Source organism: Benincasa hispida, chromosome 10 (assembly GCF_009727055.1).
Source record: "Benincasa hispida cultivar B227 chromosome 10, ASM972705v1, whole genome shotgun sequence".
Classification (NCBI taxonomy): Eukaryota; Viridiplantae; Streptophyta; class Magnoliopsida; order Cucurbitales; family Cucurbitaceae; genus Benincasa; species Benincasa hispida.
The window spans coordinates 50653045-50725133 of record NC_052358.1 but is presented as its reverse complement, the minus strand read 5'-3'; the positions used below and the strand labels follow the sequence as shown (position 1 = coordinate 50725133).

At 31.6% G+C, this 72089-nt stretch overlaps 3 protein-coding genes across 4 annotated transcripts; 2 read left to right on the top strand and 1 right to left on the bottom strand.

Moving 5' to 3' along the window:
- Positions 1–429: 429 nt before the first annotated feature.
- Positions 430–5269, bottom strand: LOC120087882 (BURP domain-containing protein BNM2A-like). 2 transcript variants are annotated; one of them, XM_039044883.1, is made up of 4 exons: positions 4696–5269; positions 4228–4453; positions 1747–1826; positions 430–1471 (listed from the first exon to the last, which is right to left on the bottom strand). In XM_039044883.1, the coding sequence occupies exons 3-4, from the start codon at positions 1807–1809 to the stop codon at positions 617–619; spliced, it is 918 nt and encodes a 305-aa protein (XP_038900811.1). In that variant the 5' UTR covers positions 1810–1826; positions 4228–4453; positions 4696–5269; the 3' UTR covers positions 430–616. The 2 variants fall into 2 exon arrangements, with proteins under 2 accessions (XP_038900811.1, XP_038900812.1); XM_039044884.1 differs by having other exon boundaries at positions 4228–4328.
- A 33929-nt stretch (positions 5270–39198) lies between these two features.
- Positions 39199–40959, top strand: LOC120088635 (organ-specific protein P4). Its single transcript, XM_039046052.1, has 2 exons — positions 39199–39356; positions 40533–40959. The coding sequence occupies exons 1-2, from the start codon at positions 39309–39311 to the stop codon at positions 40791–40793; spliced, it is 309 nt and encodes a 102-aa protein (XP_038901980.1). The 5' UTR covers positions 39199–39308; the 3' UTR covers positions 40794–40959.
- A 23773-nt stretch (positions 40960–64732) lies between these two features.
- LOC120088629 (proline-rich receptor-like protein kinase PERK5) lies at positions 64733–70862 on the top strand. Its single transcript, XM_039046045.1, has 8 exons — positions 64733–65712; positions 66989–67519; positions 68372–68458; positions 68791–68861; positions 69433–69509; positions 69919–70063; positions 70167–70328; positions 70449–70862. Exons 1-8 carry the CDS (start codon positions 65124–65126, stop codon positions 70734–70736), a joined length of 1950 nt encoding a protein of 649 aa, XP_038901973.1. The 5' UTR covers positions 64733–65123; the 3' UTR covers positions 70737–70862.
- Positions 70863–72089: the final 1227 nt, after the last annotated feature.

Here is a 72089-nt window from a genome sequence, read left to right as displayed (position 1 = left end):
TTATTTTTAGCAACCAACTTATGATATTAGTGTTAGAGACAACGACCCTCCAAATATCTCAACATAGTATGATAATTATACACTGGATAATAATTCTCACGACTTTGTTTTTTGTTTCACCCAAAAAAAAATCTGTCAAAGTGGAATTTTGATTGCATTTCTAATAATTAGTATGAAACTGAAAAGAAAATCGAACATTTTAAGGATTACCATTGATGTTGTAATAAAACACGAGACTTGTAATTAAAGCAACCCAAGTGGTATGTTAATCCATCTCATCAGTATCATCAGTATCACATTTAGCGAAGACTCACCATCACTTTCTAGCAGTTACAATATAATCATTCATACTAACACTCACAATTCATCTTTCTTTTTAGCTTATTTGAGGTTGGTTCTTTTCTTAACTAATAGAAGTAAATCAATAAGGATATCAACACTCTCTAAATACTGATCACTTAAAAACACACCAAAATAGTTCATAGAGAAATCTTCAACTAATAACACACTAAATATACAAAACTTACAGACCACCTAAAATCAAGCCAGGAAGTAAAACAAAAAATAATCAACCGCACAAGTAAATATATATATGTAGGTAATCCAGACAGTAGCATTAGGCAGCCAGCCAAACTAAACTATCTGTAGAGACAAAATGGCAAACATGAGAAGCACCTGGTTTAGTTTTCAGAACTTTAAATGAGGCATGATCTTTGTCCCATTGAGAAGTATCCATGTGGCAAATAGCACTTGCTTTCACTCTATCACCATTGTCAGCCCCTAGTAAGATCTCAAACAGCCTGTTATTGCTTTCTTGGCAATGACAGTAAAAAATAGCATAAGGGTAAGGCATACTATGACATGCCACCATTTTTGCAGCCATTGTTTCTCTGGGTTCCTCCAAAATTGTATAGTTCTGAAGGAGGATAGTGGAGTTGGAGAGACGAGTGGTGGTCAAAACTTTCAATTGAGTATCACCTCCCAACATTTTTGTAGCAAAATCCAGCATTGATTTTAAAGAAGCGGCACAGAATTTGGTCTCTCCTTTTATGGATTCTAGCTCACACTGGTTAAGAGTATATTCAACAGCTTTGGCTTGGGGAGAGTATTTTGGAAAAGAGAATAGATTTAGAAGGTATTCAAGTCGTGATGTAGAGAAAGGAATGGAATCAGCTTCTTCTTTAGGCAGTAGTTTTGGAGTTTCTGATGGCCTTGAGTAAGGAAAGTAAATGGGCATGTTTTTTCCAACTTTCAAATCACTTAAGGTGAAGAAAACATATAACAAAGGATCTAAATGCTCCATGTGAGATGATGCATGAGCATGACTATGATTTTTGCTCATCTTCTGGTGACCATCATCAACTTCCTTTATATGAGTGTTTGTTTGATCATTAATTTTCAGATTCACAAACTGTTCGATGTCTTTATCATAGCCATCTGTTAATTTCCTAGCAGCACTTTGTTGTGCAACCTGTAGTAGAATTGAAAAGTAAAGAACATAAGTCCTATGGCTTTGTTAAAGTTTGATTTATAAAGAAACAAGGGGTAAAATTGCAATATTATTGTTTCAAGTTTTCGATATTTTGATTACCCTGTCCACAAGAAAATCAAATAAAAAGTTCCAAACTGCTAAAAGAAATAGAATTGAGATTGAAAACTAAAAGAAACAAACCAGTTCCAAATTGTCGCAAGGATTGAGGACTGTAATTTTAAGCATGAAGTTGATTAGAAATCCATAAAACTTACCATTATAATGAGGAAACCAAGAAGGATGAGAGAACAAGGAGTAACTTCAAGACGCAAAGCCATCTTTCTCTGGTGATGATCTGAAAGAAAGGAAAGTTTGTTAGTTGTGGATATCAGTAGAACTTTGGTGATAATTACAACGAGAAACACACGATTAAACTGCAATGTTTGAATATAGTAGTTTTATGTCATGTAATATATTATTAGTTTTGACCTAAATGATAGGTGGTTTTTTTAAAAATTTAAATATAACATATGATGCCATAGGCAAAAACTCATTTTAAACTTATTAGGGATAAGTCAATGAGATAGTTTCTCCTATTTGTATAAAGTTCTTTCTTTGGCCAAGTGAAACGTTTGACTGGGACTTTTATTATTATTTGTTTTCCTAGAACTACTTGTTTTTACAAACATTTGGTTGAGTATAGCCCCCTAGGGTCAAGACTATGAGGTTTCCATTGATTTTTATGTTTGGTGCTTCTTGATAGCTTCCCATTTAATTTAGTATCAATAATTAAAGATATATTCTCTTAGTAGTGGAATTCTTGATTCAGTAAGATGAATTACCAAATAAACACAAAAGAATTAAACATAAACATAATTTGTCTCAGTTTCGTGTCTGAATTTTGATGCTTATTTTATATTGATTTCTAAATTACAAATATTTTTCTGTTTCCTCAATTATACACAAGCTATTTTTACATAAACCTAATAAGTCATATGTTTTTTTTTTTTAAATTCTCTTTTCCAGTTTAGAGTATTATAAGGCACATCACACATGTAATGGTATTAGGTTTCAAATTTCAAAATAAATTTAAATTTTTGTTGATAGAATCAATGCAAAATTACCAACAATGACAAAAGGATTCTTTTATGCCAAGTTTAGAAGGATTATTTGAAAGTTGAAAAACTGAAATAAAATATTATTATTTATAGCCTGTCTTACTTTTATTATTTGCAAAAGGTATATTTACTTATAAATCTATGAAAAATACTAAAACCAAGATGTTTCCCCTCATTTTCACCACCAAAAAAAAAAAAAAAAAAAAAAAAAAAACCCTAATGGTAATCCACTCGGAAGATTCTTTGAAACCTTTTCTGTGCATATTATGCTTTTAAGCAAAAGATTCATGATTATGGTGGTTGGAGCAAAGTTGAACTTAAAATAGGTAAAGTGGTGGACTGGCATCTACTAGAGCTAAAAAAAGACTGGAGAGAAGAATAAAGGAAAGTCTTGAACGGCTCAACAACCAAAGATGTTGATTGGTAACATATGGCTTTTGCGACATTGACATTAGCAAAACCATGGAAGAACTTTTGATTGCCCAAAGAGGAAATTTTGTCAATAACATTAGAGAGAGAGAGGAAAATGGACAAATGAGCTTGATAGACAGGTGACATGAGATTAGAATCCAGTAAATAACGCCTCCTCCAAGAGTTGAATAGAGACAACTTTATTCAAACTAAACTAGAGATATACTCCATGGTTGAGATGAGATGACAAGGACGTTGATCATTACTCAACCTACGTAACAATTACTATCATTGACAATTACAACTTACATTCTAGTGAGTCAGCTTGAGTATGACTACTAGAAAATGATAAAGAACATTTGAAGAATTTGGGTTTGTTCTTGAAACTGATTGCTTTGAGACAAGTGAATAGGATTCATTCTATAAAAACACAGCTGCAATTTTAGTCTCTGCCTAAATCGAAGTTTCTTGGTTTTGGCTTCCAAACAAGATCTGGAGGAATGCTTCGAGGTTTGTTGAGAATACCTGAATTTCCAAAATCTTGAATAAGTTTGGTGGATGAGGTGGCAAAGCTTTTTCCTCTCCTACGTGTTTAGCTAGAAGGATTATCTTTTTGTTAAAAGTACATAGTTTTCCATCCTTAATTAAGAGTTTTCCATCCTTAATTAAGCAGCTGGCTAAGCCTTAATATTAATGAGGGATTGAAGGAAGGCTGATTTTATTGACAAACCTAGGTTTTGGAATTCCGTTTTGTACAATTTTAACATGGGCTAAAGTTTCTGTCAAAAGGGAAGGGATAGCAGATGTAGGTGAGGAAGCCACCGTTATAGAAGCACCTAACTTTCTAGAACAAACTATATGTCATAAGAAAGAAAGAAAAAACACAAAAGAACTAAAGTTGCGTGTGAACTTTCAATTCAACTCCAACCACTCACAAACGGCGATTAGTATGATAATACAATTTTATACATATGCTTGGCTAAACGGACTAAGAATAACCTACCAAATACACTTTTAGAAAGAGATACAGTAACTCAGAGACCCCACCAGCTAAAGAATTATAGTCAAGTCTCATGATCAGGATAAAAGTCAAATAATAAGCTATTTACTCTAACAATGTGCTTAGCCTAGTTATAGATTTGATATATATATATTTAACTTGAATGGACTGCATAGTCAAAGGCGAAATGATTCAAAGCTGGAAGGGAACATAGAGAGTTTTTTTACCTCTTCCTCGTGTTATACTGTTCTATCGTAACGCAGTTTGATAGCTTTCGGTTTCTCAACTAACCCCTCTGATCTAAAGATGGCCGTCTCTTGTCCTCCTCCTACCAACGAAGAACTCTGTTTTAAGCTGAAGCCTTACTTTTGATAAAGCAAAAGTAACCTCTTAATAAAGAGGGAAACAATGGGGTTGGTATTCCCATTACTTTGAACGTTTCAAAGTAGAAATCTGGGGGAGGAAAGTGATAATGGGCATAAGTTATAAACAGATTCACGTCCACAGCCAACCAAATAGAATTATTAAGTCGTAACAACCCACTGAGGAATTTTATCGAACAGATGATGTGCGTGTGGAAGAAAAAAAAAAATATAAGCCCAGCACAATATGTGGAGGGGGCAAATTTCATAAGCAATAAAAAAAGAAAAAAAAGGAAACAATCTCCAGCTAATGAATTACGTGCTTTACTCAACTGAAAGGGGTGTCACATCGATCCACAAACAGTAGTCAACGACTGTAAAAGGGAAGAATCTTGGGTGCCCCCAAAATCTCTGGCTGCATTATGAGATTGAATTTCCCCATTTCTCCATGGTTGACTTTAGATGCTCTGTTCTATTATATCCTGATCAAAATGGGACCCCATTCCCAAATTCATCATAATCACGTATGCATAATAATATGATCAGTTGATTGCCGGCCACTATTTCAAAAGTGATCTCCATTATCAATTAAAGAAAAACCCAGTAACCAGTTTGACGTTTTGCAACCAACCCATATAAAATTTCTACAATGGAAGTCAAACAACAGAGCTTGAGGTTGTCAGAAGTTGCACTAAGGCCTTGAAATTGGGGTCAGGGGCTTTGAAAGAAGGCATTTGATTCATGGGGTTTTTAAAAAAGAGAGAGAAAAAAGAAATGTTTCTTCAAGTGGAGGAAATGGAGTTGACCTCAGAACTGGCAGCGGCAGGGACCTTCATGTGCGTCCAAATTCAAAAGCCCACAGAAATTTTTTTAATCAAAGTAAACCAGTTGGTTCATCCCGATGCATGAAAAAAATTAAAGCTATTTTATATTTTTATTCATGATTCCCAAAATAAAAAATATTATATTTATGACTGATCAAAATTAAAATTTTTTTTATAACAAAGACTAGAATAAAACTTTTTAAAAGTAATAAGCATTTTTAAAAAATAATAATCACTTTTTAAAGGTATGGCGAGTGGATGAACATTCTTTTTTTTTTTTTTTTTTTAATTTAAAACTAAAATAGAATAAGATTCAAACTTCAGTGATCAAAATATGATTTGAACCTCCAATTTATAAGTGTCATGTTGACAAAGTCTTCTTTATCTTTTAATATATATTTTTTATTTTTTTAATATTTTTATTGTGATAAAAAAAGAATGCATGAAGATGGGTATAATCTAAATTGTACTAAAATATTGCTTTTCTAAAAGATACCATATAGATCTTACTCTGAGTAACTCTTTTATGTTTATTTTTGAGTGTATGATTCATATATGGACAATGTGGGTGCACGTTTCCAACAGCCAAAACAGACCGATTTTCCTCGATCAGCTCTACTATGAAATAATTATGTAGTTGACTCAAAATTTGGACTCGAAACAAAATTTCTCCAGCTTATTAAAATTTAAGAAAAATATCAATTTACATTCCTAAATTTTAAGGGATGTATCAATTTATAGTTTGAACTAATAATTGTATCAATTTAAATTTTGAACTTTTGTAAGTGTATCAATTCACACTTTCCATTAAATTTTGTTTAGATCAATATTGTACACACGTGTAAGAATTGAATGTACTGGATGATTTTCAAATGTAATCTTAATAAAAAGTCTAAATTGGTTTATTCATAACAATTTAGAAGTTTAATTGAAAAAATTATATGTTACACACAGATCTTTTTCAAACTAAGTCTAAAGAAGGGTGTTAATTAATACACTTAAAAAATTCAAAGTTTAAATTGATATAATATTATTAGTTCAAAGTTTAATGATACAAATCCTAACATTTAGGAGTGTAGTTGAAAATTTCCCTAAAATTTAAGGTTTTCATTTTTACTTTTTGCTTATACAATTATCAGCGAAAAATAATTTGTTGTGCACACTGTTGATGAAAGAGCGAGAGCAAAAGCAAGAAACGGAAAAATCTAAATTGGACATTTGCCTCTTTGAGATTTGTCCTTAAAAAAAAAAAAGAAAAGAAAAATCATTTGAGCATAAAATGGGTTAGCTGTACCAAAAATCCCTAGACTAAACCAAAATTACAAAAAAAATAAAAAAAATAAAAAAAATCTTATATTTAAAATTAATTTTTCCCTCATTTTTGTTGGATTTCAATTTTTTTGGGGGTAGAATTCAAAAAATCACTAAATTGTGTAAATTAAGTTACCAACATTCATGATACTAAAATTTGTTTGTTAATTTATTTTTCGAACTTTCATCAAGGAAATTAATATTATGTTTTTGAGAAAATTACTTTTTATTCCCAAATTTTAAAAATATGCACGTTTGTTTTTTAGTTTTTTAAAAATACCTTTCTAGTTTTCAAAAATTTTAAAATAGATACATTTAATTCCAAAGTTTTCAAAATGTATTTTAGAAGGTACATTTTAGTCCTTGGTTTAAAAAGGTCACTATAATAATTTATTATTATTATTATAAATTAGAATTAGTTTTTAAAAAATTACTCCTCATCTCTAAAATTATTTTTATACTTATTTTTATAATTCGAAATTTTGTATAATTATATAAAAAAAAAATACGCAAGAGACTATTTAAACCTATGCTTAAAAACTTGAGAATTAAAAAGTTACATTTAAAAATTTAGAGACTAAATGTACATATTCTAAAACTTAGAGACTAAAAATGTATGTCTTGAAAACTCGAGGATCAATCGCATCTATTTTTCAAAACTCGAGGACTAAATATATAGTTTTCGTTATGGTTTTTTAATTTGTTATTTACTCCATTCTAGTATTACTATGAAGCGAAAGATCAAGTCTATCAACTACTGATATATAATGACGTTTTGTCTACTAAGATATGTTTGGTATGACATATAAACAATTATCTTTAAAGCATAAAAGTTAATATAGACCAAATTAATGAATCAAATTAATGGATCATAATATATACATTAAAGATTTCAGAATTCAAAATGCACTCAATGTTAGAGAAAATGATTAAAGATTCACATGGCTTCTTTTAAGGTGGTGTAGGTTTTGTTTAATGCATACCTACACACATTAAAGTCTAGAATAGCTCCATGTGCAAAACATTTGTTATAAGTCAATTTAATGGACAACTTAGGTAAACAGCTTTTTTTTAATCATTTTCATAAACGGTGGCAGACCCATAATTTTATGTTAGGAGGGGCACATTTATATAGAAAGTTACAATTTTAGCCCATAAACTTTTAAATTCGTGTCTATAAATAGTTCTTGAACTTTAAGAGATATATATAATATGTTCTTAAATTCTCGATTTGTATTTTTTAGAAAAAAATAATGTATCCATTAGCTACAAAATTGAAAATCTAAAGTCCAATTAGAAAGAAAAATATTTTTTTTGTCTAATAATTAATTTTTAAGTAGTTTTAATATTTTATGAGATTTTTTGGATACTAAATTGGAATTTTATATATCTATTAGACGTTTTATACAGATTTATTAGAGATAAGTTGAAAGTTTCAATATTTATTTATCATAATTATCAACTCCATTCTAAAACCTTTTATTAGAGAGGTTTTTTTTTTTTTTTTTTTTTTTTGGTGGCTAAAATAATAGTTTTGTACTTAATATACATGGCTTATTTTCTCAACTCCATTCTAAAACCTTTTAAAAGTATTAGTTCATTTTCTGTGTTATTGATATTTTTTCAATCAAGTTCTTCAACTCATGAAAAAATGATGATGTATGTGAAAATATATTCTATATATTAATTTAGTAAAGTACTCTATATTATAATTTAATGCTATAAACACTTTATCAACTTCATATAATATAATCACTCGCGGTAGTTTATACGACTCAAAATGAAAGGAACTTGTTGCTATAAAAAATATAACAAAAAATATATTTCTTCGCTAATAGACCAACGAACAAAAACTTATTGTCCTAATTTCACTATTAGAAAATGTAATATGAAGTTTGATCTTGCAACTATGCATAGTTCACCGTTTAAATTGCTGTCACTTTTTTTTCAATCAAAATAGTCACATTATGCAATTTAGCTTAACTCAATAGTAGTCGACATGTACTTTCTCCTTTGAAGTTACACGTGATCTCAACCTTATAGTTGTTGTATTAAAAAATTATTTTGATATTTTTAAAAGGCTACTTTATAAAGATTACAACTACTATGAAATTGTTGTCATTCTTTTTTTTTTTTCTCCTCCCATTTGGTGAGAGTTAGATTAGTTGAAAATAATCTAATACATAAATGATAAAATTGAAATGAAAAAAAAAAATAGAATTAATGTAAACTGACATAGCTATTATGGACTAAAATTACCATTTCTATGATATAAAAAATCAATGTTTGAATGCTAATGCAATTTATTTTTTAAATATGATTAGAGCCTCTAGTTTCTTGTAGTCCACAGATTCATTTTCTAACAAAATGTTTATTGAAAGTATATAGCTACAAATTGATGGAATTAAATATAAATTGAATAATTTTCTTTTTCTAGTTTTAGTATTTTAGTACCTCTATTTATTGCTTAGCACTAAAATAAATATTTAAAAATGGTGTGGAACACCAATAAAATAAAACAGTGTATCATAATAATTGAAAAATAGTCTATAGTTTTTAAATTATTTTTTCTTATTTTTCCCTTGATTTTAACAGTCGATTCTAGCTGTTTTTTATTTTATTTATTTTTTTAAAATCTAATATTTCTTAATAAAACATTTGAATTTTTAGTCAAATTTCATGAAAAAATAAACTAGGTTTTGTTAACCTAATACGTATAAAATGTTAAAAAAAAAAAAAAAAAAAAAAAAAAAACTTTTGCACTGATTTTTTATTGAAAGTATAGAACAAAACAATTAAAGAGAAACTTATGGGTTTAGTATTAGTGTTTATAAATTGAATTAATTTTACAAAAATAAAGAAAAAAAACCAAAGGGATATAAAAATGGGGCATTAACATTCAATTTGCATCCATAAATTTTGTATTTTGCATCTTTTAGGTTCCAGACTTTTTGATATTTTTAAAAATCCTAAGATTTATTAAGGAATCTAATCTTTCAATTTGAGATTTAATAGGTCTATAAATTTTAGAGAAGGTTAAATATGCCAAAATATAAAACGATGAATTATATATTTATTTGATGCTTTTAAAGTTCAAAGACCTAATAAATAAAATAAAAAAATTTAAAATTAATTAGACACATTTTAAAATTTATGAACAACTATATTAGTTCAAAAACAAAACTTGTGATTTAGTTTTAGAAAAAATCTACACGGAAATTAAATTTATCAAGAAACTCCTTTCAAAATATCTAATAACTTAAAATTGATTTTTCTCCCGTTTATTAGATTTAAACTTAATTGTAAGCTTTGGGTAGAAGTTTATAAAAATCTAGGATAATTATAACGGGTAGAATTTTTTTTAGTATATTTGGTCCAAAATGTTGGAAAGTAAGAGTTGTAAATTCCACTCCTTGTTTGGTCGAGGAGTTTATGGATCTTACTACTAAAAACATCAATTTTATACTTTATCACCTTATTACACTGTGAGTCCCAGAAGTTCACAACTTTTTTTATTTCATAACTCTTTGGAGTTCACTATTCCACTCCTTGTCCTAAACACCACATGACTAATAATTAAGTGATAATTAAGTGTATAACAATATTCTTTTTTAAAGAATTACAAATATAACAAAATCTATCGGTGATAGACACCTACTAGTGATAGACTTCTATTAGTGACATGGTCTATCACTGATAGACTCCAACAGCTAATTGTTAGGGATTATGCTCTAAATCTCGTGGTTTGTAATGTACAAAATGAAATTAATTTATTTAATACATTAAGGAGTTATTTTATTTGACATTTAGAATTGTATAATTCAAAACAAGATCCTAAGTTATTTAATGTAACTTAAACATGTATGTGGTTGACATGCAAGTGAATCATGTTTAAGTAATAATCTAAATGGTATGTGGTATATGGATGAAATCGGGTACCTTATCTTGGTAACACTACGAACACGACCCACTTTGTAATTGTTACAATATTGTAAAATGTTACGAACGATTTGATCCTAATCTTTCATGTGAAGACATGAGAGGAGGTATCATATACAAAGAGTTTGTATAAGATTGGACTGCGAAATAATTAGTCTTTCTTTATATATCGTTAATTGAAAAGACTTACATTTCATTAGGATGGCCACAGGTAACTTACCTTAATCTTAAGTGAGTTGTTAACTCCCACCTATGAGGACAATCCTTTGATTTGTATGGGTGAAAGTGGTCAAGTTCTCTGACTCAACATGCCTACCATTTTGGGGATTTTTTTCAAGTAGGGAGTGTTGGGATTGATGTCCTAAATCTAGTGTGTCTCGTAGTTTGTAGTTTTGTTAACACAAATTATTTATCTAATAAACTTAGAGATATTTTATTTGACATTTAAACAAAATTAATTCAATTTAATAAACTAAGATCCAAGATAATATGATGTCACCTAATAGTATGTGGTTGACATACAGGTAGTTCATGTTTAAGTAATAACCTAAAAGGTCTAGTAAACAAATGAAGGTTTGGTGCCTTATCTTGGTAACACTGCGGATATGACCCACTTTGTAATTGTTACTTGAGATGTAAGTATTACAAACAATATGACCATATTGTTCTTGTAAAGACATCTGAGTGGGAATATCCTGCATAAAGGAGTTTATATATAGACCGAACCACAAAATAACTAGTTTCTCTTTATAACACCATTATTTGAAGAAACTAATATTTCACTAGGATGACCATAGGAGACTTGTCCTTAATCCTGAATGAGTTAGGAACTCCTGTTTATGACGACAATCCTTTGATCTATATGGGTGAGAGTGGTCATGATAGCCGAATCAATAAGCTTACCATTTTAGGGATTTGTCTGATTAAGGAGTTGGGAACATAGTTACACAAGATGGAACTCACTCCTTCCCATTCCTTGGGAAAGTAAATAAATTGCTTCCTTAGTAGCTAGTTCTGGGTCCCGAGCAATAAGGCCCCAATCTCTTACTGACCCGAGAGGTGTTCATTTATAGTTGGACTATAAACTTTTTGTTTGTTAGAGGAATTGATGGTACTTAAAGAATTAGATGTAACTGTAGGGATAAAACGGTATTTTGACCCAGTTGTAGTATGAGCATTTGTGAATGGTCATCACTCTGTTGATTGGTTATATCCATGGACACATAAATATATCTATAGAGCGAAGAGTGCAACTATTGATCTGATCGGTAGTTAATGAATATTGATTAATTGGATTAAAGGAGTTCAATCAACTAATGTCATAACATTGGAGCTTCTAATTTGTAGGTCCATAAGGTCCCCTTGTTATCTCACTAAAGGATAGTAATGAGAAATGATTTAAATTGTTCAAATCAAATGAGAGAATTTTATATTAATGAATTAATCTATAATGGTTAATTATAAATATAATCCAAATTATGTAAGAGAGATATATCTGAATAAGATTCAAATATTAAATTCCCACAACTATTCATAGTATAGTGGGGTTGTTGAAACACGAGAGTGCCCGCCCTTTCTTTCAAGTAGGCCACTTTTTCCGGAACGCAGCCCGGGATATGAATTGGATTCATAAAGAGATGTACACATATAAATATGTGATATTTATATGTTAATTAACTTCATATTAAATATGATTTAGTATAGTTAATTAATTGATTAATTAATGGTAAAAAACTGATTAATAAATAACGGAGATTGGAGATTAGTATAAATATATGATATTTATGTTAATTAAATAATTGTATATTAAATAGTATTTAATATATGGTTATTTAATTAATATGTCAATTAATTAAATAAGGGTTATTTAATTAATTAGCACTAAGGGTATAAAAAGAAATTCTTGGAGACGGGGTTAACCCTTCTCCATATAAATATATCCTTATAACTCATTTAGGGTAAGGAGTTTTTTACACAAGCCTACATCTTCTCTCTAACTTCTCTTTAAAAATTCTCTACCCTTTTCCTCCTTAAAAGTTCTTCGACCACTCTTCCATGTTCTTTTGGAATCATAGAGAATAACAAGGTAACTTTGTTGTTGGTGTCATTCTTCTTGGAGAAGTTCGAGATCGTCGATAACGGTGGAAGAGGAAAGCTAGAGGAATCAACAAAGGTGAGTTTTGATTTCTTCTCTTCTTCCTCTTTTCTAACATGCTTATAATTTTGTTTATCTTACAAATTCATATTTTATTTATTGTTTTTGTTTCCACAAAAATCGAACATCTAAATGTAAGGCGTTCACACAATTCCGCGGGAATTCGATTCCTTCAACTGGTATCAGAGCCAATGGTTTCTTATATTTTGATTTTCTGTTTTTGAAACAAAAATCAGTTCATGAGGTGGGTTATTTTTTTCATTTTGCTTGAAAATGTATGAGGTTTGCTTGATAGATAATTTCATTTATTGGCACCATAGATTGTAAAATTTTATGTTGATTTGATCAATGTAAGGGCCTATTGTTTAGACATTTTATTTTTGCAATTGAGCCTATATTTTTGGGTCATTCGGGGTCATATTCGAAGCTGTCCGAAGCCCAGATTTTCAAAGAAAAGTAGAGGATTTGCTTCTGTCTTGTGGTGCCTAGTATCATAGCATGCGGTGATGGCTTGTGGCGAGATGGCATGCGAATTGCGGCGGAACGCATTCCATGCGATGGGGTGATGGCCTTGCAAAGTAGAGGTGCTTGAAGATAAACGTGTCAATGTATACCATGCGTCAAACCCATGCAGCCAGTCGATGCCTATGTGGTGAAGGGACTTAGGCGCGTTTGATGCAATGCTCACAGTCGCATGCGGAGGGACGATGCCCATGCGATGAACTTCATTGTCCAATGCATGTGGTACTCGAAACCCATGCATCGAGCGAGGCACCATGCATCGAGCACTTCGTCTGCCATGCATGGAGTTCATTGAAAATCCCTTGTTTGTCTTAGTTTATGCATCATGGAAGGTACCTGACAGATAGCTGATCACAAGAGTCTCTTTGATGCAAGGATGGCAACTTTCCTTTGTAATTTTAATTTTGTTAAAATTAAGGTACCAATATTTGTATAGTTTTATATGAATGTGATGTATTATTTAACTATATGTTTTATATGTTGAAATGTATATCATACAATTTTAAAATCCCACCTTAGGATAAACATGATCATGCATCATATAAAAGTTATATGGTTACATAATTAATATAAGCATGCTCATGCATATAATATAATTGTTATATTATTTGAATGCATGTTTTGAGTAAGTATATTCATGCATCATAAACGTTATAATATATGATGTAGATAAATTAATATGTATATTTATTTTTCATGTATGATAATTATAAGCGTTGTAATTAGATGAAAAATGAATTTTCATTGAGCATGACATTACTTAGATTAATATAAACGTTATATTTAATCAAAGTCTTCATAATGCAAATGAAAAAGAATTTTAACAAATTCATTGTTTATAAAGGTTATGAGTTCAATGAAATTAGAATTAAAATCTATAATCAAGAGTTGTATGCAAACATAGATCAAAAATTAATTTTAAATGATTTAAAATTAATTCACCTAGACTTATGTTAAATGCATTTCTAATGAGATTAGAAATAGGTTAATCTTTTAATTCGTTTTAATAGGATTAAAATGAACTTGGTTTAAAGATTAAATTTATAAAGTAATTGCCCATAAGGGATCTTTGTCTAAGGAACGTTCAGTCTAGGCTGAGGTTTTTAAGGTGACGAAAACAAAACAACTCTACTTGGGAACGGACCTAGAAGGTAAATTGGGCAAATATTTTATAAGCATGTAATAAGTGATTAATTTCATTAAAAGAGTTTAAATGAAAAATATCACATATTGTCAAACTATTCAATAAAAGCATTATATTGAGAAAATTTAACAAGGACTTAGTTAAAATAATTTAGCCTTACTTGTTTTAAGTTTATAAACCCAAAAGGTAGAAACTTAGTGGAAGGAAATATATATATGTGATATATCATTTTTCTATCCACGTTCTCCTAAAGAGTTTACAGAGTGAGATTCATGTTTAGCCTCGTGGTGCCTTGGGTGTACCCTCCCTTAGAAAGGTATTTGCATTGGTCAATATCAAGGTGAATGGAAAAAAGTGTTTATAGTAAGTGGGAGAATGACGTGTAACAACATATCCTGTGGTCTCCTTTGTTATTTTGTAATGTTTCTATGACCCTCAAGAAAATAAAGTGTGTGTATCGACAAACGCCATATTTTTAGAAGAAGACCACATGAGAAATCATGAACCACGGAGCAAAATTGTACTAAGTGAAGCTATTGAAGAATCAACAAGGGTTGTTGATGTAGTTGGTCCTTCATCAAGAGTTAAAGAAGAAGCTAGCACTTTAAGCCAGTCTCGTTCTTCTCAAGAGTGCCTTGACGTAGTGGGAGAGTTGTGATACAACCTGACTGCTACTTGGGTTTAACTAAAACTCAAGTTGTCATACCAGATGAGGGTTTTGATGATCCATTGTCCTATAAACAGGCAATGAACGATATAGACAAGAACCAATAGGTCAAAGCCATGGACCTTGAAATGGAGTCTATGTACTCATTTTCAGTATGAGATCTTGTAGATCCACCTGAAGGGGTAAAACTCATAGGGTGCAAATAGATCTATAAAAGATGGACAGATGTAGTTGGAAAGTTACAGACCTTTCAAACTAGACTTGTAACAAAGGGTTATACCCAGAGAGAAAGGATTGACTATGAGAAAACTTTTTCCTTTGTTACTGTACTTAAGTCTATAAGAATTCTCTTGTCCATAGCCACATATTATGACTATGAGATATGGTAGATGGATTTCAAGACTGTTTTTCTGAATAACAATCTTGAGGAGAACATCTTTATGTCTCAGCCTAAGGGGTTTATAACTCGAGGTTAGGAGCAAAAAGTTTAAAAGCTGAATCGATCAATTTATGGGTTGAAACAGACATTTAGATCTTGAAATATTAGATTTGCTACAGTGGTCAAATCTTTTAGTTTGATTAAAACATTAATGAACCTTGTATCTACAAGAAAATCATCAACGATAAATTAGCTTTTCTAATACTTTATGTGGGCGATATTCTACTCATTGGGAATGATGTAGGGTACCTCACTGACATTAAGGAATGGTTGGCAGCCCAATTCTAAATGAAAAATTTAGGAGAGGCATAATATGTACTTGGGATCTAAATCATTAGGGATCGCAAGAATAAAACGCTAACTCTGTCCAAAGAAACTTATATTGACAAAATGTTGACTTGATACTCAATGTATAACTCTAAGAAGCGTTTATTACCTTTCAAGCATGGGGTTCACTTGTCTAAGGAACAATGTCCTAAGACACCTTAAGAAGTTGAGGATATGAGATACATTCTCTATACTTCAGCTGTGGACAACTTAATGTATGTTATGCTTTGCACTAGGCCAAACATTTGTTATGCAGTGGAAATAGTCAACAGGTACCAGTCCAATCCAGGGTTAGACCACTGGACCGCGGTGAAGAATATCCTTAAGTATCTTAGGAGAACGAGGAACTAGAGCTAAGGATTTTATCCTTATAGGATATATCGACTCTAATTTCTAAACTGACAAGGATTCTAGGAAATCCACATCAAGATTAGTGTTTACCCTAAACAAGGGAGCTGTCATGTGGCATAGTATTAAGTAAGGATGTATTGCAGATTCTACTATGAAAGTTGAATATGTAGCTGCTTGTGAAGTAGCAAAGAAAGTAGTTTGGCTAAGGAAGTTCCTAAATGATTTGGAAGTGGTTCCAAATATGGACTTGCCCGTCATCTTATACTGTGACAATAATGGGGCATTAGCCACTACTGATCTATTTATGAAGGCTCTCTCTCAACTAAAGTGTTTAAGGGTCATGGTATCTAGAGAGTCTAGGTTTTCAAGACATGTACATTGTATAATCTAGGGCAAGTGGAAGATATGTAATAGGTATATGGATGCCCTAGTTTATTGTATTTATTTACAATAATCCTGCCTTTGGAATTCTTATATCATGTACAACCCATTGACTAGAGTTTTAGTTCAAGTGGAAGTTTGTTGGGTTTTATGCCCTAAAACTCGTAGATAGTAAACGTTATTAATTGACCGCTATCAATAAAGAGTTATATATGTTAATTCAATAAATGTTATTGTTTGTGTTGTTTGTCTATTTTTTTTCTTAATAACCCTAAATCCAATAAGCTAACATCTAAGATTGTCTTATGAGTCTTAAACTGTATGTGGAGACATACAAGGAGCAACGTTCAAAATACAGCATGAAGAGTCTATAGTATAGGGATAAGGCTGGGTACCTTATCCTGGTAACACGATGGATACGACCCACATTGTATTTGATACAAATACAATGATCCAACGCGTTCGTGTAGTTGACATGCGAGTGGAGGTATTCTATGCAATGAGTTTGCATTGGACTGGACCGCGAAATAGTAACCACTAGATGTAACATTGTTAACTAGTTAGGTTCCTAGTTTAATAGGATGACCTAGACAACTTAGTCTTAATCCTGAGTATATTATGAACTTCTATTCATGAGAGATTGTCCTTTGATTTGTATGGGTGAGGGTGGCCAGTTTATCGACCCAATATGCCTACCATTTTGGGGACAAAACCGAGTGGGGAGTAGGAAACATAATAATACAAGATGAAATTCACTCATTCTTGCTTTAAGAGTAAGTAGATGAGTGTTCCTTTAATGGTGTCTTCGAGACTTGAACAAAAGGCCCTACCGTCTCATTGGCTCGAGAGGGATTTCTATTTATTGGTTGGACGTAAATAGGTTGTTAATTAGAGGAGCACTGGTACTTAAGGAATCAGAAGTAACCCAAGGGTAAAATGGTAATTTGACCTAGTTGGAGTTACGAACACTCATGAAGAACTAACTTGTTGTTATTGGTCTATATTTGTGGACCAGAAATATATTGTAGTGAGAAGAGTGCAACTGTGGGTTTTTAGTAGAGTGTACCCACAGTTAATGAATATTGATTAACTTGATTAATGAATTTAGTCAATTAATCTCATATCGTTGGAGCTTCTGATCTTCATGTCTACTATGTCTCCTTATTAGCTCACTAGAGGATATTTAAGAGGGATGATTTGAATTGTTCAAATTAATTTGAGGAAATCATATATTAATGTGATTAATATATAATTGATTATGGATATGATCTATACTTTAAATTAAATTGGAAAGTAATATTTGAATAAGATTCAATTAATTAATTCAGGTGAATTAGATTCACAAAAATTAATTAATAGAGAGGTATTGCACATATACAAACGATTTTTATGATAATTAAATATATATATACATTAAATTTAATTTAATCCATAAATAGTTACTTAATTAATGTGCAAATTAAATTAAATAAGTGCTATTTGATTGTGTTAATTAATTAAATAAGTGTTATTTAATTAATTAATTGTGGAAAAAGAAAATAGGAAAAAGAATCGGAAAAGAGCTTGATTCTTCTCTATATAAAAACCTCTCTATGGCTCCTTTGAGATAGGGGTGTACATAGTCCGGATTGGGCCGGGTTGGAAGATTTTTATAGACCAACCCAAAAATTCGGGTTGGCTAATAATGAACCCTATTAGTTCTTTTTTGGAAGGTCAATCCAACCCAACCCAACCCAAAATTTTCGAGTTGGGCCGTGTCGGGTAACCGGTTCTGTTTTTTTTTTTTTTTTAATATAATTTGACTATTTTTTAACTTTTATTTATATGTATATTCGGGTCGGGTCGGGTTGACCCAACCCTGAAATGGGGTAACCCGAGACCCAACCCAAATTTAATATTTTTTAACATTTTTAACCCAACCCAACCTTTGAGGTTTGGGTTGGGTAGTCCGGGTTGGTCGGGTTATCAGATTTTTTGAACACCCCTACTTTGAAAGACACAGAGACTAATAATATACAACACACAAATGTTATTGTGCAATATTTTTCCTAAGCCACAAAGAGAATCCTTTCTACTCTCCAAAATTCTTTTCTCCTCTCCCTCTCCCAATAGTTGGATACCATCTATCCCTTTATTGGAATCCTAGAGAATAACGAGGTTACTCTTGTGGTAGTGTTCGAGATTGTTCAAGTAATCACTCATGATGAAGATCGTTGGAGGAACTGTTCGTTGGAACTTCGAGAGGATTGTTCGTAAAGCTTGAGAATCTACAAAGGTAAGAATGGTTCTAATATTTTTCCTAAAGCATGCTATATTACATGTTTATATTCTGTTTTAGTATACTGAATTTCTTTATGTAAAAATCAAATTGTGAGATGCAAGGCGTACATAAAACACTTCCGCCTAGGATTCGATCCCTTTAATTGGTATCAAAGCCAATTTCTTTCATCTTCGTTCTTCGTATTTTTCGAAATAAAATCAGTTTAGAGGTGGGTTTAATATTCTGCATTTGGAATGTTTGAATGTTGGTTTGCAAAAACAAGGGACACTAACCACATTTGTATTTCTTTGCAAGAAACTAGTTCTTGAAAACAACTAGTAGTGGGAAATATGACTCTACGGGTTGGAGTAGGGAGGTTATCTCGGTGGTTGCAGTTGGGAGTTTGAAGTTATTTTTTGAATCAAAGTTTATGTTTTTAGACAATGTTTACTATGTTCCTAATTTTAATAGGAACTTGATTTCAGTTTCATGTTTGTTAGAACACTCGTTTAATGTATCTTTTATTCGGGATAAAGTATTCGTTTTGAAAAATGGTATTGATATTTGTTCTGCAACAAATGAAAACAACTTATATTTACTAAGGTCGTTAGTATCTAAAATGCTCCACAATATTGAAATGTTCAATACTACAACCACTAAAACTAAAAAGAGAAAATTTCTCCTAAAGATAATGCTCATTTTTGGTATCTAAAACTAGGTCACATTAATCTCAATAAGATTGAGAGGTTGGTTAAGAATGGACTTCTAAACGAGTTAGAAGAAAATTCTTTACCTGTATGTGAATCTTGTCTAGAAGAAAAAATGACAAAACGATTTATTACTGGAAAAGGTTATAGAGCCAAAGAACCCTTGAAGCTTATACATTCAGACCTTTATGGTCCGATGAATGTAAAATCTAGAGGAGGGTTTGAATATTTTGTCACTTTTACAAGCGATCATTCAAGATATGGACATGTTTATCTAATGCAACATAAGTCTGACACACTTGAAAAGTTCAAGAAGTATAAGGCTGAAGTTGAAAATTTGTTAGGTAAAACGATTAAAACACTTCGATCAGATTGAGGTGGAGACTACATGGATGTTGAATTCCATAACTATATGGTAGAACATGGAATCACATCTTAACTCTCAACACCTGGTACACCTCAACAAAACTATGTATCAGAAAGGAGAAATAGAACCCTCTTGGACATGGTTCGCTCTATGATGAGCTATGCTTCTCTACCTATCTCGTTTTAGGTTATGCAGTGGAGACTGCAACTTACCTTTTAAACCAGGTTTCATCAAAGAGTGTTACTGAAACACCTTTTAAATTATGGAGAGGTTGTAAAAATAGTTTATGACATTTCAGGATTTGAGGTTATCCAGCATATGTGCTTATGGCAAAACCAAAGAAATTGAAATCACATTCAAGATTATGCCTATTTGTAGGTTATGCTAAAGAAACGAGAGGTGGTTTGTTCTTTGATCCAAAAGAAACGAAAGTATTTGTATCAACAAATGCTATTTTCTTAGAAGAAAACCACATTAGAGAACATAAGCCAATGTGCCAAATCGTATTAAATGAATTTTCCAGAGAAACTATTGAAACTTCAATAAGAGTTGTTGAAGAGGCGAGCACTTCAATAAGAGTTGTTGATGTTGCTTCATTTAGTCAAACATATCTTTCTCGAGTTGTGAGAGAGCTCGACATAGTGGGTGGATTATAACCCAACCTACTCGTTATTTGGGTTTAATAGAAACCCAAACTGTCATATTAGATTATAAAGTTGAGGATCCATCATCTTACAAGAAGGCAATGGTTGATGATGACAAAGATGAATGGATCAAAGTCATGGACCAAAAAATGGAGTCTACGCACTCCAATTCTATCTAAAAACTTGTAGATCAATCTTATGGAGTTAAACCCATAGGTTGCAAATGGATTTACAAGATGAAACTAGGTGTAGATGGAAATGTACAAACCTTTAAGGTTAGACTAGTAGCAAAAAGTTATACCCAGGTTGAGGGAATGAACTATGAAGAAACTTTCTCACCTGTTGCTATGATTAATTCTATCTGGATTCTCTTATCTATTACCATATATTATGACTTTGAGATATGACAAATGGGTGTCAAAACTGCCTTTTTGAATGGTAATCTTGACGAAACCATCAACATGACCCAACCAGAGGGATTCATTGAACAAAGTCAAGAGCAAAAGGTTCACAAGCTTAATCAGTCCATTTATGGATTGAAACAAGTATCTTGATCTTGGAATTTAAGGTATGATGCTACAGTCAAATCTTATGGCTTTGATCAAAATGTTGATGAGCCTTGTGTTTATAAGAAGATCATCAACAGTTTAGTAGCTTTTCTTGTGTTGTATATGAATGTTATCCTACTCATTGGAAATAATGTAGGTTACTTGACTACCATTAAAGAATGACTAGTTTCTCAATTCCAAATGAAAAGTTTGGATTAAGCAGAATTCCTTAGAAAAGTAGATAAATTGCTCTTTTAATAGCTAGTTTTGGGTCTTGTACAATGATGCCTCAACCTTTCACTGGCACGAGAGGTGTTAGTTTATAGTTTGATTATATAGTTTATAGTTGGATTATAAACTGTTTGTTCATTAGAGAAATCAGTGGTATTTAAGGAGTTAGATGTAATTATAGAGGTAAAATGGTATTTTAACCCAACTATAGTTATGAGCATTTGTGAAGGGTCATCGCTCTATTGATTGGTTATATCCATGGACACAGAAATATATCTACAGTGTGAAGAGTGCAACTATCGGTCTTTAGTAGAGTGATTGACATTTAATGAATATTGATTAATTGGATTAAATGAGTTTAATCAATTAATCTCATATCATTGGAGCTTCTAATCTATACGTTCATAAGGTCCCTTGTTCGCTCACTAAAGGTAGTAATGGGAGTGATTTAAATTATTCAAATCAAATGAGAGAATTAATTTTATATTAATAATATTAATATATGATGGTTAATTATAGATATGATCTATAATCCAAATTATGTAAGAGAGATATATCTGAATAAGATTCAAATATTAAATTTATATGAATTGGATTCATAAAGAGATGTACACATATAAATATGTGATAATTATATGTTAACTAACTTCATATTAAATATGATTTAATATAGTTATTTAATTTAGGATTGGCAAAAATCCTCGCAGGGTCGGGTATCTACCTCGATCTGACTGGGGAATCCCCAGTTTGACGGGGGATAGGGGTCAAACTGGGGATTTTAATCGGGTCTTCGGTCGGGGATGGGACAGGGATGGGGAGGATTGAAGGAACCATTGAAGGTCCTTGAGCAGAAATGAAATTGGACCCAAAAATCCAAATTTACAGAACATTTAATTTTATAGAGAAACAAACAGAACCATTATGCATTTAAGAAGAAAAATACAACATGCTTGGAGAATTCTAGAAAAGTAGAATGGGTTTAGAAACCCATACCTTTTAAGACCAATCTTCAAGAAGAATCCCTCGATTAAAAAAGGACACAACCACTAAATTACAACTGTATTCTCTGGATGAGAATCCAGAAGGTGTGGGCTTTAGCTATTTTGGACGAGGAAAATTGAAAGAGTAGAGAGGAGGAGAAGATGAGGATGAAATCTTAGAACATTTCTATGATTTCTGTGTATTGGTCTCAGTAAAAAACCAGAAAGAGAAGATGGAACCAACAACAACTCCCTCACTATCATGTTTTAGAGAGAAAAGAGGGGGAGAGAGTTACAACACCCTTAAAAAAATGATTTTTTTAAAAAATATAATAAATTTATTTTTAGTAAAACAATTAATATATATTTATATGATAAATACCTCATCATATAATATATAAATATATACATTAAACTATATGTTATATCAAATATAACATATAACCTATAGTTTCGATATTGTATCAAATACAATATAACCTATAGTTTCAATTCTCTCTCACCAATGACTTTTAATATAAAACACATTTATATTAAATTTAATTATATGAATCCAATTCACATAATTAATATTTAAATCATATTAAAAAATTTATTTCCTCTCAAATAAACTTTATATTATAATGTATCAAATACATTATAGTAATTATATCACATATAATTAATTCCTCAATCAATTTGAACAATTCAAATTAATCCAAAAATTGATTCTCATTAATTCTTATGAGCTATAGAGGGGATCTCATAGACCTATAACTTGAAGCTCCAAAGGTACGTGAATAGTTAAATAAATTTCTTTAATTAAATTATTCACCATCCGTTAACTGTTGAACACTCCACTAAAGATCAACAGCTGCACTCTTCACACTATAGATATATTTTTGTGTCTATTGGATATAACTGGTCAACAGTACAATAACCTTTCACAAATTGCTCGTAAGTACAGTTGGGTCAAAATTACCGTTTTGTCCCTATAATTACATCTTACTTCTTAAGTACCACTAATCCCTCTAATGAACAATAAATCATAATCCAACTATGACCAAACCTCTCTCGGACCAGGAGAGGGTGTGGCGCCACATTATTCAAGCCCTAGATCAACCCTTAAGGGAGCAATTTATCTACTTACCTCGACATTGGGGAAGAAGTGAATTTCTTCTTGTGTAGCTGTGTTCCCAGCTCCCTAATCAGACGAACCCAAAATGGTAGGCTTATTGAGTCGGCGATCTGACCACTCTCACCCATATAAATCAAATGACCACCTTAATAGGCAAGAGTTTACAACTCACTCAAGATTCAAGTCACGTTACCTATGGTCATCCTGGTGAAATGTAAGTCTATTATAAACGGCGTTATATAATGAGACTAGTCATTTCGTGGTCCGGTCTTATACAAACTTCTTTGTATAGAATATCTCTGCTCACATGTCTCCACATGAAAGATCAGGATCCTATAAAAATTGTAACATCTACAAAGCGGGCCATACTCGTAGTGTCACCAAAATAAGGTATCCAACCTTATCCATCTACTACAGACAATTTAGGTTATCACTTAAACATGATTCACCTTATGTCTCTACATATAGTTTTAAGCTACAAGATAAACTTGGATGTTAGTTTATTGGTTTGTTGGTTTAATGCGACTAAATATCAAATAAAACATTACATATTTTATTAGATAAATAAGATGTTTGTACAATACAATTACAAACTATAGGACCCTACAAAATTTAGGATATCATCCCTAATAAGGGATCCCCACCCCAACCCCGACCCCGACCCCGATAATTTTTTTTAATTTTTTAATATATATAAATATATAAAGAAGGGTATCCCTGCCCCAATCCCGACCCGAATATATAATTTTAAATTTATATATATATACCCTATAAAAATATATTAATTTTATAAATATTTATATAATTATATATATTACAAAAAAGGGGGGCGGGAGGGGGATGGGGGGAAATACCCCCCTCCGTGGTCCGCCCCGACCCTATTGCCAACCCTAATTTAATTGATTTACTAATGGTTTAAGAAATAATGGAGATTGGAGGTTAGTATAAATATATGATATTTATGATAATTAAATAAATGTATATTTTATAGGATTTAATATATGGTTGTTTAATTAATGTGTCAATTAATTAAATAAGGGTTATTTAATTAATTAACACTAAGGGTATAAAGGAAAATTTTTGGAGAAGGGGTTAATCATTCTCCATATAAATATATCCTTATAGCGCATTTAGGGTAAGGAGTTTTTTACACAAGCCTCCACCTTCTCTCTAACTTCTCTCTAGAAATTATCTACCATTTTTCCTCCTCAAAAGTTCTTGGAGACCGCTCTTCCAATTTTTTTTGGAATCCTAGAGAATAGCGAGGTAACTTTGTTGGTAGTATTCTTCTTCTTGGAGAAGTTTGAGATCGTCGATAACAGTAGAAGAGGAAAGCTAGAGGAATCAACAAAGGTGAGTTTTGATTTATTTTCTTTTTCTTCTTTTCTGGCATGCCTATAATTTTGTTCGAATATTTATCCTACAAATGCATATTTTATTTACTTTTTTTTCCATAAAAATCGAATATCTAAATGTAAGGTGTTGACACGCTTCTGTGGGAATTCGATTCCTTTAGGGAGCTGGGAACATTATTACACAAGATGGAAATAACTCATTTTCGGTTCTAGAGTAAGTAGATGAGTTGCTCCCTTAAGAGCTAATTCTAGGTCTTTAACAATGAGGGCCCTCACCCTCTCTGGCTAGATAGGGGTCTAGTTTATAGTTGGACTATAACTAATTATTTATTGGAGGGATCAATGATACTTAAGAAGTTAGATGTAACTATAGGGGTAAAGCGGTAATTTAATCCAAAACGGTAATTTAATCCAACTGTAGTTACGAGTATCATGAAGGCTCGACTTACTGTTAATTGGTTATATATGTGGACAGAGAAATATCTCTATAGTGCGAAGACTGCAATTGTCGGTCTTTAGTGGAGTGACCGATAATTAATGAATGTTAGTTAATTAATTAAGACGTTTAATTAATTAATCTCATATCATTGGACCTTCTAATTTTTAGGTTCTTAAGGTCTCCTTGCTAACTCACTAAGGATGAAACAAGGGATAATTGATTTTAGAATAATTTGAATTGTTCAAATTATTTAAGGAAAATTTTATATTAGTATGATTAATATAAAGTATAATGTATATTGATATATTATAGTTAATTATGAATGTGATTTATAATTAGTGGATAAGGGAATTAATATAATCTATATTGGTACATTATAGTTAATTATAAATATGATTTACGATACTATAAGTTAAAATTAATATAAATGAGATTCATATTATAACTATAGATTATAAGAGAGAATTGCATTTAATGTGATTAAAATGCATATTATATAGTTAATTAACTAAGGGTTAGTTAATTAGTTATCTAATATCAAATATTATTTTTATGTAATATTAATAACTCCCTTGGGAGTTATGTGGATGGTTTTTCACGTGGGAGTTAACTTATTACTTCCTCTCCTTCTGGGTAATTGATTTTTTCCTATATTGAAAATATAAAGAGGTAGATGAGGACAAAACATTAAAATTCAAGAGAAAAATTCTTTCTCGATCTCTCTCAATTTTCTATGTATTACCTCTACCAAAAATGTTTTGGAGCCCACACCTCCATCTTGTCTCTTGTCCGAAGAATAGCAAAGGCTCCGAGTGGTGGATTCGAAGGAAGCTCGATCATTATACTGTCTTGTTCGAGGGAAGAACTTCTATATGTTGAGTTCGTGGGAAGAGATTGTGTCGGTCATGACTTGGAGAGGAAGCATCGCAAAGAGGAATCTTCAAGTGTAAGTTCCTCGTGATCTCTTCTTCATCTCTTAGTAGCATGCTTAGAATAATGTTTATCATTATATGTTTTCTCTATTTCTAATCTCTTTCCAAAAACGAATTCACAGACATAAATGTGATCACTCGCTTACGCACTGAGATTCGATCCCTTCACTAATCTAAGGTATATTTACAAATTTTTTTACATTGTGTTATATCTGCTAATACTTTGGGCACGATTGCTATGTTTGTTGTAGTTACCCCTAAAATCAACTAAATTGTGTAAATTAAGTTACCATGGGCACTAATGGATGCAATTTTCTTTTTATTCCAAAGACTTAGTCGTTAGGTTTTTTTTTAATATTGTAATTAAAATTATTTATTTAATTTAAAAACACAAAATGTTGTTGAAAAAAATCGAATCAACAAGAATCATTAGAAGATTTATTATTTTGATTCCTATGTTATAGAAAAAGATAATATAGAATCATAATATTATTCCTTATGGTTGTTCTCTATTACTTTACCAGAATAAAAAAATTTATTTAACTAAATGAGTCTTTTTTTTCTAATTTCATTAATCGCCCCAATAAAGTACATCAACATTAGAAGGAATAGTTATAGAGAGGAGTATCAAACCTCTGACTTCAAAGAAAGGAGAATATATGTCAATTAGTGCTAGACTAGCTCACTTTGATAACTTGTGATAAATTTACTACCCTTATATTGATTTATTTTTCCAAATGGCCTATTGATTCTTAGGCCTTATACCATAAGGCATAACATAAGAGCATGAAGAATGAATAAGGGAGAGACAATTTGCATCTCTTAGTTTGACTTGAAGGTTCCATTTCTAATTTGTCCTCTATCCAAAGTTTTCAAAATTGAGAGAATTTAAGTATAAAAACTGCAATCTTTTGACTTTGTTTTGTTTTGGTTTTTCTTTTTTCTGCAAAAACAATAAGGCTGATTACTTGTTTTGTTTTGTTTTTTAGGCTACTTGGTTTATTTATTTATTTTTTCTTTTGTGTTTTCTAACTTTTAAAAATAGTTTTTAATTATGTCTTTATCATGTTTTAGTCAAGTTGTTAAGAATCCACTAATCAAGTACAGTTGTACTTTTTAAAGGGTCTTCTTGTTTGAGTTTGTGATATGAAAATCATGAGATGTGGGTGCATGCTTACCACACATCAAGCAAAATTAGAGTTAAAGGTCAAATTTAACCCTGCTCACTTTATTATTGATCTTTTTAAAATTATTTTTTTCCCCAAAAAAAAAAAAAATAAATAAATAATCACATCCAACTTTAAAATACTAAAAGATAAAAAGTTAGATTTTTAAACAATAGTCAACAATTGTTAAAAGAGAAAACTATATGGCACCAAAAGCCAAGATGTGTGTGGTTGACTTTTGATACCCATATTGCTCTCTCTTATCACTTCATTAAAATGGCACCCAAAAAAAAAAATCATAATCACTTAAAACTATGGCTTTTTCCCTAATTTGCTCCCCACTATTTAAAAAAGTGAATTTTCCATTAGCTTTATAGAAAAACACAATATTCATACCACCCCTCTACAAACCCTAAACCACAAACACATTGCACTTTTTGGCAGCCAAATTCAAATATGCTTTGAGAGGTGCAGTCAATCCCATAAAAGATGGTGCACATCATAGCCTATTGACTTTGTTCCATTATTTATTCAACAAGAGTAAATTAAGCCCATCCACATATTGACAAGAACAGAAAATCTATATAATAGTGTCTATTTTAAGCATAAAAAATTATATTTTTAAAATTACCTAAAAGGTTTCATTTCTATGAAGATAATTGTCTTCACTTATATATCATGAACTTCACTTATCTCTAACTAATGGAAAACTTGATTTGCACCTAACAATTCTCTCGTGATTAAAGTACCACCTTGAGCATCTCCTCATCTATGTCCACTCCCAATTACTCAAAGCAAAGGTAGATAGAAAGTACACTAATCTCCTAGCCCTCTAACGATGATATACTCTTCCTTTCATCTATCTGAGATTATAGGTCTACTCTTCATCAAAATCCAGATGATTTGATCAAACTCTATTTACCTGCTACATCTCAAGTGCACTTTTTGTATGATCTGAAAATTCATCCATATGGCTTACTACTTATGTTTTGAAATGGAGGATAACCAACGCAACCAAGTTTAGACCATGGCTCTAATACCAATTGATAAGGATAACAAACCTCCATCTATCTCTATAATGGTATGATATTGTCTACTTTGTACATAAACCCTCGTGGCTTTGATTTTGAAACGAGTAATACTTGGATGCATCCCCTATTTGAACGCAAGCGCATGTGTCAAGTATCGTTCCTCAAGTATCAAACATTATATATTCGTGTAGCTATTTTAGAATTGTGTCAATTTTATCTAAGGGATGAAAACTAAACAATTGATTTGAATTTTTGAAAAGTAAGTAACGTTTGAAAACGAAAATTGAACTTCAATAAATAAAAGTGTCTTAGGGTGTCGATTTTATTAATTACTTCCTTAAATCATGCAAAGGTTCTATGAAATCTTGTGATATCTAGATGTTTAAATTTAGAATCTAAGCTCCGATTTATTATCTTCCAACAATAAACTTTTCTCATGAAAAATTACTTGATTACTAATTACTTGAAATCAAAATAAAAAGAATGATATTAAGCAACGTCATGAACAACTTCCATTATCAATCTAACTATTTTTACGAGAGATTAATAATGATTTAATACTATAAGTTCAATTAAACATGCAATCTATCTCATTGAACATTTAACTTAACATGCATTGATGACACCAACACAAAATAAGCACAATAATATTGGAAAATATTCAATTACTTCCATAAAGTTACTATGCATCAATTTAAATTCATAAGAAAATCCATCAGGACCTTAAAATTAGAGAGTCTAGCAACTCATAGTTGACAAATATATAGTTACATATAATTTGAAAAAACTTAAACAATAAAGAGAATGAAAAGAATAAGGAAAAGCTACTATCGAAGGATTCCATCGAAGTATTCCATCGTCGTTGGAATCCTTCAAGCACGCCTTGGTTTCCACTCAGGATCTCGAACGATCTCCAAAATAATTTCCTCATACTTTCTACTCTTTTTGCTGCAAAATTCACTTTTAGGGCTCCTAAATTTTGTGGTTGGATTAGTATTTATAGAAAACTTTTTGTAATTAAATTAACATTTTTTTTCAAAAATAACAATGGTGTCGTGGTGCCAGCTCCGTGTGACCTCTCAACAAATTGCCTTTAATTGCAGCATTGTACGACGCTTCTCCAATATGCATGCTTTTGTGAATGACTAGTTACTGTCCGAGTAGGGAGAATAGTCTAAGAAGACTCAACTGCCCTTGTGCCCTACAACCCTCGAGGCTTTGAAGTCCATAGCGCCCGATTCGATCACTCCATCAAGTAGAAGTCTAGGGATGCTTCCGATCAGAGATCCATGGATCACAGACGGTATCTCCCCATACCACTTACTGGAAGACTTCTTCGTGAATCTCCGCCAGTGCACCTTACCATAAATGGTCTTGGGAAGCTTCGGTTCTCAATTCCTTGAAGGTCCAATTAATTAATAGTAAAGTAATGTTCGGGCGGTTAGTGTCTGTTCTGACTTTGGAATGTCGCTAGTGCTTTCCCCTTTTTCTTCTATTCTTCAATTTTTCTTCTCAATTCATGGAAGATTTGACCCAGTTTGGTTCTTTTGACTCTTGAATCTCATTTTCTTGCTAAATCCCTTAACACTATAAACACATCAAATCTAGCAAAAAGACTTCTAAATAAGAGGAAAAGAATGTACTTTTCAAGTACTTTTCATACATCTCACTCTCATCACACACACAAAATAATAATAATAATAAAACATTTCAAAAAAAGAATTGAGAAGATTTGCCTCATAGAAAATTATTATGGGATAATTTGATGTGATGCACAAAGATAGGCTCTACTCAAAATGCACATAATGTTTTTTTTTTTTTTTTGAAACCATCCAAAATACCTCATACCAATAAAGTAGATCACTATTTTTTTTTAACCATGTAAAACTTTGTTTACATCACAATTTCAACACTTTTTTTTTACATATATGCTAAAAAAAATGAAAATTCAAAATTGTCTTTTATTGCTTTAAAAAAATGGCTTAAACATAAAAACAATATTTCTAGAAAATAGAAAACTAGACAAAGAAATCACACATATGTTAGGTAGTTTTCTTGTACATGATTTTTAAAAACAAAATTGCTGTCATCCAAGTCCTAAATCATTGTTTCTTAAAAACCTATTTCATTGATTACCAAATATTTGATATTAATTATTATGCACTTCCAAAATTAGGTATCTCTCATTCTTAATAATGTCATTTTTATTTTTTTTACTTGTGTTGGAGGAATCACTCATACTTTTAGGCCTTCGACGGCCAATGTCAACACATCAATGCAACATAAGAAATTAAGTTTGAAATTGACAAAGTGAGGTACCTCTTGACATGTATTTTTCTTAACATCGGAGGTTTAAATCTTCCTAAATCATATTTATTGTATTTAAAAGGGTATGTTTCAAATGAATTATAATCACTTATTCCCAAGTGTCTAATAAAGCATGTCTAACATATCAAACACCCTATTATGGAAGAAGTGTGATTATCTCAAATTTCGAAAGCTTTTCATTGATCAAGTAGAGCATACAAATAAGTAACTATAATATCTTATAATTTATAGGCACATATTTAATTTATAGTTTCGTGATAAATCAGTTTTATAAAATTAGTTAATTGAAGTATCAATAATACATAAATTTTTTAATCATTATAGTTCAACTAGTTAAGACATTATATGCTTGTCCTAACAATTAAAGGCCACATTTACCAAACTGTAATGAAAATTGATGTGATCGTAATGAAATTTCATTCATGGATCAATTGTAATGAGCTTGAATCGCGAACATAATTGGAATGATTTTCATCGTATTTACTAAAAATTATGAATTTTATGAAATTTACTGTTACCATTACCTCTATTTCTACCTTTGATGGTCAAACGGTAATGATAATAGTAACAGTAAAAATATTAAAATTGATCATTTTTCAACTGCAACAATAACAATAATGATAGCCATAACGATAATTATAGTAGTAACGGTAGCAATAAAACGTAATTCTCAGGCGTAATTGGATTGAGTACTCTTTATTCATCAAACAGAATACGTTATTTCATTACAGATTTGAATGTGGGGCCCACGTGTCAGTACACATGCAGAAGAGAAGTAAACACCATCAAAAGTACTCGAATAGGGCCTACTTTTTTTATTCCTATTGATCAATTATGTTTTCAGTGGGGTAATGTGGCCTAAATGCAATTCAAATCTCTACAACATAATTGTTGTACTAAAAAAAAATATCAAATATAGGTTTGACTTCACATTTTCAACAACTATATTTTATAATCACAATTTATATATGTAAGAGTCAAATTGCTTGTTAAATATAATTAAGAAAGGACATGTCAAATGTTGCTGACAGCCAAAGGACCCATATGTGATTGTTTCTTCAAGTGGAGGAAATGAAGTTGACCTAAAATTGTTTAGTCAATTAAAACAGTTCATTCATTCATAGAAAAGTTTGGGATTCTCTCTTTCTTAATTCTCTTTTGGGAGTTTACTTTCTTTGGACAATGTGTTGCACGTTTGCTTCTCAAACTTAACATCAAAATTGGCTTTTAGAACAAAAGCTTGGCTCTTTGAAAGAGTATATACATTTTAAGTCTAATATCATTAAGGTGTTATTTGGGGAATGTTTAACTCGTAGTTTTAATATATACGTCGGGTTAGGTTTAGGATTAGGATGACATTTCAAATGTGGTTTTCTTAAATAATATATGTGGACTGAGAGATCGAATATCGAACATAAGATCAATAGTATAAGTTTTATGTCAGTTGAACTATACTTAGTTTGATATATTTTATTTAATAGTATAATGAATATATCTTGATAATAACCGCTTTTTTGAAATTGATAAATAATTAGTAATTGGAATGAGTTGATAGAGTAGATAGGGGTTTGATTGCTATTTTCTAATGTGTTCATTCTCTTTTATGCTATTAATAATTTTACATAAGTCAAGAGTCTCTTATTGCATTAAGTTGAAGGCATATGTGGTTTAAGGTTCACGGTTTAATTTCATAAAACCACGTTATAATGTTCATGGGCGCTTCACATATTTTTTAAGATTGCAATTAATAGAGTTACAATCACATAATCTTAAATTACAAAATGAGGCCGTTAACTTACAAAGTGAGCTTTAAGCGTTAATTGATATGCATTCTATTTCTTGCGGTCAAAGGTTTGATCCTCAATTTTTGTAATTGTTATTTTAGTATAAAAAAAAAAAAAAGAAAAAAAAGAGAATAATTTAAGAGCAAATCAGAAATAAGAGTAGAACCTGTTTATAGAGAGAGGTCAAGCCAGATTGTTGAATATATCTAAATCTTCGAGCATGTATAACTAAGTCATGAGTGACAAAGTTATTCTTGTAGTTATCCAAAAGAAAACCAGGAATAGAACCACAATGATATATATCATGAAGGGAATTAATAAACACCATAACCTCATTGGTGTATCTTGTCCCAACCAAAGAGGGTGCAAATAAGTTTATGTCCAAAAAGAGAAAATGTCAGCTTCAAAAGTTCTAGAAAGACCTTTTAAATATGCATGTCACTGACCTCAAAAACCTTCTCTTCATAGCATACATAACATTATTCTTTGAGTCATAAACAATGACTCCTATATCCATTTTACCATTAAGGATGGTCATATTAGAATTTACATTGAAAGAATCATGGTAAGGGGTAGACCAATGGCTGACATTCTCGAGGATGAAAGGAGGACTAGAAAGCTAATCAGGACCAATTGACAATCAAGAGATTTTACCAAATCCGATGTCCACTGAATAGGGTCAAAATTAGAAAGAATGTATTGATAAATGATGTCAGATTACAAAAGCAATAAGTAAGAAGATTCTGATGTCCAACGAAGTCAAAATTTCACAAGCCCCTGTAAAAGAGAGCAATAACATCGGAGTAAGGTCATATATGCAATTATAAAATTATAATAGGAAGTTGGAATTCTTCAAATGAAAAATTCGAGAATACAATTGCAATAAGACAACCTTAATAATGTTGGAAAAAACTTCTCACTTCTATTGCAGTAAAAAAGCAGAAAAATAATAGAGAGATTAAAAGAAAGCAATAAAAAATTGAGAACACAAGAATTTACGTGGAAAACTCGCAACTTGGAGAAAAAAATATAGAGCAGAAAAATTCACCATGTAAAAAATTGTCACAATCACACAAAATAATTCTCTCAACCCTAATTACAGTAGCACTTTCTCAAACCCTAATTAGAGTTAGCACACTAAATTTAAAGTATTTCTAACTGGGATTTAAAACTAGAGTTATAGGCTCTTTTTATAATGGTTAGAGTCCATCACTTTCTTCAATTTTTTTAATGTGAGATAAACTGCATTTTTAATATTTTGCCAAAAATTCGAACATCCAATTAAGATGTCTTTTCGTATGAACCCCAGAAAAAGGCTGGCCCAACTTAAATGGCTGAATGAATTTTTTACCATAAAATGAAATTTTCAAATGAGAATGAGAAACGTCTACTAAACTCTAATTTAGTTGGATAACTTTGAAGAGAAGTGGCTATGCGATATTATTAAATGTAGGAGCTACAATCACATTGAAAAGTAATAATACATCAAAATTACTAGGGAGAGTTTATAAAGTCCGGTACAAATGATTTTTTAGGTTTTTTTAGTGCTAACAAATAGTGTAGAAAAATGGCAAAAATAACCTTAGCTTAACTGTAATTGACATGGTCTTCTGTCTTAAAGGTAGAAGGTTCAATTTCAAATTCCCATCTTTATTATACTAAAACAAGTAATAATAAAAAAAAAAAAAAAGTAAGAATTTGAACCTTCAACTTTAAAGGAAGTAGTACATGTTAATTACCGTTGAGTTATGCTCATTTTGACAATAATTTTTAGGTTAGTCACATATAAAATGTAGACATTTTTACATCGAAGCACATGAATTCATCACAGAATAATATTATATTGAAAAAAATACCTTTTTGGTTCCTAAGTTTAGGTTTAGTTTCTATTTAGTCCTTAGTTTTAAAATACTACATTTTTAGTCCTCAATTTTGAATTTGATTTCAATTTAGCAACTAATTTCTAAATTTTACAATTTTACCCTTAGTAATTCTTTTAACTTTTTTAAATTAATATCTACTAATTAGTTTAAATTAATTTAAAAAAGTTAAAAGAATTACTATTAAAATTAATTTTAAAATTTTACTTCATAGTTATTTTAAACTAATTAGTAGATATTAATACCAAAGCTAAGTGAGTATTTAGTAAAAAAAGTCGAAGTTAGAAGTGTAAATCTTGAAACTTATGAATCAAATTGAAACAAAATTTAGACCTCGAGGGTATAAAATTGTAAAGATTAAAATCTAAGGACTAAATTGAAATCAAACTTAAAACTTAAGGATTAAAAGTGTAACACTTTGAAGGCTAGAGTTCAAATAAAAACTATACCCAAAAACTTATGTCGTTTGGTAGATAATCTGAAAACAGAAATTTGAAAACATTGAATTAAATGAAAACATGGTTGTATTTCATGTTTTCATATATGTGTTTGGTAGTAGAATTTAGAAATTGAATTATAATTTAAATAATTGCAAACTAGTTGTGGTTACCCACAAAATATTAGTTGATAATAAACTATTATTAATTTATTTATGAATATATTTTATGTTAAAAAAAAAATGTAAAACTTTTATTTTGTAATAATATATAATTTATAGGATAAATTGAAATTTTTGGCCCTATAATTTGGAATAAGTTAAAATTTAGATCTTATGATTAATTTGAATTTACCCCTATAGTTTGATAAAAGTTTCATAAATAGTCCCTATGGTAGATATTATTTAAAATGATTTAACAAACCATAGAGTCTATATGTGAAGTTTTACCATAGGAACTAAAATATAAATTTTAAAACCATATGAACTAACTTTTAACTTTATCCTAACTATAGGGACCGTGTTTGGAATTTAACCTAATTTATAATATATTACATTATAAACATTATAATTTGTTAAAGATTGAATTGAATTTATAATATGACATATATTATATTTCTAAATGTTTTTAACATTATTAATATAATTATACATTTTAAATTTTAAAATTCAAATTCTGGATATAATGAAAACATAAAAATGTTATTTTCAGAAAAAGAATTCGGATTGTCTATCAAACATATATCTTCACTGAATTCAGTAAATTTGAAAATATAAAACAGTATTGAAGTAACGAATCAGATAGACCCTTGAAAGACCAAAAACGTTTTTTTTTTTTTTCCTATTATTTTCATCTGTATCCTTCTTGTCTATGGCTTTCTGAATTTTGGGCCATTCCTTCTTTTTCATAGGCCACTGTTGACTTATGAAAGAAAAAAGGATACCAAAAGAGGCAAATTAAAGAAACCAAAAGTCATAGTTTTGATAGCCATTTAAGGTGCTAATTAGGTGTCAAATCAAACACAAATAATTTTAATGGTTTTGCTTTACTATATTTATTTCCACAAATTGGACTCTGAATCACTGCCACCACTAAGAAAACCAAAGGACCAAAATGAAAGTAAAATTAATTTGATTTTGGTTTCTTCTCCAGGTCTTAATTATACTGAAATTTCGATGAAAATATCACTAAAATAACCATTTCAATTTAAAAAAATTATAAAAATAAAAAAACTTAAAAGTAATTATTTTAAAGGGTAAAGTTATTGAAAATATTTTTAAATGTAAACAGATAGACAATGATATTTGATTATATTTATAAATAAGTTGACTCATTTTTTATATTTAAAAACAACCCTAAATATAAATCAATACATAAACTTTTTGTGATGTTTTAAAAAAGCTAGCATGTCTATTATTTATATTATACTTACATTAGTAATATTTTGTAACTATGATATAACGGAGATACCGATTCACACCTTATATCGATATTGAATCCAGAAAACGATGAAAATTTAATACGGTAAGCACACTCATCTCTATCTCTACCAGTTGGTTCAAAGTTTAAAATGGTATCTCATTTGGGTTGGAGTTTTCAATAGAAATATTCTTTTTTTTTTTTTAACTAAGTCAAACCAAAAACCAAACTTTCATTACTCTTTTAGACCCTTTTGCTTTTTATCCCATATCATCAGATTCAGTGGCCAACAGTTCAATGCACAAAGCCAAACCAAGAATAAACAAAACATTTATCTCTCTCTCCCTCTCTTCCCTTGAAAAAAGAGAGTTCAAATTAATCCCATGATACCCATCCAAGTTAGAGACCACCCCAGTAAACATACACAAATTCGATTAAAATATTTGTCGATATCTTGATATATTCATATAAATAATATGTTAAAAATGTCTTGTAAATTCGGTTATCTAACGTTTTGAATGATCAAATATAGAGTCAACGTTTCAAAAAAATCTAAGTTGTATATAGATGATATGTTATTTAACATTTTGGACGTAGGGTTTAAAGGGGTGTCTATAAACCTTCTAATCTCATTGACATATTTGTATTTTTCTGATATTCTCGTCAAATAATAAACCACTCTCTCTCTAGCTAACACACGGTTGTTGAATCACGTAAATCTCTATGTTGTTTTTTCTATTTACGTTTTTTTTCTCTTGATTTCGTTTTTGTCATAACATATAGTAATCAAACATACAAAATATTATTTTATTAGTAGAAGAAAATTCGAACGACAGACCTCTTGTTTCTAATATATTTATATACAAGTTGCTTGCTTTGATAACAAATGAAATATAATTGATTAATCACTAATATATATAAGTCTTAATATTAAGATTTAAAATCGGTAGAAGTTAAAACAACTTAACTATTTATTTATGAATTTTGTATAAGTTAATATCTTCCATAGTCATATTTGATCAGTATACCTACGGAATTGAAGTAATGATATAACGATATTGAGACATTGACTTTAATATTTGAATTCTTGCATATAGAAGACTTTATGTTCTAATTAATTTAACTTCTATATAACACCTCTACAAATCCACCATAAAATAGAGGTTTAGCTTCATTTGATAATCATTTTATTTTTTTTAAATATATATTTTTGGAAATTAAAGGTGTGTTTGGAATACATTTTTAAGTATTTAATTTAAAAGATAAGTCATTTTGGTAAAAATTGAAGTGTTTAATAATCACTCAAAATAGTTTTCGAAGTGATTTTCAACAAATTTTTTAAATCAAAAGTGTGTAATTAAAAATGAGTTTTTTGAAAAACATTTTTTTTTCAAATTAATCCAAACGGGCCTTAAGCTTATAGACCCTACTTCCACCTTCAAATTTCTTTATTTATTATCTCATTTTATCAATAGTTTATAAAGTTAAATCAAAATTCTAAAACTAAGGGTCGGTTTGTACCATTTGGTTTTAACCATTTGATTTTTTGTTTTTGAAATTTAATCCTATAGACATTACTTCTATATCTCTAAGTTTCTTCATTTATTATTTACTTTTTATCAATAGTTTAAAAAATCAAACTAAATTTTAAAAAACTAAAAAGAGTAACTTTTAAAAACTTGTTTTTGTTTTTAGAATTTAAATAAGAATTCAACCATTATATTTAAGAAAGATGCAAATGATTGTATGAAATGGTGAGTAAATAGGCTTAATTTTCAAAAACTCAAAACAAAAATTGAAATGGTCACCAAAGGGGACTAGAAAAGTAGTTTTTAAAAACTTGTTTTTGTTTTTAGAATTTGGCTAACAATTCGACCATTGAATTTAAGAAAAAATACAAATCTTTATAAAAACAAATTGGAAAAATAGACTTAATTTTAAAAAAAAAACGAAATGGTTACTAAACAAGACTTTAATTTATAATACTTGAAATTAAAAATTAAAAAATAAAAAAATTACTTGACTGTACGTTTATTTTTTAAAAACATGTTTATAGAGTTGTGGTTAATGAATTATTTATAGGTGAGGTTTAGAAGTTTGAATTACCTCACATGGGATTAAAATCAGACTGATTTAAGTTAAAAAAATGCAATTAGCTAGACTTTTTTTTTTTTTTTTTTCTTTTTCAAAATATACAAGTCCAACAAATGAACCAAACATCTATTTTTAACAAAGTATTTTGTTTCATGAAAATTAGGGTTCAAGAGCCTATAATTATATAGTTTAAATTCAGAAATACAGATTTGTTTTAGTATGCAGTTAGATTAAGTAAACAAATCGGTTTAGATTTAGGAAAATTATTTTAAACGATAAAACTCCTAAAAAATATTTATAAGTAATAGCAAAATTTTATAGTCTAATAAATCGCGATAAACTACTATATGTGTCGATCATGACTAAGATAGATATAGATAGGAGTTTATCGCAGTCCATCGTAGATAGACAGTGAAATTTTACTATTTATAAATACTTTGATTTATTTTCCTATATTTAAAAACAATCCTCAGATTTATATAATTTGACTTCTTATGATGCACCATTTTAGGAAATGATCAATCTATTCTTATGGGACCTTCATTTATTACATAGTAAATAATAATTTATTTTAAAAAACAAATTTATTTACTATACAATATATTTTAATTGGACAATTAAGTAAATTGCACAAAGATACAAATATAACACAACGTGCATCTAAATATCTTTCTTTAAAAAAATTCTTTATCTAACTCAAATTAATAAAATAAGATGATAAATAGACGAATTCGGTGTAAATTCGAACTAATTCAATAAATAAATATTATTTTTTAAAAGTTGATAGTTCGATCTCTCCCAAATTCATTATTGATGGTCTCTTTTTTTTTTAAAAAAAAAATACATTTTCTTTTTAAAGTTGAGAAAATGCACAGAAAGGGAATTTTATACTTAAAAGATCCTCTGCCTCACACAAGCCACCACTGGCTTTTTTAAAATAAAAAAATAAAAAAATAAGACTGCCTTTGTCCCCTTCCCAAAACCCTAGAAAATTTAATTATTGAGAATAGTTCCATTTATACATAAAAATAAAATATTTATGATAAGTGTAGTTCCAGTAATTAAATAATTAAAATGTTTTGACCCAAAAATAATTTGTCTATAAAATGGAAAACCAACCAAAAAAATAATTATAGCTTCTGCCTTCAGCTATTGTGAGACAAAAACATGAAGCTTTCTGTTGCTTTCTTCCTTCTTCTTCTTTCTCTCCTCCTGGTAAGCTCTCCATCTTCCCTAATTTACTCTTCATTTTCTTTTCAATTTTCTTTTTCAAAACTATTAGATTAACTCTAAATCATATGTATATATATATATATTTCCTTTGTGTTTAGATTTGTGAATACTCATACCAATATCTTAAATCATTCAATTATATAATTTCTTATAATTAATATACTTTTAATTCAAAGAGAAAGGAAAAAAAAAAGGATATGTCAAAAGATTTTTTTGAATTACAAAACTGAAAAGGAGGTTTCCTTTTCTCTGATATATAGTTTGTCTAGAACAGAATTATGTAGGTTTTTTTTTTAGGCAAAAAGAATTAATTTTGTAGTTGTTTATGGAGGAATTTTTCATTAAACAGATCAGTTTTCAAAAATAAATAAATAAAATCTGGGCATTAGTTATTTATTTATTTGTTGATGATTTAGTTAAAACCTAAAAATAAAGTCTTTGTTTAACAAAACAAGTAAATATTTTGTTTTTAATTTTCTAATTTTTCAATTTTTATTATTATTATTATATTTTTTTACATTTCATATATTGTTTTCACATATTTAAAAAATCAAGTTTTTTTTTAAAAAAAAACTATTTCTAACAAAATAAAGAAACCAATCGATAAAAGTAATATTTTAAACTTAGTTTTCAAAAATCAAAAACAAAAAACTAAGACCTCATTTGATAGTTTGCTTTTTGGTTTTTGAAAATTTTTCTTTTTTGTTTGTTTGTTTTTATTACTATATCTACATCTTTTACTAATTAAACATTTAAATTTTAGTCAAATTCTAAAAATAAAAACAAATTTTTCAAAAACTATTTTTTATTAGGAAAAAACCAAAATTTGGTCTGATTTTTTAAATTACCCTTAAAACAAAGAAAAGAATTATTGAAAATAGTGTTTATAAGCATAAATTTCAAAAGCTAAAAACTAAAAAGTAAATGGTTATCAAACGAATCTAATAATCAAATATGGCTTTTATTTATTATTTGTATTATTAATTTTGTTATCTCTATCTTACAAATGTTTTCAAAATTCAAATCACGTTTTTGTGTTATATAACAAAATATATAAGCTAGAAAAAAACAAAAGACGAAAAATAAAAATTGAAATGATAACTAAAGGAGATGAAGAATTTGAAGGGGTTTATGTTTTTGATATTGTTGGAGTGACAGATTGGAGAAATAAGCCATGGAAGCAGGAAGGAAGAAGGAGAATATTGGAAAAAGATAATGAAAGATGAAGAAATTCCAGATATACTAAAAGAGTCGTTATTGGATGATAATTCATTGGTGGACAACAACAAAAAGGAGCATTTTATGACCAACTTTGATCCTCATCCAAATGCTATAATTTACCATACTGCCCATGCTTCCACTCATAACAATAATCATCATCTCAAAATCAACCCCACTCTTCCCAATTCATCCCCATGAAATTATCTTCTTAATTCCCAAATATATCCCCAACCACAAATGTTCCATTTTCTCATTCTATCACACATATATTATTAATTAAGACCTTCCAAACCTTTTCTGTAAATTATTATATTCACTGTGTGCTTTTTTTCTCTCTATATATATACCCTTCCACTTTATCCTTTGTTTCGAAGAAATTTGTGTTTACTTTCAAAAATGTTACAATATTACCCATCAAATGATTTTTATAGACTTTTCAAAAAGTATTACAGTATAATTATGCATGAGACAATGACTTAAAATGATGTGGTGATGTATATCTTCGTAGTCGCATATTATTTTATTTCAAATAGTATTTTTTGAAATGTTTACAAAAAAAAATTCAAGGGTAATTAATAATATTGTAACTTTTGAAAGTATAAGGGTATTTTTGAAATAAATGATAAAGTTTAAGGTATTTTTTTATATTTAATCCTTTCTTTTATTTGGTTATCTGGGTTGTTTGAGATTTTGATGATTATTTTCTTGAATTATTGATATATTATGTTTCTTATATATATCATATATATTATTATTCCAGGTTTTGTGTGTTTAAATTATTGCTATTTTATTTGGGACTCTTCTTTTAGGAAACTATATGTAATTGTATGGGTGTGTAGCAAACTTTTCATTTGGTAGAAAATGGATGGATATGAATTGGGTTGATCTACATCTACCAAAAAATGTGATTATCTCGTAATAATCGTTAGATCTGAACTCAAAATATATGCATGTTCTCTAATAACCATAAAATATAAACTAAAAGTAATTTTGTGGATTACAATATGCATAAAATGGTGTTCCTTGAGTGTTGTTTTACTTGATTTGCTTGCCAAGGCATACATCAATATAACCAATCAACAAAGCCTTGTGTATTATATTTGAAGGTTATTTAGAGTCTTTATTATGTTATACTAGTAGTGACTTGTACAAGTCAAATTCACTTTTCGATATATGTATCTCAAATTATGTCCTCTAATTAGCATATATCTATCTCGTTAAAGAAGTACAACGTCGATACACACCTATGTCACTTGATTATCATCCTCATAATTCTTATTCATAGAGAATATCGACTTGTTTACTTAATTTCATTCGATTTAAAATGTCTGCCATTCATATGAAACAATTGCAAGTGCAGTCATTAAGTTTTCTCTTGGTTTTAAATTCACGATGGAAATGCTATATGGATAATCATTTTGTGTTGAGTATGATAATGTTATTGATATCACAAAGTTTTATGTTAAAACATTTTTGTTGATTTAGCAACTTGACAAATGGTCATTTGAGCTTATTGAGTTTGGTGTATATGTTGAAGAACAATACCATCCATTCAAATATTGGATGTCTTGGTTGAACCCTTTGGATTATTGGGCTTGTGATGGGGGCCCAATGGACTGACTCACAAGTCACAAATGAACATCATTCCCCCCATTACCTTTATATTTATGATATGTTATTTTTTGGGTATTTAATTAGATATACATATATATTAATTATTATTATCCATGGTAAATATTTATAAAAGTAGATTGTCCTTTCAAAACATTCACACATTTATTTATTTTGTTAATCTAAATTTGTCTTTTACTTTTTTTTTTTTTTATTTTAAGAACAACTTAATTAAATCTTCGAAGTGTGTTTTCAATGGATAGTAGGAAAACAAAGCTATTTTAAAAGGAAAATATGATTTTGTGCAACTTGGTAAAAATTAGAGAAATTATTTTATAACAAAACTGTTGAAAATATATATAAAATATAGTAAAATATCACAGTCTATCTACGATAGGCCACGATAGATTACTAACTACGATAGATTAATATCACAGTCTATTCGAGATAGATCGCGATCGATCACACATTTATCTATCATGACACAGATGTCTATCGTCGATAGACAGTGAAATTTTGCTATATTTGTAAATTTTTTTGTTCATTTTTCTCTATTCGAAAACAACCCTAAAAATTACAATATTTAAAAAATATAATACATTTAATATTAGGATCCATTAAAACTGTCTCTGGTCTTGCACCAAGTAGTCTAGCATTTTCTAGTAACTGCAATGCACAGTGTCTTTGAGAAATATATGTACCACGTGAGGATCGGGCGAATTCTAGACTAAGAAAGTATTTTAGATCCCATAAATTTTTTCAATTTGAATGAGTTGTTTAATACTCTCTTTAACTGAGCAATATGAGACCGATTGGCTTCAGTAATGATGATACCATCACCATACACTAATAAGGCAATAAAATCTTCTCCAGTTCCATGAGTAAAGAGAAAATAATCAGCTTTAGATTGTTGAAATCCTAATCTCATCAAAACAACAGTGAACTTAGCAAACCATTGCCTAGATACTTACTTTAATCCATAGATTGACTTATGGAGACGACAAACTAAATGCTCCCCTTTAGTGAAAAATTCTGTAGGTTTGTATCCCAATGGCAAATCCATATAGACTTCTTCAAATAAAAATCTCCATGAAAGAAAGCATTGTTTACGTCTAATTGAACCAATGATCACTCAGAAGAAACAAACATTGTAAGTAAGATGCGTACGGTGACAAGTTTTACTACTGGAGAGAAAGTCTCAAGAAAGTCCAATCACTCTTATTGAGTGTAGCCCTAGCCACTAAATGAGCCTTGTAATGCTCAATGGAACCATTAGCTCGATATTTGATCTTGAGAATCCACTTGCACCCAATACTGTGTTTATTTTCCGCAAAGATACAACAATCCATGTATTATTAACTTCCATTCATGGAGTTTAGATTTCATTTCTTCTTGCCAATGTTCATAGGAAATAGTGTGATGATAAATTGAAGTTCATAATGGGATAAGAATTGAACAGCGGAGACTTGCTGGAAAAAAGAAAGGTGGGAGTAATTGAGATAGTTTTGGAGAAGATATTAGGTGGAGAAGGCTGGAAGAAGAGTATTTTGGGCAAGGTTAGAATGATAATCTTTAAGATTGGATGGAGCTTTAGTGGTTCTAGTGGACTATCGAAGGATGGGACAATGGTTGAGTTAGGACTAGTAGATGGGTTAGGATCAATTGGTGTAAAATGCTCACTAGTAATTGGGTTATGATGAATGTTGGGTAGTTGAATAAATTCAATAACACTTGGGCTGGATTCAAAGTTTGAGACATCAGTAGACAGAGAGTCTATGTTAGTCAGTTGGGAGGGAAAAGGTGGAATATGTTCAAATGGGATGGATTCAAGAACAAGGCCCGAAGGTAAGTCAACATTTTAAAGGCAAGCTACTTTGAGGCTTTTATAACTCTATGAAAGAGAAAACAATTTCATGAAAAACTACATTCGGTGATATAAAAATGCACTGAGTTTTAATATCCAGTAGTTTATAGGCTTTCATCCTAGGAACATACCCAATAAAAACAACAAGTATAGCTTGAGGATTTTTTTTTTTTTTGCAATTTGTGGTAAGTGTGGAAGCAAAATATAAACATCAAAACACTTCTAACAATGAATAATCAACACAAGAACCATGAAGCAATTTATAAAGAGTAGACCAATTTAATACTAGAGAAGGGGTTCTGTTAATAAGATATACGACAGTCATGATGCATTCAATCCAAAAAAGTAATGGAATGCGAGATTGAAAATATAAGCTTCGTGTAACATTCAAGATATGCTGATGTTTTCTTTCTACCACAGAATTTTACTCAGGTCTACCAACACAAAAAAACTAGTAAACTACCCATTTTTTACGAAAAAAAAAATCAGCAAAACATAATTCTGGAGCATTATCAAAATGAAAAAGTTTTATTACTTTGCTATATTGAATCTCAACAAGCTTGAAAAATTCTGGAATAATATGCAAGATATCAGACTTTTTCTTGAGTAAGAAGACTCAAGTATAGCGACTAAAGTCATCTATTAAGGTAAGAAAATATCTATGACCAGCATGTGAACTAGTTGCTAGGGGTCCCTAGACATTAACATGAATAAGATTTAAAAAAAAAAACATCAACACGATTATTATGAGAAGTAAAAGATAATCGTTTTCGTTTTGCAATAGGACATACTTCACAAGGCTAATCAGAAAATAAAATAGTAGAATCAAACTTGAATACTCCTTTTAAGGCTTGCAATTGATTGAAAGAAGGATGTCATATCCTTAAATGCCACAGTGTGGAACTGCACTATACTTTATTAGCAATGCAGTGGTGCTTATAATCAACATAATCTGTAAGAAGGTATAATCCATAATGCAATTTACCCTTCCCAATCATCTTTAAAGTGTACCTTTCTTATATTTCACAATAGTCACCTGAAAAAAAGGCAAAAACATCATTGTCTTTGATTAAAAAACTGATAGAGAGGAGATTATACTGATTTTTTTGGACAAATAACACATGTTGAAGCAGTAAAGATCCAAATAATGTCATTGTGCTAACAAAATAAATGGATATTGTTGAATTATTTGGTAGAACTATAGTGGTGTTGATAGATTCCAGATTATTAAAAATTTCCTTTTGATAGAAAATATGTGTCAAGGCCCCCGAACCAATAATCCACTCAGTATTCATGGAAGATAAAATAAAATTGAGGCACGTACCTTCTATGAAGGAGGAAGCATGGGTGAAATCATTTTACGTTGCTCCAAATTAGATTGCTGCAAAGTGAGTATGGTATGACATTACACTAATGTTTCTTTAGCATTAAAGGTCCTCTGTACATCAGCAATTGTAGTAGAATTAACATTAACAACAGTATTGACATTCGAACTACTAGTCTTCTGATTTGGATTAAAATTCTATCCATTGCGATGTTGGTAATACCCAAGAGGATATTCATGTACTTTGTAGCACTTATTAATTGTGTGGTATTGAATTCCACAGTATGTAAAAACTGGGTGTTGAGAGTTCTTTGATCAAGTCACATTGCTATTATTACTTTGTTGAGTGATTACTATTATTACTTTGTTGATTCATATTGTGAGATGAATCCGAATGTCCAACAACAAGAGAGTCAACTGAAGTTGGACTTTCCCTAATTTCTTGCTCCTCTTCCTGCGCAATTAGATAAAAGACTTTATTAATTGATGGAAGAGGATACACTAAAAGAATTTGTGACCTGGCATATCCGAATTCGCTGTTTAATCCCATTAAGAAACTCATCAAATACTCTGTTTGGAAGAATTCTTCCATTTTCTTACATCCACTACAACTACACCGATTACAAGTACATTTTGGCTTGTATATAATGAACTCATCCCAAACACTTTTAAGTCTTGAAAAATAAGGAGTTACAAAATCTTGATTTTGCTTTATAGTAAACAATTCAGGCTTGAGATGAAAAATCATAGGGTCGTTTCACTTTTCAAATCGCGATTTTAAATCGTTACAAACTTCTTTTGCTGAATCAGAAAACATAGTGTTAGAAGAAATTGACTTTGATATTGAATTCAGTATCTATGCTCTTATGATGTGATTCTTATGAATTCACAAACGCAGCTTCTCTCCCATTAGTTGAGTGATTGTACCATCAATAAACCCCAATTTGTTGCGAACTGAGAGTGTTATAGTGCACCAAGTGACCTAGTTATCATCGGCCAAGTGACCTAGTTAACAAGAACCAAATTGGAAGTATCACTGTGATGGAGAGTATATGGATTCTGAGCCACCTCAATTATTGATTCTTAAACAACCAAAGAACTAGTCGAAGGGAGATTTTTTTGTTATGTTTCCATGGTATAAAGTTGGAAAGAAGAATAAATAGAGAAATAATTTAGAGGAATATAATTCTTTTCTCCGATTCCATAAAAAAACAAGAAATGGGGATAAAAAGATACTATTTTATTTGTTGTTACACATGTAAGAAACTAACTACATCTAATAATAGAATACAATAGAATATAGAATCTTAATAAATCTTAACAATTTTGTTAATTATAATAACAATAATCCTGATACTCGCCCTCAAGTTGGACTTGAATATCTAAAACTTCCAACTTGAACAATAAAGGAAACAATCGAACAATAGGTAAGGCCTTTGTAAACCCATCAGCAAGTTGAAGATGAAATAGAATGGGCAAGAGCTTGAGAAAACGATTAGAAACATGATCCTTAACAAGGTGGTAATCAATTTCTCTATGTTTTGTTCGCTTGTGAAATATGGGATTTGTAGCAATATGCAAGGCATCTTAGTTATAAAAAAATCATAAAGTTGATTTTTAAAGTGGTATCTTCAGATATTCAAAAAAATATGAAAGCCATATAAGTTCACAAGTGGTCAATGCTAAAGCTAGATATTCAGCATATGTAGATGATCGTGATATAACACTTTGTTTCTTCGATTTCCATGATATCAAGGCATCTCCAAGGAAAATACAAAAACCAGTTGTGGACTTCCTTGTATCAAGGCCAGCTGCCCAATCAGAATTAGCAAAGGCATAACATGCACTAGGATTAGGAAAACTCATTTAAATAGCTTAAAACATCATGCTTAAGAAATACCATGAATCATTTAAACCATAAGTATAAACTTTAGTTGCTTGGAAAACCCATGAACGCTAGCATGAAATTCATTTGGAATGCATGTTCCTTATATATATATATTTCTGAAAATATTTAATCACTCATGGATCTTTAAGCTTAACTTTTCCTAAGCTTGGTAGGCCTCTCCAATGAACATAACTTCTACACATAAAAGAATAAGAGTTTAGTTACTACTTTGGTCTCCCTTTTGAGACTACTCTTTTAACCAAACTCATACTTAGCAAGAAGTTGTCTGTTCGTTCAAAATTTCTAGATTCAAATTCTAACATCAATAACTTGAAAACTAATACCCATTTTAAGAAAGTTCCTTTTCCAAACATGCTCGAAATTTTGTTAACAATGTTACCTCAAATATTTCCAAAGGCCCTAAACCGTAACTCTCTGCTTGAACAAAGATTCTAGGTTTAACTTCCAAAATATGTAACTCAAACCCCAGACCTTATCTTGAAAAAGATCCTTCTTCAAACTTTCTTGAAATGGTATTAACAATAATACCTTTTTAATTTCAGCTTGAAACTCCAAAGTGATTCGGTCTAGATCTTTGATTCTTCATCAAGTGCCCAGAAACACCCGAAAATGAACCTTCATCTCTTCTTTCCTTCTCCGACCCTCTTTTCGACAAGAAATCCCTTCCAAAGGTTCGATTTCAGAAACTAGACTCACAGTGCTTTTCAACAGTACCAAGATCGTCTGATTTACTTGAAGAAATCATCCAAAAGGAGCTCTTGAAGTTCTCTTCCCTTTTTATACTACCGTCCAGTCCTTTTGCATGAAATCTTCTTAAGCCACCTCACCCACTAGTGGTGATTAAGGGCCTAGATTAAACCATCTGTCCGGATAACTAAAAGAAAAGTTTAAAACTGAGCGTTTCGAGCAAATTCGATCCTCACTGGAAAAACTCGATGGAGAAGGGTCATTAATCGATGAAAAATTCAATGACTCTCTGCTGAATACTCGATGGGAAGGACACGATACTTGATGGGATACTCAGTGCTAGATGGCTTGCTCGATGCACGTTCCTTACTCGATCGCTCATACTCGACGTTCGACCCTTCCTCGATCACTTATACTTGACGCTCGGTGACATTTTACTTGATGCTTTTCTTATGCTTACTCGATGCTCAGTCACCCCTCTTCATGACCTATACTTAGCCATAAATTCTCTTTGCAAGGCTAGATTAATAAATATCCGAGAGCTAAGTTCTCATATTTAAACATTTTTTTCCTTCTTCAAACTTATCCTCTACCTCAAAATGCACAATTTCAATCTAACTTAAATATTTAAGCCCATCACTTTGCTTAACTCAAACAATAAATATAATTAAAAAGGGAAAGTAAGGTGCGGGTTTTACAAAAAAAACATCTCCAACTAAAAGATGCTATCGAGAGTCAATTTTTGACATGAAGATAGTCAATCCTAGATTATCCAAACAAGATTCCAAGAACGAATTAGATTAAATTGACGAAGAAGCACAATAAATGGTTAAACAAGAGAGAACAAAAGATCCAACGATGATAATGAAGAATTAACCTAACTCACAATACATTAATAACCCACAAACTACCATAATGCAACCGGTTTCATTTAGACAAATAATGCATAAATATAAACTACCAAAGGATGCCTAAGAAGTTCCACTACCATAAACCACTCAATGGAAGTGATAAACAACTATTTTCTAGTGTTGTTATTGTTGGGGTTGATGCCCTAAAGTCTCGTGTCCTGTAGTTTGTAAACAGTTTGTACGAATGCTTGTGATGTATAATATATGATATTTACTTCACATCTTGTTTTTGCTCAGTTGTATGTTTTAGTTGCTTTACCACAAACCAATAAACATAAAATCCCTGATTATCTGTATGTAACTTAAGCATGTATGTGGTGACATACAAGTGGATCATGTCTTGAGTGATAACCAAAATGGTCTGTAGTATATGGATATAGAAGGCAAATCTTATCCTGGTAATGCTACGGATGCGGCCCGCTTTGTGGAATGTTCACAAGTGTTGTGACTTATCACAGATGGTCTGATCCTGATCATTCGTGTAGGGGACATGCGAGCGGAGGCTCTATACAAAGAGTTTGTATAAGACCTGACCACGAAGTGTCAACGTCTCATTATATAACACCATTCACGACAGAGACTTCACTTCACTAGGATGACCATAGGTAACATGACCTCAATCCTGAGTGAGTTGGGAACTTCTGCCATTGAGGACAGTCCTTTGATTTGTATGGGTGCGAGTGGCCAAGTCGTCGATTCAAACCTACCATTTTGGGGATTCGTCTAATTTGGGAGTTGGAAACTAAGCTACACAAGATGGAATTCACTCCTTCCTCAAGGCAGGGGTAAGTAGATAGATAGCTCCCATAAGGGCTGATTCCAAGGCTTGAACGATGTGGCACCACACACATTCTCTTGGCCCGAGAGGTGTTCATATATAGTTCGACTATGTTATTTTGTTCATTAGAAGAATCAGTGGTACTTAAGAAGTGAGATGTAACTACAGGGGCAAAACGGTAAATTGGCCTAGCTGTACTTACAAGCATCTGTAAGGGGTCATCGTACTCATGATTGGTTATATCCAATGGACACAGAAATATATATGTGGTAAGAAGAGTTTAGCTGTTAGTTTTTAGTGGAATGCCTGACACTTAACGGATGGTGGGTCTCGTGGCTAATGGATAGGGTAAGAGTATAATATAATTATATTCATTTATTATTAAATTAGTTAATTATGAGATAATTGGCCAAATTATTCTCCTCAATCGTGCGTTAGTGGGAGTAGTCGTATTCGGTTATGGTAACCGAAGAATAAAATGAAAATTTGTTCCATTTGGCAAAAAGTTCGAAAAAATGCAATCGGTGTGAAAAACGTATCGGTCGCCTAGCTTAAGAGCCTATACGATAGAGTCTCATCGTCTAAACAATCGCACACCAGCGTCTAAACAATCGCACGTCTTTCCCTAAACGATCACTTAGATCTTCTAAACAATCGCCTAGCGTGCCGCGTTGTCTAAACGATCGTATACCTTTTATTAGACGATCGCTTAGTAAAACCTACACGATCGTGTAGCTTTGTCTAAACGATAAACACTCTGCTATACGATAACCTTCTCTCCCACTTGCTTATCGTCTACACGATTAGTCTGTTCTCCTACCTTTACCAAATTCACCAAAGACCACACTTTGGATTCTCACTCCAAGAATACCAAGGGCTCCAACTGTTGGTGTCATCCCCGCTTCTTACTTGTTCGTGCTTGTTCATGTTGCTATCGTTCGTGTAGACGATTGTGCTACTGCAACCGACTGATTTGCTGGGTGATAGAGTTCGTAGAGGTTCTTCCACTGTGTTGAATTTGAGTTTTGAAGAAAGTCTTCAACTGGTATGAGAACTCATTCCTTTGTATTTTATTTTGTTGGGGTTGATGCCCTAAAGTCTCGTGTCCTGTAGTTTGTAAACAGTATATACGAACACTTATGATTGTTAATATATGATATTTACTTCACATCTTATTGTTTTGCTCATTTACTTGTTTTAGTTGCTTTACCACAAACCAATAAACATAAAATCCCTAGTTATCTGTATGTGACTCAAACATGTATGTGGTAACATACAAGTGGATCATGTCTTGAGTGATAACCAAAATGGTCTGTAGTATATGGATATAGGAGGGAAACCTTGTCCTGGTAATGCTACGGACACGACCCGCTTTGTGGAATGGTCACAAATGTTGTGACTTGCCACAGATGTTTTGATCCTGATTATTCGTGTTGGAGACATGCGAGCAGGGACGTCCTATACAAAGTTTGTATAAGACCTAACCACGAAGTGTTAATGTCTCGTTATATAACACCGTTCATGATAGAGGCTAGAGGAGTGAGATGTAACTACAAAGGCAAAACGGTAAATTGGCTCAGCTGTACTTACGAGCATCTGTGAAGAGTCATCGTTACTCATGATTGGTTATATGGAATGGACACAGAAAATATATCTATGGAAAGAAGTGTTCAACTGTTGGTCTTTAGTGGAATCACTGACAGTTAACGAATGGTGAATCTCGTGGCTAAAGAGTTTAGTCAACTATTCACGTACCGTTGGAGGTTCGAGCTACAGGTCCTTTAGGTCACCTGGGTAGCTTGGATAAAGTCGAGAACTAGTGTTTGGTGTCAATTTGAAATGTTCAAATTGAAAAGAGGAAGTACAATTATATATGATATAGTTGGAATGACTAATTATATATGATATAACTGGCTAAATGTATGAGATACATTATTTTGAAGGAAATTAGATATAAATATGATTTATATCAAGTATAGGAAAAATACTATAGTAGATATATGATATCAAACTATAGGATATAAATATAATATGATTATATTTATTAAATAAATTAATTGATTAGTTATTTAATAATTAACCAATTTCACGTTTGTACGTGGGAACGTGAGCCGCGAGGGTTAAGGTAACCGGCGGAATACAAGTTGAAATTCGTTTTCAATTTAGAAGTGAATTCATTCGTACAATTGAAATCCCGCACCCAAAGGAAACCGTTAAAGACCGATCGTCGAGAGCCTATACGATAGATTCTTCATCGTCTAAAGGATCGTCTAGTTCATGCGTTCCCTAATCGATCGTGTACCAGTTTCCTAAACGATCGTCCTGTTTTTCCTAAATGATCATGTAGTTTTACTATACGATAAGCGTCCCCGCTATACGATAACAAAGTTCCTTCCATGCGCGCTTGTCGTCTACACGATTTTCTCTCCTCCGTCTTCTACCAAACTCAACAGAGCCCAATCTCTGGGTTTTTGATGTCGAGGATACTTGGGTCTCCCTGGAGGTGGTGTTGTCCCCGAATCCTTGTTCGTAGACATTCGGATCGTGCAGTAACAGATGAGAGACTCGCCGGGTTCTGGTAGATCGGTGGAGTTTTCCGCTGCTATGGATTCACTCAATTGAAGAACGCCTTCCTCTGGTAATGAACCCCTTTTCTATGCTTTATCGTATTCTGAGCATGTTGTTGTTGATTTTATTATGCATAACTGTTAGTATAGAATGTATATTGTTTATATTCCGGTCACTATGAAATCGGAGCGATCTAAACCCGCTCATAGAACTCTAGTTTTGAGATCTTCATATTTTTCAAAGCATATTGTTAATTAGTGTTAATTTGCATAACTATCTGTTAGAATGTATGTGTTGTATTTCGGTTACAATGAAATTGGAAAGATCTGAACGCGTTCATGGATGCTCTTTGTTAAGAGTTCCTTCAGTTATGAAGTCATAAACAACAAATATTACCTTGTACTAGTTATTAATGTTGTTATGAAGTCCCTTTTGTGTTAGATGCACCTTCTCCACTTGTCAACCTTCTTAAAACATGTCCAATGCAATCTTCCTATCTCCCTATCTTCCTTCCAAATCCCTAGGAATCCAAATTTAGCCTAACACATCAAACTTCCATTCAAAGTCATAATAAATCAATAAATGATCTATTTTCATTTTTTTTAATATCTCATCCCAGACATCAAACCAAAACAGAAAATGTTTGGTGCAATTAGCCTAAAAACAATTATTTGGTCAAATATACACTCATGCATAAAAATCAATGTTGTTGTATAGGGTGAACAAACCTATTGTACACACCAACATGAGTTAATGCACAACCAAAAAGATCGAGTCTCTGCCAAAGAAAGACATTTAGTATCTCGTTAATGACTCAGTTTGATATTAGATATGTGTGTGCAGTAAAACTTAGAAATGGCTTCACACCTGATTATTATAAGCTCTAATGAAAAGCTTTCCATTGCTTCCACATTATTACACAATTATAGAAAAGTAGGAACCTTATTATCAGAAGCACATGTAACAACCCATTCATCCAAATGGTTGAGATGAAACAAAGTGAAAAGACAAAAAATATTCTGCACTTTTTAATGATGTAGAAAAAATAGGATGGGAAAGATGATAGCCCCATCAAGCACTCTTAAAATTTATAGCTTAGAAACTGTGAAAATATAACAAACCTAAAGAAAAAGATCAGTTATCGTATTATAGTCAACTGGGAAACCTTCTTCCATTTGTGACATCATCAATGCAAAGTTAATCACTCCCTACAAGCTAGGAAAAGAAATTCTCATTCTCCCAATACAAATAGGGAGGAAAAGGGAAAATCCATACTATTTATGACAGTTCTTATTTATTTATTTTTTTCAATTTTTTCCTTTTCTTTTCTATAAGACCAGATATCAATTATATATATGAGTTAACAAGAAGTATAACTATATGTGTACATACTTAGGGATCCTTTCGGAGAATCGTTTGCAAAAGAAATAAATAGTCTATCGTGTACCCAACCTATAGTAGAAAAACTTCTATAACAATTCTTGCAAGGACTATATGTGAAAAATCTAATGATAAGAGTAAGTATAGTTCACTATTCATAACATGTCAAGGTCCAAAAACTTTGAGAAATGTAATTAAATAAATAACACCATTAAATAAAACTACAATCAATAAAGTTTAATAATAGCACATATTTGGCCATATTTGGCGTCATCACTATTGTAGAGAGGGAGAGAGAACCTATCATGGTAACATACTTAACAAAGTTTGAAGAAACAGAAGAAAGAGCAATAATGACGATAAATCAAAATAGGACTAACTTTAGGAGTTAATAAAACTCTGAAGAAGCATGATACCAGATTATTCTGTACATTAAACGGGGAAAGACCTTTCATTACCTACTTTGAATATATAAGGATCTTGTCAAATGTATAAATCAATAAAATCAATACCTGATTAACATATGTTATCTTCTTTTGATATTTAAATTTTAAAAATCACATTTAGTCTTCTATTTCAAGAAATTAGTATTTCTAGACATACTAATGAGTATTTAAAAGCTTCAAATTTTTTTGTTTGCAAATTTAGGTAAGTAGGAAAATGAATATATAAAAAGAGGAACTAAGTAAACAATCTATTGGGTTATTCAATCTTCTTTAGACCCAATTACTCAAGATCAACACTGAGAAGATGAAGAAATCACTGAGAAAGACTCTATCAAATCCTCGATACTAGATACTCGATGCTTGATATGTTTCTACTCGATGCTCGATGCGAATTTCCTTCTTTGCTTGACGATTTTTTGTTCAATCCTCAATGGAACTCGATGAAGGCTGAATGATACTTGATCTTACTCGATGAGTCTTGATCTTTACTCGATGCAACTCAAAGGTGAAAATGATTGACTCGAAGCTACTCGATAGACGAAATCGATGCACGATTCAACTTGATACTCTGGATTCTATGCGATTTGAAAGCAAGATTGTTTTGCGTGTGATTTGCAGAAAGATTACAGTCGATCGAATGAATAAGATAAAGACAAGAAGAAGAAACACAGGTTTGCGTGGTTCGACCAAGATGTCTACGTTCACGGGAAGATTCAGGTTCTTTTCACTAAGAAGATTGCATACAACTTTTGTTTGTTTACAGAAAAATAGGAAATAATGAACTTAACTCTCTCTATTTTGTTTTCTGATCAGGGGTATTTATAACATATACCAACTGACCGTTACAACGTAAAGTTAGTTATAAACAAAAAATAGTTGAGGTATTTGAGTCACAGCTTTTTCAAATTCTCCACCTTGACTCTAATGCCTTGCAATCTTATGATCTTTCTGATTCTAACCATTCTGTCTAGCCTGTGTCTAGAAGTTCAAAACCAACCTGTTTTAGACATTTGACCAATTTAAGCTTTGAAATAGGCTTTGTCAACATGTCAGTTGCATTGTCTGATGTGTGGATCTTTAGGATTTCTATTTCCCCTGTCTCTACTTTGTCTCTGATGAAATGATACTTAATATCAATGTGTTTATTTCTATTGTAGTATTGTGAATTTCGATAGCACTTTGATTGTCATAGTAGAGTTTTACCACTGCTTGATCTATTTCAAAGTCTTTCAGCAATCCGTTAAGGCACAATGCCTCTTTGATTGCTTCTGTTAAGGCCATATATTCAGCTTCTGTTGTAGATAAGGCTACTATAGGTTGTAGTGTTGCTTTCCAGCTGATTAGATTAGGACCATAAAGAAATAAGTAACCTGTTAAGGGTCTCCTTTTATCCAAATCATTAGCATAGTCAGCATCCACATATCCATATAATTCTAAGTTTGGTTCAGATAATTTTGGTAGACTAGTCTTGAGTTTTTAAACCAAACTAAGTACCTTAGGACCCATTTAGTAGCCTCCCAGTATCTCTTACCAGAGTTAGACATATATCTACTAAAAAGGCTAGTTGAATATGAGAGATTAGATTTGATAGAAATCATTAAATACATTAGACTTCTAACTGTCTATCTATAAGGTATGATAGACATCTGATTTTGATGTTCTTGGTCAGAATCTTTAGGAGAGTTAGTTGAGGATAGCTTGAAATGCTGAGTAATCTGTAAGCTCGCAGGTTTAGCATCATTCATATTGAACTTTTTTTAGGATCTTCTCACAGTAGTTAGATTGATTGATGCTTGGAATAGACTTTTCCTTGTTCCTTAGGATTTCAATTCCTAGGACCTTGCTTGCTTCTCCCAAGTCCTTCATATCAAACCCCCTTTTTAAGAGGTTTTTAACACGGGTTAGATCTTCCTTGGACCTACCTGCCAGTAGCATATCATCCACATATATGAGTAGGTAAACCTTGTCCTTATAGGAACCTGTATTTACATAAACACATATGTCAAATGAACTTCTTTTGAATCCAATGCTAGAAATATAGTCATTGAACCTTTTATTCTAGCACCTAGGTGATCGTTTTAACCTATAGATTGACTTGTTAAGTAAGCAATAGAGATTTTCTTTTCCTTTAATGTCAAATTCTTTAGGTTGTGTCATATAGATTGTCTCTTCTAGATGTTCATGAAGGAAGGCAGTTTTCACATTTAGTTGATACAATTCTAAGTTATTTTGAGTAACTAAGGATAAAAGAAGTCTTATGGAGACTTGTTTGACAACTGGAGAGAAAATCTCTGAATAGTCTATTCATTCCCTTTGAGTAATACCAGCCCCTATCCAAAAAATATTAAACATAAAAAGAAGATTTTAACAACAAAAAGAAAATTCAAGATGGTCATGAAAGTAGTGACAGAACGCTTTACATGTTTTTCCTCTTTGAAAACCAACAACGAATCATTTTCTATTTTTATTCCTTTATCTCACTATATAGTTGAGACATTGAAATTTCATGAATTTGAATATTTTTTTTGTTCTTTAAGTATTCTTACATTTGACGTTTGCTAGGAATCTTCAATTCTATAGTTTTTAAAACAATCTACTTTCTCAAATTATCAAAAATTATTTTCCTTTCTCCTTTTGATGAAACTTGATTTATTAAAGTTGCAAGATTGCTCATTTCCTAACCGACTTAATGAAGATAATTCAGAAGGGCCAATCAAGGGTATCTCATTAAAGCTACAAAAAGAAAAGTGTGTATTAGAGAATATTCCAACATATTCCATGCTTGATCATCTCCTCAATTTATGCCTTATCTCCTTAATTTGTGCTCTTAATTGTAAATTGATTCCCCTGTATTTTTTCCATATAACTCTTCCTGTATTCTATTTAAAAGGATGAGTGAACCAAATGAAATATTGTATGCCATCACAAAGCGCAATGAACCAACCTTTCTTACCCATGGTTTAAAAGGAGAATAATGGTGTTCGTTTAGAGCTGTCGCATTTATTTATGGTCTAAAAGTGTTTTTGTTCTTGGTGGTCGATTTATGCAACATCGAAGTTTTTTTTATCTATACTCGTCGTGTTCTATTGTGCAATTTCATTGATTGAAAATTGCAATACCTTGAAGATAATTTTTGCCTTAGGGGGAAGCCTAAGGTATTGTTATTGAGAAGGGTATTTTGGTCTTAGGGGGAGCCTAAGATTTCATTCTCGAGAAGGAGGGAGCCTTAGATATTCATTCTCGAGAAGAATTTATCTACCTTGGGGAGGACCTAAGATTTGTCAGTAAAGGGAGTTCATTGAGCTAACGGAAGATACTCAAAAGGAGAGGAGTCTATACATTATTGAAAGCTGAAGTGTTCAATACTAATATTAACACACTTAGGAAGAGCCTAAGTTGAATAGAGAGGGAGTCTCATATCTAGAGGGAGCCTAGGTGATCTGTGAGTTGGGCTTTACATGAGCCACTATGGTAGTCGTTGAATTACAAATAGGTACTACATTGTAAATTGACTATTTAATGTTAGTGGATTTGAATGAAATTAGATATGAGGATTTCCATGAGCAGCGGAATGATCATTCCAAATTCCATTCGAAATTGAACATAAACAATTACAGCCAATAAACAGAAACTAATCGATCATGCAACAACTAGAAATTACAGCATGCTTTTAGATAATCAAGGGATGGAGTATCATACCTTTGAAGACTCATTCTTCAAACTCCCTCGATCACGAACGCTCGAACACAATGACCGTAACATAGCACGATCAACAACGAACACGAACTGAACAATCTTAAAGATCATGATCCCAACGAACGACCTCTAAAACCTCAAACTCAATCGAGTTGAGTGAGGACACCACCACAATGGTTACCTTGGTATTCTCGGTGTGAGAATCCAGAAGATGGGCTCTATATGGACTTGGTTAGAGGAAGAGACTAGAAGAATAACAACAGTGTAGACGATTGAGCAAGTAGGAGATGAGAAGTGTCTATCGTATAGACAAAATGCTCAATCATGTAGAAGATGGCAGCCTATCGTATAGACAATGCCCTACGATCGTTTAGCTACGGCCAACTAAGTAAACTGTCATATAGTGACACACCACGATCGTTTAGTCTCTCTAGTTTAGTGAAACAATTTCACTTGACAGGATCTCTGTGAGTTTCTTTCTGAATCAAGCAACTCTTCATAATTTTAGGAAAACATTTTTCCTTTTATCTCACGGTTACCATAAAACCACCAATAACCTCCCACTCAATTGGTTATTGAGAAAAAGAAATAATTATCAAATAATTAATATTATTATAAATATATATGATAACCAACTTACATTATATTTATAACCTATAGTTTTAATATTTCATCTAATGAAACATATAAATCATAGTTCTTTTTCTATTTTATGGTACTTAATATCAATCATATTTACATTAATTCTCCACTTGATGTATCCCATACACCACACCGATTATATCATATATAATCGAATTTCCTCTTGTCAATTTGAACATTTCAAATCAACCCTAAGAACTGATTCTCAACTTGAATCCATTGAGCTACCAAAGGGACTTTACGGACCTGTAGCTTGAAGCTCCAAAGGTACGTGAATAACTGACTAAACTCTTTAGTCACGGAATCCACCATCCCCTAACTGTCGGGTACTCCACTAAAGACCTACAGTTGCATTCTTCTTAGTACAAATATATTTTGTGTCCATATCAATCAATCAATAGTGCGATAACTCTTCACAGATCACTCGTAAGTACAGTTGAGCCAATTTACCGTTATGCCCCTGTAGTTACATCTAAGTCCTTAAGTACCACTGATAACTCTAATGGACATAAGTCATAGTCCTACTATGACTGAGTCCTCTCTTCAAAAGAGAAGTTGTGGCCACTATGTACAAGACTTGGAATCAGCCCTTAAGGAAGCAATCTATCTACTTACCCCTGCTTTGGGGAAGGAGTGAATTCCATCTTGTGTAACTGAATTCCTAGCTCCCAAATCAGATAAATCCCCAAAAAGGTAGGCTTATTGAGTTGGCAATCTGGCCACTCTCACCCATACTAATAAAAAGACCGCCCTCAAAGGCAAAAGTTTCCAAAACACTCAGGATTAAGGTCATGTCACCTATGGTCATTTAGGTGAGATGTAAGTCTCAAGTATCAACGGCGTTATATAAAGAGATCATTCATCTCGTGGTCCATTCTTAAATAAACTCTTTGTATAGGGTACCTACGCTCGCATGTCTCCACATGAATGGTCAGGATCAACCATCTTTAGTAGTTCACAACACTTATAAACCTCTACAAAGCGGGTCGTATCGGTAGTGTCACCAGGATCAAATATCTCTCCTTAATCCTTATACTACAGAACTTTTTAGGTTATCACTTAAGGCATGATCCACTTGTATATCTCATATACATGCTTAAGTTTTCGTATAATAACCATGGAGTTTTGTTTATTGGATATGAGTAGATGCAAAATAAAACAACTCTTATTTTGTTCATAACAATGTGTATAGTTTATAAACTACGAGACTCCGGGAGAATTAGGACACCAATCCTAACAGGTTTATCTTTTCTGGGCACACTGCTTGATAACTTGTAGAAATACAAGTTATTGTCTCTCAAAAGTTGGAACAATTAGGATTTTAATGATAAAATCTCAACATTCTTAGAGAAAACGCTTGGAATTAATCAAACACTACTAAACTTTTACAAAATAATGTTTATTGCTAAAAGCTGCATCACTGACGCATATTATCGTAGAATTTCACAAAGATTCTAAAGGAACTCTTATTCAAGAGTACCTACGAGTGGAAGCGGATCTTTCCAATTCATTGTGACAGAATTTCCACATATAAATTCAAACATACTAAAATGCATTCATAATGCTAAAGAGATCGAGAGATCATACCAGTTGAAGACTTCTTCTTCATAGCAAATATAAAACCCAATCGTCTACCTCGAACAGTCTCCACACGAACAGAAGGAAATAGAAATGACACCACCACTCAGAGCCCTCAGTATTCTTGGAGTGAGAATCCAAAGGATGGGCTTTGTTCGGATTTAGTAGAGGGAAGGAGGAAGAGAGATCGTATACAACGATCAAGCAAGTGGGAGATGGGCTCGTAAATAGAAATGACATCACCACTCAGAGCCCTCAGTATTCTTGGAGTGAGAATCCAAAGGATGGGCTTTGTTCGGATTTGGTAGAGGGAAGGAGGAAGAGAGATCGTATACAACGATCAAGCAAGTGGGAGATGGGCTCGTCTATCGTATAGAAAAAATGCTTGATCGTTTAGGTGAAGTATACGATCGTGTAGGAAAAAGATAAGCGATTGTCAAAACGATCGTGTAGGAAAAAGTAAGTGATCGTTTAGACGATCGTGTAGAAAAAAAACTAAGCGATCATCTATACGATCGTTTAGTAAATATCAGGCGTTAAACAATCGCTTAGGAAAAGGTAAACAATCGTTTAGTAAATATCGGGCACTAAACGATTGCTTAGGAAAAGGTAAACGATCATTTAGTAAATAGCGTGCACGAGTGTAATCGTTAAATAATCGCTTAGCACTATCGTATAGGTATGTGATCGTGTAGGCACTATCGTATAGGCACAGATTTTCTAAGTGATGACACACTTCAACAAAATGTCGTCGCATCCCATGCTTAACACACCGTGAGCTATTTATACGTCTCAAAGTGATCTTTCAACTTACTCATCCGTTATTAAAACAAAAGAGACATTGTCCCATTTCCCTTTTAACCGTCCAATGAATGTGATCACATTGTATTCATAATTTATGAATTAATATCATATATTAATCATAGTATTTTCCTCCCCTAGATATAAATCATATTTATATCCAATTTCTTCCAAATTATTGTATCTCATATATAAAGTTAATTATATCATATATAATTAACTAGTTCAATTATATCATGTATAATCGAACTCCCTCTTGTCAATTTGAACATTTCAAACTAACCCAAAAACTGACTCTCAACTTGTATCCAAGCTACCAAGGGGACCTTATGGACCTATGGCTCGAAGCTCTAACAGTACGTGAATAGCTGACTAAACTTTTTAGTCACGATATCCACCATCCATTAACTACCAGGCATTCCACTAAAGACCGACAGTTGAACTCTTCTTGCCATAGATATATTTATATGTCCATTGGATATAACCAATCATCAGTACGATGACCCTTTACAGATGCTCGTAATTACAGTAGGCCAATTTATCGTTTTACCCCTGTAGTTACATATTCCTCTTTAAGTATCATTGATTCCTCTATTGAACAATATAACATAGTCCTATTATGTGTGAACACCTCTTGGGCCATGAGAAAGTGTGTGGTGCCACATCGTTCAAGCCCCGGGATCAGTCCTTAAGAAAACAATCTATCTACTTACCCCTACTTGGGGAATGAGTGAACTCCATCTTGTAAAGCTGAGTTCTCAGCTCCCAAATCAGACGAATCCCCAAAGTCGTAGGTTTAAGTCGGCGCTCTGGCCACTCACACCCATGCAAATCAAAGGATCGCCCTCAATGGCAGGAGTTCCCAACTCACTCAGGATTGAGGTCATGTTACTTATGATCATCCTAGTGATGTGAAGTCTCAGTCATGAACGGAGTTATATGACGAGACGTTAATACTTTGAGTTCAGGTCTTATACAAACTCTTTGTATAAGACGCCCCCGCTCGCATGTCCGCTACACGAATGATCAGGATCAAACCATCTGTGACAAGTCCCAACACTTGTAACAATTCCATAGAGTGGGCCGCATCTATAGTATTACCAGGATAAGGTTTCCCTCCTATATCCATATACTACAGACTATTTTGGTTGTCACTTAATACATGATCCACTTATATGTCACTGCATACATACTTAAGTTACATAAAGACAACCAGGAATATTAAGTTTATTGTTTTGTGGTAAAATAAAACATCTAAATGTGAAAAGTTAAGCAGTGAAGTAAATATCATATATATATATATATATTATACAACACAAGCGTTCTTACAAAGTTGTTTACAAACAGGATACGAGACTTTAGGGCACAAACCCTAACAGATTCTAAGTATCGCAGGCGAAGCTAATGCATGGACATGCGTCAGAGGGATATCAACACAGCAAAGGTTCATTGACTTAGGTTGTTTGTGTCAAATCGCCACTTGCAAGCATGGACAACTGACTGACGGCATATGAAAAGTGTTTGAGTATCAAGTGGCTGACCAGGATATAGAATTTAATGCTGCCTCATCATTAAGCTGGTGAAAAGCAACGCCTATAAATAGATGAAATCCAACCAGAAGAAGGATAATCAGCTCATTATGTATAACTCCAAAAACTAGAAAGACTTAGAGCTTTGTTGTTGTTGCAAGAAGAAAACAAAGGGAAAAAATCCATCTACATCGTTGATCAAGGGGTGAAGAAGACCTAGCTCGAGAGAGAACTCTCCTCCATTTCTTCCACAAGTTGGTTGTACACACATTTAAATTAAGCCAAAGAAGACAAGAGATTGTACTCTGCAATTTGGTTCTTTTCTTTTCATCTCAATTTCATTCTCTTCATCCCATTCGATTAAGTATTGACATTATAAAGACAATATTGTTCTTTATGAAATCACATATTTGATCCACTATACTTTACTACTGTTTACTTCTCGCTGTATGTTAGACGCATCCATGATTTCATGCAAGTTCAATCTCTAAACGCTTAAGCCAATATAATTACTTGGTTAAAGTTATTCTAGCTTGAATTATTCGAGAGAATAAGCAAGTAAGCATTAAGTCAAAATGCTTGGTATATCTAGAGATAAAGGCACTAGTGTTTCATTACTTTATGTGATTAACGCATGCATCCTAGAGATAGAAATTTATGTGGCATTCGCATTGAGAATTGCTGAATAAAAGCTAAGTAGAAACCCAACACATCTATACATACTTGGATTATAAGCAAGAAAAGTTCATTTCCATCCACACCACATTCTCACACGTGTACATCTCACTTAGATCAGCACATACCACTTGCACTGAACACCATTTTTACATGAACCCATGTTTTCCACTTGACCTTTTGCATCTTTTTGTACGCATGCAGTAAACTTAGTGTAAATAAAACTCATCCAACATTTACTTAGGATCCTTCTACATTAGCTACAACACAAACCCTGCGTTAATTCTGATCTAAATCCTTGAGTTCAACCTTGGACTTACCAGGAACCTGAATTAGAATTATACTTGGATCTGATTCAGGAAAACTTGAACGCATTAGGAGGAGTGTAATGCATCCCTGCACACATCATCCAAAATCGTTACTTAGAAAGATAATGCATCATTCATACTCTCACTTGCACCCTATTTTCCACTTCCTCACACAATACACTTCTAGTTCACATCACGAGAAACATGAATACTGCCCCTTAGACGTAGGTGGATTTTATTGAACTAGATTACCAATTTCTTTGTGCCTTTACTTGCTTTCTTGCAGTTAGTTTTGTTTGTTATTACAGTGCTTATCTGTGCTTTTTATTTAACACATGTGTTTCGAATGATGAATCATCTTATAGCTTTTTCAAAGAGTTTTTTAGTTTAGAGATTGTCTAAGTCACAACCCTTATGCACTGTAGTTGAACTTGATGTACTTTGTTATTGATGGTGCTACAAGTGGTCGATCAGACTATAGTTGTTTGTTGTGAGTTTAGTAAATCACATAGGGAAAGTAAGAACCTAGAATGAGTAGATGGTGTAATGAGGGGAACACATTCAATGTTTGAGAGAAGTTGCTGAAAAAAGGAGTCAATCTTTGTGTAATTGTTTAATTCTTTATCTAGTGAAGTTTATTTCCACCGAGCATTTCAAAGTAGGTGATATTACACCGAACTGGATTACCAATCTTTGTGTTTCTATCCCTACTCTTATTATTGATATTAAGTATTTATTGTATATCTTGGTACATCATCGTGTTTGATTTCTATATGTTGCATGTTAGATTCACTTTAAAATTTCAAATAAAAATACTAATATAACAATATCCATAACTTAGTTTGAGAGTAAAAACAACTTAATTAATCATATAAATTTTTTTTGTAAATTTTTTTTACTTACAAAACATCATTTAATATCGATATTTTATCAATATATTCGAAAATTGAAATCTCGATATCCATATCATCGATATTGAAATTTAGGAAGAAAAAAAGACAAACATAAATTTCAAAAACTAGAAAACTAAAAACAAAATCATTACTAAATATGATCTATATATATAGTTACAAAATAAAAAATATAGAGAAAGACTAATTCATTATAAACCAAAGTTTTGAAATTGAATCGTTTCTTTTCATGAAACTAACAACAACAATCAGCAAAAGTATCTTTTAGCCTCAAAATAATAAGAATAATTTTAATGGATAGCATTCTTATGACTGATAATTAAGTCTATAATAACATTTTAAAAAAATTACAGAGTATAATTTATATATGATAAACTCTTATAGAAATACACTTTATGACATATTTATGCAAATTTATTTAAATTGTACTATATCTACATGTACTTTTGGGGTGATTATTATATTTGCAATTGCCCTAGTTATTAAAAAAGGAAGGGAAATTTTTTATAAAAAAAATCCAAGAATAGGATGTGAAATGATAGTGGGGAAACAAGATGGAGAGGCAGAGCATGAATATAGAGAAACAGTGGGGAAGATGTTGAACCAGAAAAACAACAATTACGGAGAAGAAGATGAGAAAAGGTTGGGTTGGAACTATGAACTCCATGAAAAACAGACAGGCACATCCATTTTCCCCTCTTTTGTAGGAGACGATCCACGTTGAAGCAGAAAAACAACAATTACTGTTTCTCTGTTTCTTCCATGGCATTACATCCATTTTCTTCTCTTCTTCTTTCTTCTTCTTCCTCTTCCAGGAGTACCTAATTTACTACCTTTCGCCACCGTGGAGGACCGGTGAGGGTTTCTCCGGCACTATTCGACGACTATTCCTTTGCCGGAAACTCTTCCAATGTCTTCTCCTTCCCCTTCTTCTGATTCCGGTTCCAGTTCCTCTTCTCCTCCTCCTTCTCCTCCACCTCCTTCCACTGCTCCCCCGCCAGATTCTTCTCCGCCTCCCCCGGATTCTTCCTCTTCCTCCTCCCCTCCTCCTCCGCCGGATTCTTCTCCTCCTCCTCCATCTGATGATACTTCTCCACCTCCGCCCGATGCATCGCCGCCGCCGCCGCCTCCGTCTAACGACTCCACGCCGCCTACTGATGATTCCTCTTCTTCGACGCCACCGCCAAAGGATTCCAACTCTTCTTCTTCTCCACCGTCTCCTCCGCCGCCTCCGCCACCACCACCGCCTCCGCCTCCTCCGCCGCATGGGTCATCGAGGCATTCTCCTCCGTCTCCGAAATCGATCACGCCTAACTCACGATCCTCAGATTCGTCGTCCGGCGGCTCTGCCCCAGAGGCGGTGCCGATCATTGTAGGAGTGGCGGTGGCGGCAGGATTTTTGCTATTCGCTATGGCGTTGATATTCTTTGCTTGCAGTCGAAAGAAAAAGAAGCGAACTAGTGGTTCCATGTACTACGATGAACAGCCCGATCCGAAAGGTAAATCATATACGCAAAAAATATTTAATTGCTTATTTTTAAATTTTAAATTTACAATATATATATATTTTAATACTTCCTATCCGCTATCCTGAAATATTGTGACACTTGCACATCAACTTTCAATTTTAAAAATTGAACCTTCAAACCTTCAAACTCATTAAAATTATATCAAATTAGACTTTTAAATTTATATATATATATATATATTAATACTCCCTATCTACTATCCTGAAATATAGTGACATTTGCACATTTCAACTTTCAATTTTAAAAATTGAACCTTCAAACCTTCAAATTTATTAAAATTATATCAAATTAGACTTTTAAACTTAGATGATTATGAAAATTTCCCTACTTTTAAAATGTTTTCCAAACTGTTTGAAATAAATAAATAAAATGTTTTTTTCAAAAAAAAAAAAAAAAAAAAAAAAAAAAAAAGAAAAAGAAGAGAGAACCATAAATTTTACTTTCCACCTTTAAATTTTTTCTAATACGGTTTTAGACTATATTTGTTAGTAATGTATTAATTAAAAAATAAAAATCTAGATTTACCAAAGATTTTTATTAATTGACAAATAAAGCCATGGGTTTAAACTCCAAGACCCAACTAAAAGTCAATAAAAAATCATTTTAAATAAAATAACTCAATAGAAATATATATATATATATTTAATTTAGTTTAGAGAGTCATTACACATTGTTATATGACAAATTTTAATTTAAAAGATATTATACGTTATAATATGAAAATTTTTGTTTGAACAATTAGATAAGTTGTAAATTGACAGTTAAATTAATTAAAGTCATGTTGATAACGATTTAATTTTTTAAAACTAAACCTGTAAATATTACTTTTATTTATAAATTTCCATGTTTTTATCTACTTTTATACTAATATTTAAACTAGTTAAATTTTGAGTTTTGAAAACTTTAAAAATAGTTTTCAAAAAATAAACCAAAGAGTTTGGGGTCTCCACAGATTAAAAAAAAAATATCAATTTTATGTTTTATTAATTCCTCCCTAACTTCAAAATTTTACTGCCTAAAAAAATATAAAAACAAGAAACCTAGCCAAACAAAATCTAAATAAAAAAACTAATGGAACAATAATGACTGCTTCCAAATCATAAAAAAAAATGTTACATGACATTATTTTATTAAACTATATTTGAGATGCATTAAAATATTATTTTAAAAAAGTATCCAATTTTTTGTCAGACTAGTTTGTTTGAATTTGAATGGATTGAAAATGAGAGGTGATGTAAAATTGCAGGTGGGGATCCATATTACAATGGAAGGAATCACAATTGGAATAACCCGAGCGAACATTTTGTGAACATGGCGCCAATCGGCGGCGGGGGCCAAGGAGGAGGGTGGCCATCGCCGCCGCCTCCTCCTCCACCGGGATTAGTGAGCAGTGACATGAGCTCAAATTTCTCGGGACCACATGGGCCACCGTTGCCACCACCACACCCATCGGTGGCACTGGGATTCAATAAGAGCACTTTCACTTACGACGAGCTGATGGCTGCGACCGGGGGATTCTCTCCGGCGAATCTGTTGGGGCAAGGGGGATTTGGGTACGTTCACAAAGGATTGCTGCCCAACGGCAAGGAAATTGCAGTGAAAAGCCTGAAAACGGGAAGCGGGCAAGGAGATCGAGAATTCGCGGCGGAGGTGGAGATCATCAGCCGCGTCCACCATCGCCATTTGGTGTCCCTTGTCGGATATTGCATCGCCGGTGACCGAAAGATGTTGGTTTACGAATTTGTCCCTAATAACAACCTCGAATTCCACCTTCATGGTATGTTTCCCATCCATTCATAAAAATCAGTAATTTTATCATATTTAGTATTTTTTAATATAAATGGGAGTGAGAGATTCGAACCAATCTTCTCGTTACTAACTAGTATCAGGATCATTTCACCACACAAAAAATAATTTAGATTTCAATTTCTCAATCCTTTTCATTGAAGTAATAGAAAAAAAAAACTCAAACATTTTTTTTAAAATTAATAGAATAATGTCGAGAAGGGGATTGAAGTTTCTTGCTCAAGAAAATTAATAGGTGTCTTTATCTAAAAAAAATAACAAAAAATAGTTTACCATTGGTGAGGTAGAAATTTTTTTTGTTAGCAATATATATTTTATGTGAGTTGAGTTATCTTCATGTTAGCAAGTAATATCTTTAATTATAGCTAATATTTTTTTAGTATTTTTTTTTCTTAAGGTACAATCATAAGTAAAGATTTGGATCTATAATTTTTAGTTTTTTTTTTAATTGTTTAATTCTAAATGAATTTGTGTCATTTTATTCACTTATATTTTAACGAGTTATATTCATATTTGATCTTCTAACCTCTTCGTAAGACATATACTTTAATCAGACGAAAATATTTACTAAATTATGCCATTTATAGTCTATTTGATTTTATGAATTTTAAAATTTAAGATTCAAAATTGGCTACATATGAGTGGATAAAAGTAACATTTCCCCCAGAACTAAATATTCAATCGATATTTCTTAAATATTATCCCACAATTATTTGATAATTTTATAATATATTAAACAAAATAGTATGTCCATACATTTCCATAAATGAACAGAAATCTTCTATAATATATAATATGATTTGAAATATGTATATAATTACAGGCAAGGGGCGGCCACCAATGGACTGGTCAACACGTGTGAAGATCGCATTGGGCTCAGCCAAGGGCCTGGCTTATCTCCACGAAGATTGTAAGCATTATTTTGATATAACTAATATATTTTTAATATTCTAATTATTATTATTATTCTACAAAATATCATAGTTATTTTCAAATATAGAAAAATGAATCAATATATTTATAAATATGATAAAATTTTATTATTTATTTGTGATAGATTGCTAGTATCCATCTGTATCATGATAGACATATATAATAATCTATTACGATATATCACAGATAAATTGTGATATTTTACTATTATTTGTAAATATTTTTAACCATTTTTTATTTAAAATAATTTTTCAAATAACAAAATTATAAATATATAATTTGAATCAAATGCTTGTATATTGCTTGCAGGTCATCCTCGCATCATCCACAGAGATATCAAGACTGCCAATATTCTTATAGACATTAGTTTCGAAGCTAAGGTATTAATAAATAAATAAANTTTTATCTATAAATTTTAAAATATTACATATTTAGTTCTTAAGCTTGGAGTTTGATTTCAATTTAGTTATTAAGTTTCAAAATACTACAATTTTACCCTTTGAAATTTGAATTTTGTTTCAATTTGTCCCTGAATTTCAAGATTTATACTTTTAGCCTCAATTTTTCACTAAATACTCACTTACCGTCTTTATTGTTAATGTCTATTAAATAATTTGAAATAATTATAATTGAATAAGTTTCACTATTGTTAGTCATTATTAAAATTAAATTTAAAATTTCATTTCATAATTATTTGACTAATTAATAGACATTAACGTCAATAAATAAAAGTAAGTGTTTAATGAAAAATCGAGGTTAAAAGTATAAATATTGAAATTTAGGGACTAAATTGAAATAAAACTCAAGTCTCAAAAGTAAAATTTTAACCTTTTGAAATATGAGGACCAAATAGAAACTAGATCCAAAATCTAAAAACAAAAACAAGTATTTAAAAAAAAAAAAATAGTTCGGTATTGATAAATAATAACGTTATTTTTTTTTCCTAAAAAGGTGGCTGATTTCGGATTGGCAAAGCTCAACCAAGACAATTACACTCATGTATCCACTCGCGTTATGGGCACATTTGGGTATGTTATATTATCAATCTTTAAGATGATAATTAGTGTTTTTATTCATTACTAGTTGTTGAAAAATACTTCTCAAGATTAAGTAGAAAAATACTTCTCAAGATTAAGTAGAAAAATAATTAAGAAATCAAAAGAATACAACGAAACAAGAAACACAAGAATTTATAGGAAAAACTCCAAAACCAGAGGAAAATCTACCAAGTGAAAAATGGTTACAATCGCACGTAATTCTCTTCCCGATTTCAATTTCATAATCATTTCCTTTTTAAACTAAGATTAGCACACTTAAATTAAAGTATAACAATTTGAAACCAAAGCTATACACTTCTTTTATAGTATTTAAAATTCATTATTATCTATTCGATATGAGACAACTGTACTTCTAATATTTTACCATAACGACATGTAGATATTTGGCTCCGGAATATGCATCAAGTGGGAAGCTAACAGAGAAATCAGATGTATTCTCATTTGGAGTAATGCTTTTGGAACTGATAACCGGAAGAAAACCGGTGGACACGGCCGGAGAAATGGAAGACAGCTTAGTGGACTGGGTTTGGAATTTTAATTAATTACAAGTTATTTATTTATTTATTAATTAATTTCTCCAAAATTTTAAATTAATAAAAAAAAAAATTGTTCGAATCGTTAATGCAGTCAAGGCCTCTTTGTACAAAAGCAATGAATGATGGAAACTATGATGAGTTGGCTGATCCACGGTTGGAGAAGAACTATGATGCCCAAGAAATGGCTTGCATGGTGGCTTGCGCCGCGGCTTGCATTCGCCATTCGGCTCGCCGCCGTCCCAAAATGAGCCAGGTTTGTAGTATATTTAGATAGGTCGAATGAAACAAGTAGAATTAAAACCTAGTTTAATCTAACTGTGTAAAATAAAATAGATAAGATATATAGAGTGAAGTAAGTGATAATTGATGGCAGGTGGTACGAGCACTAGAAGGTGATGTGTCGCTGGATGATTTGAACGACGGAGTAAAGCCAGGGCAGAGCTCATACTTCGGGTCTGGCACATCCTCAGAGTACGACGCAAGCTCCTATAGCGCCGACATGAAGAGGTTCCGGAAGGTGGCGTTGGACAGTCGTGAGTACACAAGCAGCGATTACGGCGGCACTAGCGAATACGGCCTAAACCCTTCCTCAACGAGCAGCGAAATCAGTCGGAAGCCTAGCCACTTATCCTCCCCCATCGCACCACCTTCTAATCTCTAAGTACATGTTTCGAAGTAAATTTAAAGTTGTTAAAATTACTTTCATCGCTTTAAAACACGTCTTTAATCACTCCAAATTAATTTGACGTACACAAGTGATTTTAACTTTTTTAAAACCACTCGTAAACATTGTTTCGATTCTTCCTTCTTCTCATAGGGCACCTCTAATTAAAATTACTAATAGGCCTTCAAATTTCCTTCAAATGACTCGTTTTCTTCTTCTTTTGATTTGAATGTTCTGCTTGATTTTGAATTTGTGATTATCATCGTCGTCATGAGTAGAAAGCTTGGACTGGCCGATCGATGAATTCTCTTTTTTTTTTTTTTTTTTGTTTACTTTTAGGTTATGGATCTCACTCAGTTTCTTTTCTTTGATCAGAGTTTGTAACACAAATATGTGTACGTATATATAATTCATTTTCTTGAATGAATTATTGTGGCGGATAATCTTTCTTTTCTTGGCTTTGGCATTCTTTCATCTTGCTTCTCGTTTGTGTGATTTCATTAATATATTACTATATTTATTATTTCTACTATCTTTTTTTTTTCTCAATTCAATAATTATGCTGAAGAAATATGTGAAAACTTCTTATCTCATGGTTGAGGATTCGTGTTTTATGTTTGAGGTATGTAACTCAATTTAGCAATTAAATTATGAATTTGATGTAATTTGTGTATGTAGTTTTAGTTTGATCTTTATTATTTGAACTAGTTTTAAAAGTTTGAACTCGTATCTTTTGGTTCAATCATATCTCACAAATGGTTGATTTCGTAATATGATCATTATCATACGGTAGGACCTGTGTTTTGCATGGTAGGCAAAAAACATAGGTTTTTTAGTAGAAAAAATGTAATTTAAAGATGATTTATAAAGTTTTGTCCAGCCATAATGAATAAATTGAATGTATAGAACTAGTTGTAAAAAATTTGTCAAATTAAATGAGGTTGGCTCAATGGTATTAGCATGCAACGATAAAGAATTAAAGCAAAATAGATGTATTAAAAAAAACAAAACAGTGACAAACAAAAACAAAAAAATTGACTGTGAAATGTAAGTCCAATAAAAAATTTTCCTATTAATTTACTTTTCAGTTTGTCCATTTTTTCTCTTGTTCAAGATGAGAAATTGAATATTAATTGCATGCAGGTCTTCAGAATGTTACACTATTACATTTCACTATAATGGAAGGAAAGTTTAGACATAGTGTTTCATACTTTGGTAGAAATGTTTATGTGATGAAGGATATAAAACATGTTGGGCTGACGATGGTAAACTAGGGGTGAGCAACTAACTGATGTCAAAATGTACATATTTTTACCATTTATTTTAATATTTTTTTTTATATCAAAAGAT

Coding starts and splice junctions, on each gene's coding strand:
- LOC120088635 (XM_039046052.1), top strand. CDS start 39,309: ATGAAGCTTTCTGTTGCTTTCTTCCTTCTTCTTCTTTCTCTCCTCCTG. Junction 39,357..40,532: donor TTCTTCTTTCTCTCCTCCTG/GTAAGCTCTCCA, acceptor TTGGAGTGACAG/ATTGGAGAAATAAGCCATGG.
- LOC120088629 (XM_039046045.1), top strand. CDS start 65,124: ATGTCTTCTCCTTCCCCTTCTTCTGATTCCGGTTCCAGTTCCTCTTCT. Junction 69,510..69,918: donor CGCGTTATGGGCACATTTGG/GTATGTTATATT, acceptor AACGACATGTAG/ATATTTGGCTCCGGAATATG. Junction 70,064..70,166: donor AAGACAGCTTAGTGGACTGG/GTTTGGAATTTT, acceptor TCGTTAATGCAG/TCAAGGCCTCTTTGTACAAA.
- LOC120087882 (XM_039044883.1), bottom strand. CDS start 1,809: ATGGCTTTGCGTCTTGAAGTTACTCCTTGTTCTCTCATCCTTCTTGGT. Junction 1,472..1,746: donor TTGGTTTCCTCATTATAATG/GTAAGTTTTATG, acceptor ATTCTACTACAG/GTTGCACAACAAAGTGCTGC.